This window comes from Carettochelys insculpta, chromosome 1 (assembly GCF_033958435.1).
Source record: "Carettochelys insculpta isolate YL-2023 chromosome 1, ASM3395843v1, whole genome shotgun sequence".
In the NCBI taxonomy this organism is placed as follows: domain Eukaryota; kingdom Metazoa; phylum Chordata; order Testudines; family Carettochelyidae; genus Carettochelys; species Carettochelys insculpta.
The window spans coordinates 178,248,848-178,320,421 of NC_134137.1; the positions used below are offsets into that span (position 1 = coordinate 178,248,848).

A 71,574-nucleotide genomic window follows, 5' to 3' on the forward strand; every position below is an offset into this window, starting at 1 on the left:
TCAAGTGTACATGATGCAGTATCATGACAATATTTTTCCTTTATAGGTTTATGTACCTGTATTCAAAATAACATGAAACTGCTACTGATGATCTAGAATTGTGTCCCAATAGTGCCGGTGCAAAAAGAAAGAGAGACTATAATATTCTAGAAGGTACTAAAGCTGCAATAAATAAGTGCTTTTGCATCCACTACTTCATTTGGCAGCAAGCTTGTTTATGCTCAGATCCCAGGCACTAGACAGGGCCAGAGAAGTGGTATTTCTGCATTGCAGAATGTGAACAGGAGACCATTTGGACAAGTTTTCCCAGTTGGTATTATGGTTAAATTATTTGTATTGCAGCAGTGATGTGTTTAGTTTACATAATTAGGGTCACACAAACAAATCAACTTGAGACACAAAGACAACTGCAGCTTGTGACCCAAATCTGAGTATTATTGCACAACATTAACATGTAAGGCCCCATTATACTCAGCACTATATGAATGCATAGTAACAGATAATCCCTAACCTAATGAAGTTACAATCCTAATAATCCTTGAAAATAATGTTTACCTATTGTCCTTACAAATCAATCTGTGCACAGAAGCCTGCAGATGAAAATTTGGAGGACACATGAGAGAGAATTATAAAAATAATTAAAAAAAAATAGTTCTGGCTCTCCTTCTTGGGTATACTGTTCAGAGCTTTACGTATATAGCTACAATTCATGAAAATTATGTTTACATTGCACTTAAAGCAACTGACCCATTCAAGTTTTGTACTATTAGAAGAGCAAAGTGGAAAAAAAAGCAGCAACAAATGTTATTTTTTGAATTACCGTAAGAACTAAATTAATTTATTCTGAACTGTGGAAAAGTCTATGACTATTCAAATTTATTAATTTGTTTTGAATTTGAAAATAACAAAAAAATGTGACTTTAAAAATGGGCTAAAAATGACTCTCAGGGTGACTAACTGTAGATCTAATACTTCAAAGCCTTTATTTTGAACAAACTACTCTGTAGCTTCAGAAAACAGAGTAGGATGCAGCCTGTACACTCAGTAAAGTCAATGGGATTTTGCTGATGACTTCAGGAAAAGCAGAATGAGGCCCTCTCTACCCAATAGTTTGAGGAAGCATTGAACTGAACAGTGTATGGAGTCTTGGTGACTTCTGGGCTGAGAGTCTAATGGTTTAGCATTATCTTTGCCTTCTCACTTGAAATGAAACATTCTATTCCACACTGATGTGGTCACTTTTAACATCAAAACATTACACAGCTATCAATATCACTGGGAACAGAAACAGAGAGGAAGCCGTGCTAGTCTATACACTATCAAAACCAAAAGCAGTCAAGTAGCACTTTAAAGACTAGCAAAATAGTTTATTAGGTGAGCTTTAGGTGGGTCTGTCCCACGAAAGCTCACCTAATAAACTATTTTGCTAGTCTTTAAAGTGCTACTTGACTGCTTTTTGTTTTGACTGGGAACAGAGTGTGAAGTGACGAAAAAGAAAACTTCCTCTCCTCTTTCCCCCCATCCCCCTCAACTGCCCCATGAAAGCAGGGGTGGAGAACCTCTGCCACACAAGCTACACACTGAAAGACACCCACTTGGGTGGTTGCTCAGAATGCTATCTAGCTAATGAGCACAGCACCCACAGCTAGGTTTTTAACGTCTACTGTTGGGGCACATTTGCATACGCCTTGGTGCATACAAAAGAATTATTCTACACTTGGAAAAGATTAGAGGAACATTGGCCGGCTGCACACGGTTCACAGCTGTCAGGCCACGAGGTGGTTTGTTTACCTGAGTGTCTACAGGGCACCGAACCCCATGGTTCCCAGGGACCATGGTTTGTTATTCCACACCAATGAAAGCTGGGGGGCTCTGTGCCTGTGGACACTTGGGTAAGCAAACCATCTAATGGCCTGCCAGTGGCTACCCCGATGAAATGTGAGGTCCAGAACTTACCCACTCCTACACTAAAAAGAATATAAAATTTCAATAAAGGCATTTTACCTCATTAAACTACATTTTATTTTAATGCTTTTCAGACTTTTAAAACTAAAATAAGGCCCAGTTTAATTCATGTACCATTTCAAAACGCAATTACTTTGCAAAAACAGAAACTATGTGTGCATTCTATAAACCCTAAAAAGATAACAGCAAAGAGATTTACAGATGATTAATTATTATTGGTACCAACATCTGTACCACACAGCTTACCAATTTTTCACTCTCTTTTCACTAACCAACTGCCCGTGAGGCCCATCGGCATCAGGGCCTAAGAGAGCTAAGTAAACTGGAGTCTCAGCTCCTTCATCTGGACTTTTAGTGGCATTGGGACCTGCCATGTCGGTTCTCACCCATCCAGGGCAACAGGCATTCAGAAGAATATGATCAGCTTTCCTTTTCTCATTCAGCATCCGGGCCTGAATTCTGGACAAGACTGTGACTCCTATTTTGGACACACCATAAGCAGTGTTTGGCCAGCCTTCCTTCTCATGCACGCCCTTCTTGGTGTCTTCCACAAACTTCATCATGAGCTTTGCAAGCTCCTCTTCGGTGATGGTGTCACTGCGAAACTTCTTCTGCAGCTCCTGGCTACATCTTGCCAGAGCTGATACACTTACCATACTAGATACATTCACCACTCTGCCTGTGAAAATCAAATTATAAATATTTATAATAAAACATGCCCACATGCAACATTAAGTCTTGATCCTGCAAAGAGCTCCACAGAGATCTGCGTATGGTGACTGCTTTGTAGAGCCACAGTTTAAAAGTCAATAAATAAAAACAACAAACGAACCCCAATGAGAAAATAAGATGTATGTGACATCACTATAATTACAAATAGGGGTATTTCTCAACAAACAAACAAATCCTGCTCATGTGAATGCTTTGCTTTGCTGGCAAGCATCCTGTTTCTGCCCATGAATAATCCCATTAAATAAAACAAACACAAAAAGCAATGGGCCTGTGCACAAGAGTAAACCCTCCACTCAGCTGTTTTGCAAAATTGGGGCATGGAGCTTTTGACAGGAACTTCATTCTCCTTTCTACTTTAACCTGGTATGAGCAAAGAGATCATCCACAATTCCTAGCTTAAGGGGGCCTTGAATGCAGCAGAAATGATGTAGTTTCACTACACTGGAGGCTGCAAGCTGTGTGGAGCCCACAAAGGGGGTCTGCAAGCCAAAAACCACTGAGTACAATGTGTAGGTCGCCTGTGCCCCAGCATCTGGGTGAAGTAGTGGGTGACTGGGGGGGCGCACGAGGGAGAGGCATAGGACAACCATGGATTCTGTAACTGAAAGGCTCTCAGCCAATCTGTCCATATATTGTACGTGTGTAGGATTTCTCCTTCTGTAGGGTTTCCTCAGTGGACAATGCCATTATCTGGGATAAGTGCTGAAAAGAGGAGTTGTCTCTTAAAAACCAAAAACATGCCCTCCAAAAAAACCCAACACCCCACCCCAAATCCTTTCATATCATTATCTTTTTGCATGGGAATGCTTGTTTTGAACAGAACCAGTTAACCTTTTTTACTAGATTATGGTGTTGTATAAACAAATTTTTATAAAATCTAGATTTTAGGATTCTAAGACATTTCCAGAGGTTCAGGCTGGGAAAATAGAAATGCTGCATGCACAGTGAAGCACAGAGCCTCTGTATGTTGTTAATAAAATTGTGTTATGAGTTTAATTTGTCTGGTCCTAGCCACTCCCATTCTGTTTACCATTATTTTATGGACCACACATCTCTTTCCTCCCGTAGTACTTACGGCCACATAAGGTGACTTTTGCTACCTTTCAAAATAATATGGTCTTTTTAATGTCATACCTGATGCAGGCAAACGCGTTAGCTCTCAAAACAAGCGCTGCAGTGTACAGAGAGTTACAGCTTCTCTGCAGGGAGACAGCAGCAAGGTTAGGGAGCTGGGTTTTTTCAGTGATTGTGGGTGCAAGTTCATGCAGCACACTGAATTCAGAGTCCAGGCTCCATTTGTGTGAGCAAGCAGGACCCTGAAAGACACTCACCTCTCACTATACGAGCATATTTGGTTCCCAGCTTTCTGCTTGTAGGTGAAAACTCATAAGAGGGACACTAAATTCCCATTAAAATACAGGTAAAGTGTCTGATTGGTTCCTAGTGCTCCTAACTCAGTGGAGCGGCAGCAGGTGGCGCTGCTTTTGAAAGGTAACTGAACCTTGGGTTGGGGGGAGCGTGTGTTGGAGACGGTTAAAGGCTGGGAGCAGTTTGGGGCCATGAGTGGGAGGGAGGGTTAAAACCTGGTGGCGGGTTGGGTTCGGGCAAGGGAGGCAGGGTTCAAGCTGCTGCAGGTTGGGTCGGTGGGGTAGGGGTTAAGGCTGCAGCAGGCTGGGTGTGCAGACCGATGGGGTGTGTGTGTGTGTGTCAGTCTATGGCTGTTTGGGGCTGTGGCGCCAGTGCGGTTTCAGGCTGTGGCAGGATGGGGCTGCAGAGCCAGTGCTGGTGGTGGTGGTGGGTGGGGGGGGCGGGATGATCAGGCTGAGGCAGGTTAGGTGGTGGAGCTGGCAGGGGGGTCAGGCTGAGGCAGGTTGGAGCCACAGGGAGGGGGTAAGGCTCGTATTAGTGGAGGGAGTTCACTCATCCAGTGAACAAAAGTAAGTATACGTGTCCCTCGTCTTAGCAAGTATTTGTAAGACACGTACTTGTTTAATGAGGGATGGGTGTACCCCCATTCCCAGCTGTTTGAGGGAAGGATGGATCAGGCAGCTAGGCAATGTGGAGAAGATACTTATAATCCTCCAGTGCTGCCTAATGGCACAGATGAGAACTTTGAGAAGAGACGGGGATTGGATTAGAAGCAGCTTTAGATTTAAAAAGCAGAGACTTTCTTTGTGTCAAGACACGCATGGAAGTTATTCTTGTCTTCTTGCATTTGATGCAGCAGAAATGCTGTGGTACTACTCTGGGCAGTAAATTTCAAACAGAAGCCCTTTTGTGAGAAGAGTTGTTCTTATTGATGGTATTTTGGTATTATGCCGTACTTACCATAAGGCTTTATGAGAGGTAGCAACTCTGCACAGACCTCCCTTGTTGCAAAGAAGTTTGTCTTCAGGGTAACTTCTGCCTGAACAGCAAATGGAGTGGTAGCAGCAACTGTTCATAGGGAGAAGAAAAATATTGCACTAAAGTTATGCTTATTGGCTAATGGGAAGACAAAGGTCTCTGAACACCAGAGTTAACCCTAATACATTCGACCAGAGTCATTTTTTATACATCAGCAAGCCGGTGTCTCACAGAAAGTGAGGAAAAGTAACAGGCACACAGTGCTGCCAAGATAAACATTTTAAAATGTAAAGGCCCAAATATGCATCAGTAGCGTAGTGGTCAACTGAGAAGATTTTCACCTGCTAAGAATCCTTACCTTAGGATTCTGTGCTCCTGCCACAAGAGCTGAGGACATAACTGATGCCTCAAACAGGGCAGGGAGCTGCATTCTTTACACAGATCTAGACCTCACTCATACACGTTTGGCAATGCCCTGGGGCTGCAGTTGGTGGTAGAGTCACAGCAGGAGTTTGTGGGGCAGGATAATGAGAGTTGCACAGAGCTAGGATTCCCAGGCAGGCAACCTCAAACTTTTTGAAGAACTGAAACAAATGGGCAACTCAGCCTATTTCTTGACTTTGTTGCAGGGAAGGAAGAAACAGGGAGCAGCATTATTTTGTACTTGGATGTAGAATGAGGAGGGCTCTATGCACAGTGCACTAGATACAACAGTGCCCTTTCCTGCAGTGACAATTGGTTGGTAATGGCCACCTCTGGCCAATGGGAGCTGCAAGTGGCTGTATGTGTGGACATGCAGGTAAATGAAGTGCCCGTGGCCCTCCGGGGCTAACCCTGGCAAACAGTCTCTGGCCCACAGGCTGTTTATTGCCAACCTGTGGTGCAGCAGCGTCCTGACTTGAACATAGCCCATCTGGGAACGTGGGTTTAGACTGCTTCAGTTCAAAGCACCACTTCTCCTGAGCTACAGATCTGTGTGTGTGGACAGCAGCTGGGTTGTAAGATCTGAGTTATATCTTGAAGTAACACAGCAGTTAGGACAAGATCAAACATGAGATCTGACAAAAACACCAGAAAAATGTCAGGGAGGGAACAGTCCTCTGCTGGCTGGTGGAGCAGCTCGGTATTACCCTACTTGATTGACTTTCTAACTAGCACAATTCTCACTTATTTTTAACACCACCACCTTCTCTTCATTCCTAATGTACTCGACAGCTCACAAGGCCTTGCCCAGCAGCCAACATTCTACCTTTGAAAGCGATCCCTGCATTGTTAACCAGCACATTCAGCCCTCCGTATTTCTCCTTCAGGAAGTCCCGCAGAGTCCGGATACTTTGCAGATCAGTGATGTCCAGCTGGTGGAAAAGCGGGCTCAGTCCCTCCTCCTGCAGCTTTGCCACTGCAGCCTGACCCCGTCCCGAGTCCCGGGCTGTCAGGTACACATCCCCAGTGAACTGCTTACACAGAGCCTGCACAATAGCAAATCCGATTCCTTTGTTGGCCCCCGTCACCACAGCTACTGGGGTGCTGGACATCCTCCTAGGTTAGTGGATAGCAAAATAAGCTCACTGAAACATGCAAAAGGATACAGCTGTACAGATTAGCTCATTGTGACTATGCATGCCTTCCTGCACACCTCCTATGCAACTTTCTGCAAACATACATGTCTCACTAGGTCCCATACCAAGAAATAACTGGGCAAAAATGAAGCTGGTCTCCAGTTTTGCAACAAATGCTCGGCACTTAGCCAGCAGCTTTCTTCTTCATGAGGCTTTGCAAAGGAAGACAAGGCACAGGGCTGGCCTTAGGGTGAGCTATCCAGGCCCAGAGGCACCCTGGGCATGGTGGCAGGCACGAGGCAGGACGGAGGTCTGCATGGCTAATGTAAAGTCAGAAGCTTCCCCTGGCTGGCAGGGGAACACTGTGTCTGAGAAAGAGCACCCAGATATCTCACTGCTTTCCCTCCGGAGGAACATGGGGGCAGGGCCTAGATTTATGTGGAGGTTGTGTCCTGCGCAACCTCTGCATAAATCAAATTTTTCATAAATGGGTGGGGTGTGGGGAGTTGGGGAGATCCCTGTAATCCCCCTGGCTGGGGGAGCAGGCAGCTGGGAACGTGTGCAGGGGTGAGGGGGCAGCTAGGGGGCCCCTGGCTTCCTCCAGCTGGAGGGCACACAGCTGCTTGCCCTGCGGCTTCTGCCGGCTGGAAGGAGGGTGGGGGCGATTTCCATTTGCACTTAACTCCTGTTAATGCGAGTGAAATGCAACTCAAAATCGCGTTTCTCGAGCGTTCACTGTACAGTATTCCTGTGCACCCAATCGCCCCCCCCCCTCCCGCCCGAGCGGTAAGGGGGGGCAAGGCGCAAGCCAGGCACCCTGGGCGTCTCAGCCACTGTCCCCCCCATAGGCTGCCGCTGCTCTCCTGAGGCAGCCGCGCGAGACCTGACGTCATTCCCCCCACCCCCCGCAGCCCCTTCGGGTGGGGGGGAGCAACACCGGTCCGCACATCGACCTCATTTCCTCGGGGGGCGGGTGCAGGGATCCGAGCAGAAGGGGGCTTGGGAGGCAGGAGAAGCCAGACCAGGGGCGCCAGAAATACACGCTGCCAGCGGCGCTGTTTTCCCGAGCGCGGGCGGGGGCCCTGCAAGCAGCAGCGAGCTCGGGTCTCCCTGCCCAGCAGGCGCAGGCCGGCCCGGGGGACGAGGAAGGCGATTTGCAAACTCACCCGCAGCAGGGCTCAGGCTCAGGCTCAGGCTCCCGCTCTGCGCTCCAGGGACGCGTCTTCCCCTAGGCGCTAGCTCTGCACACGCCGCGGCTACGTTAGGTCGGGGGCGGGCTGCAGCCCCGCCCAAGGAGGAGGCGAGAGAAAACACGCGGCTGCGCTGCAGCCTTTTCGGGCGCTGAGCCGGGGCTTTGCCCCGCTGCCTGGGTGCGATCGGGCGCCGGGACCCCACGGCCGCGCTTTCAGGGGGGTTATTTGCAGGCGGGACTCTTCTTAAAGCGCCTGCTCTGATTGCCATCCCGGAGCGCCCCAGCAAATGGAGCAGGGGGGGTTTGGGCAGTGCGCGGCGCTGCGCGTGCAGCGGGCCGGTGTCGGTCTCCCGGAATGGTGGTAGAGAGCCTCGAACCGCCGGTGCAGGGCTCGGGAACCCCGAGGTACCACGAGTCAGGTAATGCAGCGCGCGGGGCCTAGTTCTTTCTGTCACTCACTTGCTGATGCAGCCGGTGCTGCGAGCGCGCTAGAGGCCTTTGGTTGAGAAAAGGCTGATACCAGAAAGAACTGAAGGGGAAACATACAGACACAGACTTACAGCTGTAGGGGTGCGGTTGATTTAGTAGAATCAAGTGTCAGAGAGACAGCCGAGTTAGTCTCTATCTTCAAAAACAACGAGAAGTCCTGTGGCACCTTATAGACTAACAGTCAGCCTATAAGGTAACACAGGACTATTGATTTTTGTAGAATCAAGTGATTCCTGTATGTTAGTCACCTGCCTCTAAAAAGACATGCTCCTTTTGCTGGAAGATTTGCCCCCACACATGGGCATTCCAAAATACTGGGCCCTGGACATGGGTGTTGGAACTAGGGCAGCTGGGGGTGTGGCAGTACCCTGGGTTGAAGTGGCTTCCATCAAATGTGGAGTTTACAGTTTTCTTGGTTGTCTCTCAGTATGCCCACTGTACAAATTGTACTAACACTGATGTCAGGAAATAGCACATAGTAATGTCACAGTATACACACAGTCCTGTAGCACCTTAAAGACTAACACATTTATTTATTAGGTAATGAACTTTCGCGGATGAGATCCACTTCGTCAGATTTTTCAGATTGGAGTTCATGGTATGTATGTAATAGGGGTGGGCAGTGGTGTAGTGTGCTTTCTTGACAATCAGTTTGGAGAGCACTAATTTTGGCAGTGAAAACTATCTTCTTATTTTGTTCTGGTGTCTTTTTTTTCTCCACGTGTGGCTTGTCCCCACTAATCCTTATAGAAAAGTTTCCTTTCACTTTTAGTTAAATATGGACCTACACATCACATAGAACTAGAAGGAACCTCAGGAAGTCATTGAGTCCAGTCCCCTGCACTCTTGGCAGGACCAAGTGTCTTATTTTTTTGTTTTTGTTTTTAAATTTGCCCCAAATGGCCCCCTCAAGCATTGACTTCACCACCTTGGGTATTCCACCTCACTAGTTAAGCTGTGGTTCAGCTCAGTTAATGACAGTATTGTTATGTGGTAGCATCCACATTCCAATGACAACCAAACACTGACCTATAAAGCTGTGTCTATGGGCACCCTAACTTGAAAATAAGCTATGCAAATTGTGTAGCTTATTTCAAGTAGATTGCAAATTAGGCTAGTTCAGCGTGCAGCTCTGTCTAAACTGCGCCACATGCCGAAATAAAGCCCTATTTTGAGGCATTCCTATACTCTTCCTGAAATGAGGTGGACAGGGATGCTGGAATAGCATGCCCATTACCTCTAAAACTGTTTCGAGACCACGGGCATGTTGCTTAGATACAGGCAGGTATTTTGGGGTAAATAAATTTGCCATATCCCAAAATAGCACTTGCCATGTAGACATAGCCATGTAGTGGGCAAATATATCAAAAGAACATATTTGACTTGACTGCTTGAAATTATAACTGTAGGAGTATTATGAAGTATTTTATGTGTTGTGGGTCAGAGTTAATGCTTGTTAGTTGATTAACATGGTAACTTTTTCTGTGCCAGTCTGGTCATTCGTTGAATAAATTACCTTTAAAGTTCATGGAATTTTATGTAAATTATGTGTATTATGTTTACACTTGTAAATGTAGTGATGGTGTAGCTGTGTCCCTGCATGTTGAAAAGACAGTGTGGGTGGGGAATATTTGTTATTGAACCAATTTCTATTATAGAATTGAGGATTTGGAGCTGGTCCAATAAAATGATACAACCTCACCAATCTTATCTCTCTTATGCTTTTTAATAGTAAATAGTTATTTCAAGTGTTCTTGCTGTGAATTTTATATTTCGGTTATATTATTCACAATATCAACATAAGTGTAAATTAATAATGTTTCTGTATAGAAACAACATTATTTTTAAAAAGTAGAAATGGGGGAACCTTCTTTTCCCCAAGGGCATTATGCCCCTTTCTTTGGTAAGGTAGCAGCTTGGGGTAGACGTTTTTGCTTCCCTCTCCCTGTGCATGCTCATTCAAGTGCTTGCATGTCCTAAGACAAAAAGCTGATTCATGCTGACTATGAAGAGCTTCAATATCTTTTGGGGATATTTCTGAACGTTTGGAGTGAGTGATCTTCCGTCTGTAGGAACTGAGAGAACTATCAGAAGAGAACAGCTGTTTTCCCACTTTTTTCTTTCAGGTTGTATACATCATTTCTTAGCATGCAGAAAAATAGAGGTCGGACCAGTAGAAAGAGAAGAAGAAAACAATTTAGCAGTGTTCATTCAAACAGAGGTACTGCATATTCTAATCTATTTTTCACTTGCATTCAGGGAAGCAAGAGGATAATCAGTTACTTGGCAAGGCACCTTTAGACAGTCTGTTCATGTTAGAACATGTGTGCAACTTGACGAGAGTAATCACAGATTTCAGTCATTTTATTTTCTCACTTTAATATGCCTTAACTTACAGTCTTCCTTAGTGCATGTTTAGGGTTGTGAGGTTTGTTTTCCGGTTGAAGGGTCATACTGTGTAGTTTGAGTTTTCTTGAGTCACATGGGCCGTGTCTACACGTGCCCCAAACTTCGAAATGGCCACGCAAATGGCCATTTCGAAGTTTACTAATGAAGCGCTGAAATGCATATTCAGCGCTTCATTAGCATGCGGGCGGCAGCGGCGCTTCGAAATTGACGAGCCTTGCCGCCGCGCGGCGCGTCCAGACGGGGCTCCTTTTCGAAAGGACGCCGCCTTCCCATGGGAATAAGGGGACTTCGAAGAAGGCGGCGTCCTTTCGAAAAGGAGCCCTGTCTGGACGCGCTGCGCGGCGGCAAGGCTCGTCAATTTCGAAGCGCCGCTGCCGCCCGCATGCTAATGAAGCGCTGAATATGCATTTCAGCGCTTCATTAGTAAACTTCGAAATGGCCATTTGCGTGGCCATTTCGAAGTTTGGGGCACGTGTAGACACGGCCATGATGAGCAATTCCTAGATATGCTGAATACTTTGTTTCCCTATAAAATAGTGACATTAAGGGTATTCAGTACCTAATGGATGTCCTTTTCACTAACATATATAAAATACTGTTATTTTCTATAAACAGTAGAAATCTAGTGAAGCAAAACTTCTCAACTGCAGAGGTCTTCCAGGGGGTACATCAGTTCATCTAGAATGGGTTGGAGAGTCTGTGGTCCCTGGGCTGGATCTGGCCCACTGCTTTCTTTCATGTGGCTCCTGCCATGTGTCCACACTGTGAGCTGGAAGCCCTGAGCTTTTGATGCCTCTCCCTTAAGGGGGTGGAGCCCCACTTGCCAGCTTCCTGGCATGTCCTGCAGCCCCTCAGTGGAGGGAGAATCAAGGGAGCTTTGCATGCTGCCCTTGCCCCCAGAGCTGGCTCCACAGCTCCCGTTGGCCAGGAACTGCAGCCAATGGGAGCCATGGGGATGGTGCCTGTGGGGATGGGCAGTGTGCACTCTGCAGAGGTGCCTAGCTCCTTTGTCTAAGCATGGTGACTGCTTCCTGGAGCAGGGCAGGATGGGGGCTGGCAGGACGGGGGTTAGCAGGGGGGCTGCCTTTAGTCACACTGTGCATTGCCTGGCCAGAGCCTCCACCTGTTGCTCCACTTTTATCCCAACCCCTGCCCCAGGTTGGAATCTTCTCCCATGCCCTCCCTCCTTCCCAGACATCACACCTGCACCCCAATCCTGAGTGCTCGCCTGCTCCCAAACTCCCTCGCGAGGCCTGGACCTGAACCACCTCCTGTACATTGACCTCTTTTGCCATCCCCAGTGGTTACACCCCCACCTGGAGCCCTCAGTCCCTGCTGCACATCAACCCCCTTGTGCCAACTCTGAGCCCCTTCCTACTCCCCAACCCCTTCATTCCTAGCCCTATCCCATAACCTAGGGCCACGGTGTCCAATACGCTCCCCGTTGGTGAATGGGGCAGCGGAATGTGGCAAAAACGTGGCTCAGCAGCTCAGGAGAGCTGCACAGGCGGGGCGCCCCTCCAGCCGCTCCGTGCACACGCCACACCATATGGTGGGACAAGTGTGTGGCAGCAGCGGCGGAGGCAGTTCCTCCAGCCCTGGCAGGCTCCAGCCCTGGGGCAGCGTGAGCGGCGTGGCTTCAGCCAGGAGAAGCTCACGTGGCTCCAGTAGGTAACCTCAGGGGGCGGCACCGGTCTGGCGGAGATGGTGCTTAGCTGGGGAGAGGAGGTCTGTGGCAATCTGTTAAATTTCTCTTGGACACCACTGGCCAAGGGGAAGCCTTGAGCCACCTTCCCTTCCCCCATGGGACTGTGTGGCCACTGACTGATTTTTTTTTCTGTGGGTGAGTGGTGCCAGAGAGAAAAGGTTCCCCACCCCGGTCTAGAGTTTTGCCTAGTTCTGCAATAGGCTACATAAAAATCACCAGTGACATCAGTACAAACTAAAATTTCATTCAATGACTTGTTTGTATTATACTACACTAAAATGTAAATGCAATATTTATATTCCAGTTGATTTATTTTATAGTTATGGTAAAAATGAAGTAAGCAATTTTTCAGTAGTTGAGTACTGTGGCACTTTTATATTTTGACGTTTAATTTTGTAAGCAAGTAGTTTTTAAGTGAGATGAAGCTAGGGAGTATGCAAGACAAAACAGATTCCTGAAAGGAGTGTAGTATTCTGGAAGGGTTGAGAGACACTGCAATACAGCACAAGTGCAACACTGTTTAAATTAATTGGAGATACACATCTTTTAGAACTGGAAGGACCTTGGGAGGTCATCTAGTCCAGTCCCCTGCCCTCTTGGTAAGGCCAAGCACTATCCCTGGCATCTATTTGCCCCAGTCCCTAAATGGCCTCTTCAAGGATTGAGCTCACAACCCTGGGTTTAGCAGTCTAATGCTCAAACCACTGAGCTAATTAAACTGTATTCTGGGGATTAATCACTGTTCTCTTTATTTAGTAAACCAGAGTCACAAACTGGAATATATACAACTTAAGAAGTGGCTGAAAGAGAGGGGTTTTAATGACAGTAATTTAAGACCAGCACAGTTTGCAGGTAATACTTTAATGTTGTATTGATCCTGGGTTGTCTGGTTCTCACTATGGCTTTATCTCTGCCTGGCTGGTTGTTTTCGAGAATGGAATACAAGCATATAGAACTTCTTGTAAGATTGCTGTCATAGGCATTTAAGGAACTGCATGTTTGTGACCTGCATCTGATGAAGTGGGTCTTTGCCCACGAAAGCTTATGCTCATACATATCTGTTAGTCTGTAAGGTGCCACAGGACCCCTCGTTGCTTTTGCATGTTTGTAATATGCAGTTTCTTAGGTGTTTACAGGATCATGTCCTAAGCTTGTATGTACCCTTTCCTCATTTGTTCTGGCAGACTTATTAAAAACACCCATCAGCATGTAGCAATGAAATGCACTTCAGAATAATAATAAATAGTTCAAATTTCAGTGGAATGTTTGTTGTTTCTTTCTGTAAAAAGATTTTTAAATAACAAATATTAAAGTTCAATGTATAAGGCAGCAGATAGTATGGACTATAAATTGAGAAACAGCTGTGCAGGGAGATTGCAGGGTGACAGCTAAAACGCTGAGGGTGTATCTACACTAGCCAGCTACTTCGAAGTAGCTGGCACAACATCAAAATAGCACATATAGCGTCTACATGTGCCATGTGCTATTTTGACGTTGAAATCGATGTTAGGCGGTGAGACATCGAAATCGTTATTCCCATCCGAAGATGGGAATAGCGCCCTACTTCGACGTTCAACGTCAAAGTAGGGTGCGTGTAGACAATCTGCATCCCGCTACTTAGAAATAGCAGGGTCCTCCATGGCGGCCATCAGCTGAGGGGTTGAGAGATGCTCTGTCCAGCCCCTGCAGGGCTCTGTGGTCGCTGCATGCAGCAGCCCTTAGCCCAGGGCTTCTGGCTGCTGCTGCTGCAGCTGGGGGTCCATGCTGCATGCACAGGGTCTGTAACTGGTTGTCGGCTCTGTGGATCTCATGCTGTGCAGGGCAAGTGTGTCTGGGAGGGGCCCTTTAAGGGAGCGGCTTGGGGCTTTGCTGGCCCCTTATTTCGATGGGGAGTGCTTGTGTGCGTGGATGCTCCACGTTTGCTTCTGAGGTGGCTCCTTTCGATGTTCCCCATCGCTACTTCGACGTTGAACGTCGATGGCGCCAGCCTTGGAGGACGTGTAGACGATACACGTCGAAGTAGCCTATTTCAATGTCCTTACTTCTAAATAGGCTACTTTGACGTAGTGTGCTAGTGTAGATGTAGCCTGGGTGTAAGGTAAGTAGCCCAAAAAAGTGAGATGCAGAAGCAGGAGAGGAAGAAAGGTATTTTTTTTTTTTTTAAAGCAGAGATTGGGAAAAAACAGCATAAAGCAGAGGAATGTGCAGGAAGATGGTTCAAGTGGTAGGAGTGGCGGGGTGAAGACTTTTGTAAATAAGAGTGTGGGAGACAGCAGAGAAGAGCCTGAAGGTAGGAGAAATTAGAGTCCATATCTTGAAAGGTATTTAAGCTCTACATTCCTCTTTAAATCGATTGTCATTAGGTATCTAAACAGCCTTTGAGTATCTGGGCCGAGATCCGTGCATGGGAGATTATTAAGACAGTTATGTCATACAAGAAATACATTAATTTTTATGGAGTTTCCTTTTTCAGACCTGTTTTAATTCATAGTGGTTTGTTGTGATGTCACAGTAAAGTCTTAAAATGGTACATTGTAATGTAGTCATTCTTTTTGTTCCTGTGTCATTTCAGATACAGGAAGAGGACTAATGACGACAAAAGCCTTTCAGGTGAATATATTTCATTATGTGGCTTTTATTACAATTACTGCAGGGGCAGCTGGAGACATTCTGGACTCTAATCAAAATTACTCATGGGAAGTCCTAAAAGTCTAGAGGGGAGTTTGAGGTGATCTAGTTTCTATTCTGGAGCAGTGTTCTCTCTCATTTTTTATGTCCATCTCCAGAATGACTTTCACTATGTGCATCAATATGGAGATAAGTATCAGGTGACATAAGTCGTTTTGCACATGGACAGTGTGGCACATGGCAGGACTATGGGGTTGGGGTGAAGGCTCTAAACAGGGGTTCAGCTGTAAATGGGAGCTCTGGGCTTGGGCAGGTATAGATGGGGTGAGGGCTCTCGCTGGGGCCCTGGGCCCTGGAGTGGAACTGGAGAAGAGGGGTTTGGAGTGCAGGAGGGGGTTCCTGGCTGGAGATTGTGGCTGAGGGGTTTGGAACATAGGAGGGAGCTGCAGGTTGAAGCAGGAGTTGAGTCTGGGCACAAGAGGTTTGGGGTGGAGGAGGAGGGTTGGGGTGCAGGAGAGGGTATAGGCTCTGGGCTGGGGGTGTGGGCTTTGGATCTGGGCATGGGCTGAAAGTTCTGGGGTGCAGGAGGTGGCTTCAGGTTGCGGGGCTCAGAGTGGGGTTGGTGTTGGGGCTTGACCTTATCTGGGGGGTTCACACACTCTGGATGTGGCCAGCCAGTCTGGGTGGGGGGGATGAGGTTTTGTGGCACTCTGTGGGCACTGGTCTTGCCCACAAACATTATGTCTGTCCCCAGTTCCCTTGGCCAGGCACTGGCTAGTGGTAGTGGGGAGCCTGTGCTCAGGGCTGTGTCAGTGCACAGAGCCCCATGGACCCCGGCTCAGGATCAAGAGCTGCTGTTGGCAGCTTCCCCTGGCTTCATCAGTTCCGTGCCGGGGCTGAGGGAGGGGCTCGTCTCCCCCTGGTGCAGCAGGCTTAGCTGCCCCTAGCCCTGAGACCCTGTGTGGGCTTGTGGGAAGTGACATGGCCATGCAGCTTAAAGGGAACTCAGCTCTTGAGCTGGAATGCCCAAGGTTAATATAAGGCTCTGCGCCCTGTGTGTGGACCACAGGTGCTTGAATGTCAGAGGACACAAAATACCTGTCATGTGGATGCTGTGGGCACGAACTCAAAGGTACCTCTGTTACTGTAGCCATGTCTGAAAGCGGCGCAAAGGAGACATAATTTGGCTGTAAAGACCCACTAGAAAATTCGCTTGTCCAAGGGGTTTTGCTCCGTGTGTGATGTATTCTGTTCAGGAGAAAGGTGATGCTTCCCAGCTAGTCACCAGCTTACATAGAAACTATCCTCCCCCAGGGCTCCCTTCCACCAGCTGGACAAACTTCCTACACTGATGGACTGACCATCAGCGTTTTACAACTGTGATGATCCCCAGTATACCTGTGGTCATATCTATTTGCCTCCTGTCTCTAGTGTGCTCTGGGGCATTTCTCTATGCTTCTGAATTGTGCGTCCTTGGTTCGTTTTCAGTCTGATGTAGTCTCTCTGGTTTTTCTCAAAGGCAGGGGAACTGGTTATTTCATTGCCGGAGAAATGCTTGCTCACCACTGGTACTGTCCTTAATAGCTACCTCGGGGAACACATTGTAAAGTAAGTGTGTCTGGGAGAAAGATAATCTTGTGAGAAATTCCTCTGGTGTTTATAAGGTGCTTGCACACTGGTAGGTTATTCATTGGAACTTGTGTTAGGGCTTCAACCTGCAAACCTAATTCATACATGTATATGACCCAGGGAACTCTGGATGCCAACTGACAGCAGGTACAGAGATACCCTGGATTCACTAAAATAATGGCATATAAGGTCTCTGGTAGAAGTTTGTTTGCCATGGGTTCTCATAACCATTGCAAAACGAATGTATAGAGGTTGTGTAAGGAGTTCTATGCATGCACTGAAGATTTTGTCCTTGGTGTCTGTGACCTAGGGACTGCTCACCAGAAAGGTGAAAAGCAGATTTTCTTTCTGGCAAGAAATGTTTGGTTCATCATGGGCATCCATTTACAGTCTGAGCTGAATGCTAATGAATGATTGTGAAATCCTAAAAGACAGGATGTTTACAGGGAAAAAGGTACCAGTAGGAGAAAGCCCTGTAGCCAAGTACAGAAGATGATCTTTGGGTATATAGCTAAGGAGTTTGACGGTACCCCCGCATCTTTCACCTAGGAAGTAAACTGACAGCAGGTTTGCTTCATGGCAAAGGGATCTCAGCCAGAGTTACTTGCAAACACCAGAAAGAATTTTGCGTAAAGTAAACTTCTTTAGACTACAGGATTACTTATTAGTTAAATTTAGGATTATAATTTTGGTTTGTATGTGACCATTTGTTCCAATTTATCATAAGGTTTATTTGAATCTCTTGCTCTTAAATAAATTTGCCTTTTGGTTTTATAATTGACTACAAAATGCTATGTGTAATACAGAGGAGTGATAGTCTGATGTCAAACTGGTAAAGCATGATACACTGTTCCTTTGGGAACAGAGGATCTGATATATCTGTGCCTGTCCCATGATTGATGGCTGGAAATCACAGGGGGGACACTTTCAAAGGATTCAGGGCCTGGGTGCAACTATTGTCAACCTGCAGGGCAAAGGCAGGGCATAGCCCAGAGGAGGGTGCTGGAATGACAGGCGGGTTGTATTAGAATGCTGAAACTCAGTTTAAAACAGACAAGATTCCTCCAGGCTGGAGGCAGATGGTACCAAGCTGACTCACAGATCTGGGTGTAGCAAGAACTGTCACAGTGAATTCCCATTGAGCTCTACTTGCATGCATGCAGATTGCTGTGATGAGTAAGGTTGGCAGGATGTGACCCTCATTTAGATGGAATTGTAAGTGATTTGTGTGGAACAGGTGAATGCACTAAAAGAATGAAATTAAGATACGAGATTACAAAGTGCTATATGAATGCATCCTTCAAGCAAATTCATAACGAAATCTGATGTAGTGTATGGAAGACTTTACGTACATACATACATACATATATAAAAAATCCAGTTTTTTACCAGATAGTTTTAACTGCTTGTCAGTAAACTAAATTTTAAAACACTTTGAAATAATGGAAGAGAAAAAAGTTTTCAATATTTATTTGTAATCTCAAAGAATTACTAGAATAGATATGGTGGTATTTTATCCTTCTCACTTCTGTGTATCTGTTATATTTTTAATAGATGGAAACCTCCCATATCGCCTTTGCTGGCTCTGTGCACATTTTTAATAGCAGAGAAATTTGTTGGTGAGCAGTCTTTATGGAAGCCTTACCTTGATGTTTTACCAAAGACCTACACCTGCCCTGTTTGTCTGGAGCAAGAAGTAATAAGACTTCTTCCTGATCCCTTAAGAAGGAAGGCTCAGGAGCAAAGAACAGCAGTCCAGGAACTGTATACTTCTTCCAGGACTTTCTTCTCTTCTCTTCAATCTTTGTTTACTGAGAATGTAGAAACAGTTTTTAACTATGAGGCTCTGCAGTGGGCTTGGTGCACCATTAATACGAGAACAGTGTACATGAAGCAGTCACAAAGGGAATGTTTCTCTAGAGAGCCAGATGTTTATGCACTGGCACCTTATTTAGACCTGCTAAACCACAGTCCAAATGTTCAGGTAAGGAACTGGAAAAAAAAACAAAAACACCTTTTTTTATTATGTACTATGCACTATCTCTGTGCAGAGCCCACATTCTTGTCTGTGGTGAATTGGGAACAGAGTCCCACTGAAGGGTCATGTGTGGTGTGTGTAGTGTATTGTTTGTAAGACAGCAATAGGCTTAGTAATCTGCCATCAAAACTTATTGTGTAATGCAGAGGGTTTAACAAATAGAATTGATTTTAAGATTCAGGTGGCAAAATAGTGATGGGAAAGGATACTGTGGTGGGGTGCAGCAAGCCTGGGCTTGGCTTGAAGGGATTAATAAAAGCTTGCGGGCACAACGAGCTTCTCCCAACTACACCTGCTGTATGTGTCGGACATGAAAGAGGAGTGAAGAGGGCTGAATCTGAATCATATTGGGGCTGACCAGATAGGAGAGCAGAGTTTAGGATCTCACTCAGAGAAGTCTGGCTTGAGTCAGGGAGCCGAGTAGGACTTCTAGCAGACAGAGCCTTCCTGACGGAAACTCAGACAGCTGAGAAAGAAAGTGGCAGGAGTTGAGTATACCCAGGTTCCTCCTCAGTTGTGGAGGTCTTGCAAGGAGCAGGAAGACTCTGTCTGAGTCAGAAACTGCTCTGCCAGCAGACCCAGCTGGGGAGCAGAAAGTGCTAAAAAGCGCTGCAGTAACTTTTCGGGGAAGAGGTCTAGTAAGAGTGCCAGGAGCCTGGGAAGATGCTGAAGTAAAGGCCTAAGACAGAGTAAGGGGGAAGTGCCCCAGCACACAACAAGGGAGTCTGTGTAGTCAGACCTTGACTTTAATGAGGGTACTGAGTTTGGGCCTAGTGGAGAGGGAGGGCTTAAATTATACCAGCCCATGGAGAAAGAGGGAGTGCCACAAACACATCCAAAGGGTGAGGACTGGTAAAATCCCTTGATACTACCTATAAGGACTGGTGAGTCCAGATTAAGACCAACCTTCCAATGTGAAGTTGAAGGACACGAGCTGTTGGACTGGTGGCTGCTCTAAGAAAGGATAGGACTCTACATGAGGTGGGTGAAGGGGGGTTGTATTGCCCAAAGAAGCAGACCACACTAGGTTTGTTTTTTCTGTCAGGGGGCGCAAAAGGAAGTGCACCTTCTGTGCTGGCATGGGGGAGTCAGAGTTAGTCGCTGGCGGGCTGCCAGATGCTTTGTTTACCTTTAGTGTCTGCAGGCACAGAGACCTGCAGGTTAACCCTGATAAACTGCATGGGGTTGCCTCACCAGAGGTTTCCCACTCCTGTTCTACACTGTGCCCCAGCCACCTATGGGCATTCCAACCAGTGAGTCACATGCTTATGCCACTCTTTTGACCCATAACTCCAGAAATAGGTTGGGGAGAATTCTCCTGTAAGCAATTCTGCTTTATGCCCTCATAACATATAGTGCAGGACAGTCATATGGTTTCTCTAGTGCCTGTTGCTTCTAGGCTGCCATAAGCTGCTTTGCAGTATCCTCGGGGATGCTTATAAAGCTGCTCGGATATATGCCTGAGACCATGTTGACACATGTGAGGGCACAGACTAAGGATAGCACAAAGGTTGCTTAAAGTTATGGTTGTTGCCATTTTGCCTGAACCACACTTCTGTGCTTTGCCTCCAGGAGATGCAGTCCAGGGTACCTTGAACCCAAGAAAAGTGTGTTTCATCTGTTTTAGCATAAGAGGAATTGTTTCCTCTTTCTTCAGATCAGGTCCCAGGGGATTTTATCTTTTGCAGTTATCTTCAAAATTACTGTAAATATTTCATCATTGAGTCCTACAGGTTTCTACCCTTTTATTACAGTGAGGAAAAAGAGATAAATATTATGGGTCTTTATCATTTTAGGTCTTTTTTTTTTTTTTAAATCTCACTGCTGTAGAGGAAATGTCTTTTTAAAATTTCTCAAAGGTAAAAGCTGCATTTAATGAGCAGACAAGATGCTACGAAGTTAGGACAGGTTCTTATGTCAGAAGACACGAAGAACTGTTTATCTGTTACGGCCCTCACGATAACCAGCGGCTTCTGCTAGAATATGGATTTGTTGCCACCGACAACCCACACAGTGAGGTTTATGTCTCAGAAGGTTGGTAGCTTTATCTTGACATTAAAACGTGAAATACTAGGGAGCCAGGCAGCTCGATCTCTTTAGATGGGTAAATATGGTTATTGAGGGGCAGCAAGGAAGCTTACATAGTTTCATTCTGAACTAAGCTGCCGCCAGTATGATCTCTTTAGGGTTTCATAGAAGCATTAAAGTGAAATATGGTTGGTTCCTTAGGCATTTTTAACCAAAAGAGAGAGAGAGAGAGAGAGAGAGAGAGTGTGTGTGTGTGTTTGTAGCTATTGTTTTTGTGGATTTGCTCAGGTCTTTGAATAGGGCCCTACTAATTTAGTGGCTGTGAAAAATGCGTCACGTGCTGTGAAATTAGTCCTTCCCCATGAAATCTGGTGCCTCCTTTTTCTTAGGAGTGCCCCATCAAAGGGGGCTTCCTAGCTCCAGCTGGGCAGTGGCAGGACAGGATATGCCCTCCCCTGTATAGCTGCGGAGGGTGAGGGGAGACCAGACAGATCTACGTCCGGGTGCTTCCCCCTGCTATAGGATGCTCTCTGGAACAGGGCAGCAGCCTGAGGTTCCTGCAGCTGGGTGTGGGGCAGGAGGTGCAGTGCTGTCTGCAGGTGTGTAGAGAGAGTACAAGTGTTGCCCTTCTCGAGGTGGCCAAGACTAGCAGCGAGGAGCCCCTAGCTGGGGTGCTCCCAGCAGCACAGGGGAGATCAGACCCACTCCTACCTCTTAGAACCTCCTCAACTGCAGGAAGCTCGGTGGTTGCTGCTGTTGGAGTCCAACGCAGAAGTGAGGGTGGCAATCCCATGGCCTCTCTACAAAAGTTTGCAATGCCCCTCCCGCCTCATCTCCTTCTGGGTGGAGACTCCATGGTTACAGTATCATAATTCTAGGTTTAACTAGCTGAAAAGGTGAATTTTTTGCCAGTTTTCAAATCCTATGGCCATGAAATTGGCTGTAATGGACTATCAATTTGGTAGGGCTCTGTCTGTGAAACTTTAAGTACAGGAGTAGCAATGCTGAAATGGGAGTACTTATGTGAATAAAAGTTAGGCGTGTGCTTGGGTGTTTGCAGGATCGTGACCATAGTAATTTAAGGATGGAATTGGAAATGCTGGAAAACTTCTGAGAACTACACTCTCGCAAGTGTGTCATCTATGTGCCTGTGCAATAGAGCTTTACTCTTCAGAGAGAGGAGGCTTGGATGTCTTAGAGGCCCCAATGCAAACCTTAAAGTTAAGCATGTGCTTAAGTGTTTTTCTAAACTGAGACCACAATAAGAAAAACCTGTGCTACTAGACAGCTAAGTCATTTTTCTAGAAAATTAATAGTTATGAGGTGAAGACTTGGTTATGAGTTGGCCAACAAGGTGATTGGAGAGTTAAAAAATAGCTTGGGACATGGAATGTTTTTGCTTGTTTTATATCAGTGAGACTTGGTTGCTGATACAGGTTACGTCTACACAAGAGGATTTTTCTGGCAAAACTGGGTTTTTTTTTGGAAAAACCCGTGGAGCATCTACACGCAAAGTGCGCTTTGTTGGCAGTCTGTTGACAAAACCCAGCACATCTGCTGGCAGTGTTATATCGCTCCACGTTCGTGTATAATACCTCTGTCGACAGTGTTGTGTCAAGAAAACAGCTGTGTAGATGCTCCAAGGCCCTTTTGTGGACAGACAGGGCTTCTGGTTTGCAGAGCTTCTGCTTGGCCATTCTTTCAAGAGAGGGCCAGGAAGTCTGGCTGCTGTCTGTTGACAGAGTGGCTTGCTCTTTTTACCTGCCTTTATGTGTAGATGCAATCTTCCGACAGAAGAGTTGCTGGGAAATCCCATCGAACAGTTACTTCTGTCGACAGATGGTTCTCGGGTAGACATAGCCCATAAAGAGACAAACAGGTGCTTGAAATTTAAATTGAGTATGCAGTAGGAAAATTACATTTTTATTATAAAGCCTTGAGACTGTTTAAAGTCAAATGTGCAGCTGGTATAAATTAGCACCATTTTACTTCTGTGGACTAATGTTAATTTACCAGCTGAATGTCTGGGTTTTTGATGCTTTAGAACTTACTATGTGCCAAAAAGTTGTCTGAAAACACCATACTTCAGGATGCTAGGTAAAGTATCATAAACTTAAGAAATGCCATAATAACTCTCTGTGATTTAAATCATGCAAGTTGCTGAGTGCTCTTGAGAGGTGTACTTCTGCTCAAGTTAATAGTCATTAAAGTTTTGACTTTATCTGAGCTGCTCTTTGTGTGCTGTCCGGTTGGGAGATTTCTTATATTTTAACTATTATATTTTAAATATTATATTAACTATTATTATTATTAATTATAGTTAAAATATAAGAAAATACTTTAGAGTTCTTGTTAGCTTGTTTTTGCTGTTTGCTTAAAGGTCTTATATTTTTGCAGCTATTCTTCTTAAACACGTTTGTCCAGCAGACGAGCAGAGAAATATGAAGCTTTCCATTCTAAAGGATCATGACTTGCTAGAGTAGGTATCTCTTTAAAGTGATGGCTTCTGCATGAGAAACCACTTACAAGAAAACTGAAATAAAAGCTCTTTTTAAAATTTGAAAGTAAATTGGGTTATGAAAAGCATTTTGGTATTCACTGTATGTCCTAGATAGTGGAAAATAATGTAAGGTGATAAAAGATGATATGAGAACTAATGATCAGGAATAGGGGACAGCATAAGACAATTGGAAGCACCCTTTTCTGGGGTCATGGGAAGGAGTAAAGAGTCGGAAGGAGCTGGGGAGAGTCCTTTTGTCCAGGATGCCACAGTAGTTCCCACTTGAACTGTGGATCTGCCTCTTCTGACCTGTGTCTGAGTGTGGGAGGAGGCTGCCCCTTGGCAGAAGTTGTGTTGCCACAGTTGCTGTTGGTGTGAAGATCATGATCTGTGTAATGAGCTTGTGCTTTCTCTGTTTTGGTGATTTCTGACACTTTTAGAAATGTGACAATTGGAAGGGATGGCCCATCGTGGAGACTCCTCACAGCTCTCAAGTTGTTATGTCTTGGAGCAGATGAATTGTAAGTTTCAAATAAACACTTGCAGAAATATGGTAGTTTATTTAGAAAATAAAGAATACAGTGTGGCAGATTCTCCTATTCCTGTAATATGTGTCCTCTCACAGAGGTATAGAGATGGTATGTGAGAGATAATCACGCGAGTGTATCTAATGTCCATAAGATTACTCACATGAGAAAGGCAAGACAGTTTGGGAATAATTATATAATTTAAATGTCATTATCTGCTTGTTGCGTACATGACAACTGTATTCAATTAAATATCCTGCTGCTGTTCTCTCCTTGCACCAAGAATTAGGTATTGCTGTAATGTTCAGTTTCTGATTTTATGTGTCACTTTTACGGGTCCCATGAACTCAGACATCAGTTTGATTTCTCTGAAAAGTATATTTCAAGGTCTGCTCTTTAAATTTCAGGGCCATGTTCATTGCTGAAGTAGAAAGATTCAGCTGCATTGATACCACAAAGATGATACCACTTATTTCAGCAGTGTATCTGGCCTTCAAAAGTTTGGCATTGTTTGAAAATGGCCACATCTGCTTTTTCAGTTTTCAAGTATGTCTCTTAATATTGAAAGGAAAAAATATTTACATCTGTCTATGTTGCGAAGGCTTAATCCTCAGCAGAACCAGTTTTTGTTTTTTTTTTATAGTAGCTGGAAGATACCTAGGCCCATTTGTTTTCCATACCACAAATTGCACATTCTCTTCTGTTCAGCTTCTTAATTCATGGACCTTAGTGTGCTATCAAATTGTCTGTCTGTTTTTTTTCTGTGTTAATTTTGACCTAATTATCTGTCCGGTTTGGGTTCTTTTGTTGTAACTTCAGTGTAACTTCTGACTGGGGAAAGCAACAAATAACCACTTGTTTTTTTTTTTAAACATTTGTTGCTCTAGTACCTACTGGAAGAAAGTGCTGCTTGGTGATGTAATTTCAGCCAGAAATGAAGAGAAGAGTTTGAACATAGCTGCAAAAATAGGCTTTTCTTTAATAGAAGAGATGCAGCATGTCCTTTACCAGGTAATTTGGCTAGAAGTATAAAATGGGGTATATTCCCTCAAGGGGCTTGTCTGTGCAGGGCTGCACCTCTGCATTAGAGAGATGTAAATTTTAATTCCAGCTAGTCAGGTATGCACTAACAGGCTGGTGTGGACCCTGCTGGGGCACACTACAAGCTCCCGAGCATGGATTAATACAGTGCTGTTTCAAACAGCAGTATTTTAATGTAGGCGAGGAACTCCTAGTGTGCACCAGCAGGGTCCACACAAGTTTGTGAGTGGGCAACACACTAGTGTATTCTCAAATTTACGCAGCTGTGGTGCAGACTGCAGCACTGCATAGACAATTGAGAATAAATTGCTAATTATACCATTGGCATCAGAGGGGAAATGAGTTCAGAATCTGGCCCTCTGTGTTTCACACGTAATGGTTTGATCTGCAATTATCAGCCTATTTGCCTGGCTTTAACCAAGTGCTTATTTATGTGGAGTTGCCTTTTGCTTGTCTATTCAAAGTGTGATTCAGGTGTAATATACTCCCAGATTTACACCAACCTAATTGAGATCAGCTCCTGATGCAAGAAGTATACCTTTAGTATGGGATTTATCGTGCTATGGGGGCACTAGAGGGGACTGTCACTTTTAGGGGGGAATTTCTTGGTATATATTATGTACAATAGATTTTAAGCGAGTGGGACTATTTCCATTTCATAGAAGATGGTTTTGGATTAGGAACACTGGGTAAAGCAGTGGTATTGCAGTGATTTTGTACTTACGTCACTATAACAGAGATCAGAAAATGGCCCAGCAGTTATAATGGTTCTCTTTAAAAATGCATACAGTAATGTTATTTGAGTGGTAATAGGCTTTAACTCAGGAGCAGCATAGTAACCAGCATATAACTTGATCAGGTGTTTTTCGCGCTTCAGGGCCATCTGATGAGGGAGAACCAAATAGGTGTTGAGAAAATATATACACCAATACAAACCTAGCTAAAACACCATGTTTCCCCTAAAACAATGCAGTAATCAAATTTGAGATTAGAGCAAAGATCAGGAGAATTAATCCAGGGATTAACAATAGCATAAAATAACAAAAAAAGATTGAGAAGCAGCAAAAGAGAAGGGGTATGAAGAGGTCTAAAAGTATGACTAGTGTGGAGATAGCAAATAAGAAAGTGCTGTGTATTGCTCCTCTTAACAAAGAAGCAGGGACACACAAGAATATAGGCTGCAAATTTAAAATAAACACAAGGTGCCCATGCTTCACGCAACGCTCAGTCAAGCTGTGGAGGTCTTTTGTCAGAGAGTGTTATGAGAGCTAAAATTATAACTGAATTAAAAGAACCCAACTAGATAATTGCTTGAAGGCTGGGTTCATCAATGTCTATTAACCGAGATGGTCAGGGATGTAACTCCTGGCTCAGTGTGTCCATAGCCTCAAACTTCCAGAAACTGTAAGTGGATGGACAAGGGGATGTATCAGTCAGTCATCCCCTATGAAGCACCCGGCAGTGGTCACTATTGGAAGATGGGATACTGAGCGAGAAGGACTGTTGGTCTGACCTAGTATGGCCATTCTTACGTTCAGCTGATCACATCGTCGTCTGAACTTGGTCAGCAGTCAAACTGAGAAACCACTATAATGGAACGAATCCTTAATTAACATGCAACCCTCCTTCCCCACCCCTGTGGACACTCAAAAGGGAGAGTAGCCTCTTCCTTAGCCCTACAGATTTCCTGCATCCATTTGGAGAGTCAGGCATCGAATGGCTGGCTCAGGACTAGGCTATAGTTAAAAAAAATTGATTTGATTTCACTTAGGGCTGTGAAAAATGGTTGTGCCCTGAGCAGTGTAATTAGGTTGATCTAATCCTTAGTGTACATATGGGGCTAAGTCCACAGAAGAATTCTTCTGTTGAGCTACCTACCACTTCTTGAAGAGGTAATTTAACTGTATCAATGAGAAAACTTCTTCTGTTGCTCTTAATCAAGAATAAAATGATATATGTCTATATATAAATGCCAGAATATTAAAAACAAAAACAGTATGCTAGAATGCCAGGCAGTGAAAGAGGACTTTGATATAATTTGCTTTATGGAAAGGTGGTAGAAAGATCAAATACTCGTGGGATGTGGTAATACCTGTTACAGACTATGCAGGGAAAGCAGACTAGGCTGAAGAGGTGGTAACATAGTGCTGTATCCAAAGGATGCCGTCGAAACTAGTGAGAAAAAAAATTGGAGGGGAGTTGAAGCTCTGTGGATACAAATTCCAGACTGTAAGAATGTAAACGTATTAAGGCTATGCTATTGTCCTCTAGATCAAGAAAAGAAAATTGAGCGCACAGTGGTGAGAGAAATCAGAGGCAACAAAGTGTAATGAAATGGTAACAGTGGGGGATTTCAGTTATATAAGGTCATCTGTAAATGATTCAAAAGGCACAGTGGGACAGTGTTGAGTGCTTACGTCAAAACTTTCACCCATAAATGATTATTTCTTACAAGAGGCAGTTCTAGAATCCATTCTTTACTTTCGTCTTAATTCCTGCAAGAGAGCTAATTCATGAGGTAAGGAGCTGAGTTCTATTGTGGAAGCTGATTGTTATGTTCAGGAAGCCAATCCTGGTGTGGCAGCGTTGCAGAGAGAATTTGATGGACGGGGTCTTGTTATTGAACTTGTGGTGGCTGTCTCTGAGTGGTAATAGTGACTACAATATAATGAGTTTCGGCATCTGTGACCTCCTATACGGGGCAGATAGCTGAACATGTGCTCACTGTGCAGGGTTCTCACACTTCTGAGCCTCCTGGCGCTGCCCGTTGGTGGGGACAGGATACTGGACTAGATGGACCTTAGCTCTGATCCAGTCTGGCAATTTCTATGTCCCTGTGAATGCATGGCTACTTAAGGAGGAGCCTAACGTTTTCTTAGCATTAGCTTTAGGTTGTGTTTTCTGACTGTCATGGATTTTGAATGAACACTTGTTCATTTTGTTACTAATTCTGTTTTCGGTCATAAAATATAACTAGTACAGTATTTTGAGTCACTGCATGTTATCTCTGGCACAAATTCACCCATCACAAATGTCTGTTTATGGACTGCATATATTCTTATTGCTGAATTTAAATACCCTCTTGGGTTTTATTTTTTTTGTACATTTCAGATTTCCCAAATGAAAAAGGACAAAGTGAACCTTGAAAACCAGCTGGCTTTGGTGGAAGCACTGCTCCTGGAAGAGCTGACAATCTTGCAAGCATCTGCAGGGACTATGTGCAACTTGCAGATGGCAATAGCTTGACCTGTTCAAAACATAGATCATGACTGTCACAGCACAGTGACTTTCATTTCACCTGGAGGCAGAGGCCTGCTTGACCCAAACATTTTTGATGGCCGACAGCATCAAGGAAAAATGTACAATTATGGTGGGGAAAAGTGTCCAGTTTCACTTATGGATTTTGACGTCAGCTATAGGGCTCGGCCATATTCTGTGCTGTTTCTCTGGAGAGGTGGGGGGAAAATGCAGGGGACAAGGGTGGCCTTACACCTTTGTGTCATCTAGAATCTAAGATGTTGTGGGTGTTACGCTTAAAAGCTGCACATGGGGTCTTTTTCAGAGGAAAAGGCAATATGCTGTGTTTATTGAGAATACAGTAAAAAGCAGTTAGCATATGTGTGCTCTCTTTCTCGTTCTCTCTCTGTCTCTCTCTCGTGCGCGCACACACGCACACACAGAGAATATTACCAGTAACAGAGAGAAAGCCGTGCTCGTCTATATACTATGAAAATGAAAAAGCAGTCCAGTAGCACTTTAAAGACTAACAAAATAATTTATTAGTAAATTATTATTAGTAAATTTATTAATACATTATTTTGTTAGTCTTTAAAGTGCTGCTGGACTGCCTTTTTGTTTTCAGAATATTACCAGTTGATCACATAAGCATAAGAATGGCCATTACTGGGTCAGACCAAAGGTCCATCCAGCCCAGCATCCCATCTGCCGACAGCGGCCAGTGCCAGGTGCCCCAGAGGGGGTGGACTGAAGACAATGATCAAGCAACTTGTCTCCTGCCATCCATCTCCAGCCTTTGACAAACAGAGGCCAGAAACACCATTCCTACCCCCTGGCTAATAGCCTTTCATGGACCTAACCTTCATGAATTTATTTAGCACTTTTTTGAGCTCTGTTATAGTCGTAGGCTTCACAGCCTCCTCTGGCAAGGAGTTCCACAGGTTGACTGTGTGCTGTGTGAAAAAGAACTTTCTTTTGTTAGTTTTAAACCTGCTACCCATTAATTTCATTTGGGGTGTATCTACACTAGCAAGTACATTCGAAAGTGAGGTCGAAAGATGATCTTTTGAAATATTCCATGGAGCGTCTACATGCATGCTGCAAACTTTCGAAAGTAACTACAAAAGAACGGGCTTGTTGTGTCGAAGTTCGTCCTCTGTTCCCATGGTGGGAAGAACACCCCCTTTCGAAAGATTATTTCAAAAGAGAGCAAGTGTAGACACTCCACAGCCTGCTGTTTCTGAAGAAGGAGTCCTCCATGGCGACAATCAGCTGGCAGGTGGTGGCACCGCTCACAGCACAAGCAGAGCTCTGTGGCCCCAGCATCTGGCCCCATTTAAGGAAACAGTCTCCCACAAAGCCTCAGGCAGGAAGCTGGGAGTGCACAGGCTGCAGGGGGCCCATGCTGGTGCAGAGCCTGTTCTCAGTTGTGAAGCCCCAACCAGCCTTCCCTGCTCTCTGGCACTGTGGCCAGCATCCTGGGCCCCTGACCACACCAAGGGCCCCCCCAAGGACACTGGGGAGTTCTCCCAGGACGGAAGCCAGGCCCCAAATTGCTGGGCCCCCTTGTGGAGTGAGGCTGAGCTGCAGCACCTCCTCACCCTCTGGGCAGACAAGGAGGTCCTGCACCTGGTGGGGTCTCACAATGCAGTGGCGTTTGAGCTCCTGTCCAAGGGCCTCACTCCTTGGGGTCACCCCATGTGCATGCCAGACCAGGGGAGATCCAAGGGTCAAGGAGCTCTGGCAGGGCTACTGAAGGGCCTGGGACACAGCTGGGTGGGTGCTGCCCCTACTTCAAGGAATTGGACCACCTTGGGCCCAAGGAGGTGGGAGCCACCTCCTTGGGCCCAAGGAGGTGGGAGCCCTGGCTGTGGTCCTCAATACAGTGGACCCTGAAACCAAGACGGGGACCGAGGGGGAAGACCGCCTGGGACGGGCAGCTGGCAGCGGGTGCCCGTGGAGGTTCCAGGCTATCAGTGATGACAAAGGCTTGAGTGAGGGGGCCCTCGTCGTCAACGTCCTGTCTGGCCCATCCAGCCGGGCCCCTTCTGACTGTGCCTCGCTCAAGTTTCTGGAGGGACACAGAGGTATGTGCCATGAATGCTGGTTGCTGGAGGGGGCGTTTGGTCCTTCCCGGGGTGGCTGCAGCCCACCCATCTGGGCTTTGGCCCTGGTGCACATGCAGACTGGACGGTCCCGCTTCTCCGGCCTCAGAGGCCCAACACACAGCGCTCAGCACCATGTGGCTGGGACAGCACCACAGGCCGCCCGGCTGGAGAAGGACTGGGTGCGTGTGGAGGGGAGCTCACGCTCGCGGTGCCTATATGGGGAACCCTGGGATGCAGTCACTTCAGGGCCCCCAGGACAGGGAGGGGAGGGAAGGGAAAGGGTTCGCAGGGGCCATTGCTCCAGACTAATGGGCCGTTTTGCTCCCGCCTTCTGTCTTCAAGTACTGGTCTCACCAATGCTGGGTGAAGAGGTAGTATCCTCTCCCTCTTCCTACTAGTAACTTTGCATTTGTCAGTATTAAAACACCTCTTAGTTAAATGGGTCCAGCTTGCCAAGCAATCCATTTTACTTTGCCTGGCTGCTCTTTATTATTCTTCACTGTGCCAATCTGGTGCTGGAGCCTCACTGGAGAGGGGAAAAGCTCCAGCAATGGGACACTACATTGTTTAAAAATAACATGGTAGATATGGGAGGTACCGCTCAGTTAGGTTATGTCTACATGGTGGGCGCTATTTCGGGATACAAAGGTATCCTGAAATAGCTGCCTGCGTCTAAGCAACGCGTCGCTTGTCCTGAAACAGTTTTTGAGATAACAGGTATGCTATTCCGGCATCCCTGTATTCCTCCTTGCATGAGGATGACAGGGATGCCTTGAAATAGGACTTTATTTCAGCATGCGGTGCCGTTTAGAAAGTGCCATCTGCTAAAATAGCCTATTTCGAAATGTACTCAAAATAAGCTACGTTATTTTTGTAGCGCAAATTGTGTAGCTTATTTTGAGCTTCTGGCGCCATGTAGATATAGTCTTAATGTTGAGAGCTTGGCGGGGCGGGGGGAGGGTTACACTGTGGGGTTTAAGTATGTAGGATGCTCTATTTGTCTAAGTAGTTTCCCCCTATTGACACTGCTATTTATGTGTGTGCTAGCTAGGAGTGCAGTGTCTGTACACAAGGGATGTCTACAATGATGGCAGCACATAAAATGTTTTACTACCACAGTTCAGATCAGCTGGAGTTTTCAGTTTAATAGGAGGCCATTCTCTTAGTAGGTCTGTTTGATCCATGATTTGCCTCCCCACACTGACATTAATTAACTTTTCCATCATACTGCAAGATTTTTCTCTGTTCTCTTGGGCATTTGAAAAGAAGATGGGTTGAGGGAGGATTTTTTTTTTTGGCCAGTTTATTACTGAAATGGGATGATGTGAACGAAAGTGACTATAAGCTGGAAAGAGATCTTATGGGCGTTTTGATTGCCCTGGCTAAATATCCAACCATCCTTGGCCTGCTATGTTATTAGAACTTATGGCCTTATGCTGTGTCTTGTAATTAAGTATTAGTATAATGTGTAAATGAATCACAGTGTAAAAAAGTGTGTATTTTTGTGTGTTTGAACAGCATCTAGTACATATTATAGGAGCTTGGGCCATGAGTAGGCTTCCTAAGTGCTATGACAATACAAGTAATAATGCAACAAGAAACAGTGTACATACATTTTAGTTACATACAAAACCCCATCTAGTAAATATTTTAAAGTAAATTAATCTGTTTAAAGTGGTGGCCAAACTCTTTTCAAGTCACACCCGGCATTTTCCACTCTATTTCATCATCGTTTAGTGCTCTAAGAGCCATTAGACCAGCCACTGGGAAAAGCCAGAGTGCAGTGAGCACCCACTGGGCTTGTACCAGCTCAGACATACCCACTGTCCCTGGAGTGCTGTGAAGAACTGGTGTGAAGCAGGCTGTGCTAATTCTGCTCCAGCTGAAGACTTTCCATTGGACAGGAGAATTCTCAGTAGCCCATGTTTTTGTGTGGCAGCACTGAGGTGGTTCAAAGGGAACTTGGTGCTCAGGAGTTTCTTCAGGCCATTAGCTGTGACTGATACCAAGAACTGATTGTCCTCTTCGATTTATTTAATCAAAACATCCCTAGAGAACATAGGCTGTGACCCTGAGTCCAGTAGTCTGCATATTTCTATGTAGTTAATGGACCCACGCCAATTGATGACAGCTGAAGATCTGTCCTGGAGTCTGTTGAATAACTAATATCAGTGTTTTACAGAATTAGAGGGGTTTAGTGGTTATTTTGAAATTATATGAAGCAATAATTAAGAAAGATGCACACTTTTTTTTAAAATTTATTTATTTTTGACATTGCTGCACTTAGAGCTGTGTCTCTTTCTGTAAATATGACAGGTGGCTGTGGCCTTGCAGGAGTATACCGCAGCTTGACATTAGACAGGTTTAACCTTTGACAGGTTAGACAAACGCCTGCCAGTGATAGTCTGGATGATACCGGGGATAGGAACTGTAAAGCTGCGACTTAAACTGAAATGACATGTAACGAGGAATTTTCCCCCATAAGAAATAATTTCAGTAGAGTGGGCAAGGACTAAAAGAGCCTGTGTGAGCATTTAAACCCTAAGGCACCACTTATTTACTGCACCATACATTTAAAACATTTTAAGCAACGTTTAAAGAAATGACCCTAATCCAAAATACATATTTAAACCATTTTCATCCTATGTGTAGTATTAGACAGAGGAGAGTTGCAGAGGCTGCTGGGAGGCTATGCTAATTTTCCATTTTCTAAATGACATAACTTAAGTGCGAGGAATTTTTGCATTGTGTTTCTCAAAGTTTCAATGGTGTCAATACTAAACAACTTATATTGGAATGACTTATATCAAGGACTGAAGGTAGCTAGTCCTGCCACGAGTGCAGTGACTGGACTAGATGACCTCTCAAGGTCTCTTCCAGTCCTGTGGTTAGTATACTAAAGTCAAATGCAAAATTCTGCCCCACCCGTAACAGAGAAGTCACTCTCAGGGAGCGTGTATTATGCTTCAACATCAATTTCACAGATGTAAACTAGCATAGCTCTTCGACATAAAAGCTTTGCTGACCTGCAGTTGTGGATACATATGTTGGACTTCAGTGGGCCTTCAGTGCTTTGGGACTCAGGGCCTAAATTATATCTGAGCTAAGTCATCTTAAGTTGGCTTCCATAACCACTTTTACACATTCTTAGCATCTCTGGCTCTCATTCTAGACCTGTGGTGTCCAAAAGCAATTGAATGGCTTGCCACATGTGACACCCGCCAGCCAGGCACCTCACTCACCGCCAGGCACCCCCATCCTGCAAGCTGCTGGTGACTCACCGGAGCTGCCACTGGAGCTGCCCAGCCTTGAGCCTCACTGTATGAGCCACCTGAGCCCTGAGCTGCACTGCCCGAGCCCAGCCCCGAGCCACACCATGTGAGCTGCTTGAGCCCCGAGCTGCCCAGCCCAGAGCCACCTGAGCTGCACCACCCTAAGCTGCCTGAGCCCCAAGCTCCGCCTCCTGAGCTGTCCCAGTGAGCCGCAGGAGGAGCTGCTTCTGCTGCTGCCACCAAGTGTTTGTCCCACCAAGTGGTGGGGCGTGTGGGCAGAGAGTGCTTCAAGTGCGCGGCTCTAACAAGCCACTTTGGCACACCGCGCTGTCCAGTTCACTATGGGTGGGAAACAGAGAGCATATTGGACATCGCAGTTCTAGATGTTCTAAAGGACTCTTGGAGTCTGTCTACACTACAGAGTTGTGTCAGCAAAACTGAGGTTTTGTGGACAAAACTCACGGAGTGCCCACACTACGAATGTGTTCTGTCGGGAAACTGTTGACGGAGCGCAGCAGTTTTCTCGGGAGAGTTAAGTCATTTCCGTACAAGGCAAAATGCCTCTGCCAACAGATTTCTTCAGCAAAAAAATAGTGTAGATGTTCTGGGGGGCCCTCTGTTGACAGAGGGCTTCTGGTTCACCAGCTCGCCCTGTTTGCTGAGCTTCCAGTTGGCTGTGCTGTCGACAGAGTGCTGGACAGTTTGGCCACTCTCTGTTGACAGAGGGAGCCTCTGTTAGGTGTGGACACATTCTATCGACAGAGGTTCCTGACAGTAACTTCTGTTGATGCAACTTTGTAGTGTAGACACAGCCTTGTAGTTTAGTTTAGTAACTTGCATTTTGTTAACATTTGGCTGAAAGAAAATTAGTTTAATAACCCTGTAACTTAAGTATAGTTCTTTGATGGAAGGAGACTAAAAGTTGCCCATTTGCATGCATTCCACAGATCTCCCTTTTGGTGTCCAAGGGAAATCTGCAAATGTCAGTGAACCACTATGTTTTTTTGCCACATTTTATTCCTGCCAGTGATGCAGGACAAGTAGGCCACATTTATGTAGGTGGATTCTGTTGACGGAGGTCACTCTCAACAGAGAAACCTCAGCAGTATCTCTGTCAACAGACCACATCTACACACGAAAGCAGATTGAAAGAGCAAGACTCCTTGTCGACAGAGAGCAACCAGACTGCCTTGCCCTCTGTCGACAGAACGGCTGCCAGTTCTGCAAACAGGGCTGGCTGGGGAACTGGAAGCCCTCTCTGTAGATAGAACTCTCTACACAGGCACTCTGTCGACGAAACACTGACAAAACACTGCTGCTGGCCAAACAGATCAATTTTGTCGAGAAACTCTCAACAGAGCACTTTAACGGTGTAGATGCTTGGCAAGTTTTTTTTGACAAAAGCCCAGTTTTGTCGACAGAGGCTGCCTGTGTAGATGAGGCTGTAGAAAATGGGGGGGTTGAGCTATCCTGTTCTGGCTTGCACATCATCGTCTGAACTATAAAGTCCCAAATAGCTCTATTCTGCCTTCAGTTATGCTTGTGCAATTCTAGGGAATACGTTGGGTCTGCCTGGGTGTAACGGCAGCAGGAGCAGAATCTTCATTAGTGTTGGCAATGCACAGGGCAAGAAATAACTCAGCTTGGCTCCTAAGCTGGGTGTGCAGAGCTGGCATTTTTTAAAGGAGAACTTCACATGAAAATGATCATCATATGGATTTTCTTTGATCTCTTGTGGAAAGTGGCTTTGGTTTTTTTTTACATTTCTTCAGCTATTGTGTGAGGTGATCATCCATCATTTTTTAGTGTTTTTAGGGATAACTGTTCAGCACAAGATAAGATAGCATCATCTCTCAAGCCGTGGTAATTAAAGCTTTGAGTACACTACAAAAATATTTCAGAAATGATATTCCCTAAGGAAAAGCTCTCTAAGTGATGTCTCCATGGATACATTGCCCCTCTGATATTGAACACTTCCTGCAAATATAAAATCTTTTAAAGAAGATCCCTGGGAATTATCTGAAATGATTTCAAGTACTCAGTGTAGCCTGGTTTGTTTCATTACACAACATGCATAGACTAAGGTTCCTGACCACTTTGCAAGCCTGCCCTTGTTTTCACGTGAGCCTTGGCTAATGTTCATTTTTGTAGCAAAATTGTTTGAAATCCATAGTTTTCAGCTCGAAACCAAGAGGATCTGGGCATTTGTGACTGCTTTCAGTCTTGTCCAAAACCAAAACGCAGATGGTGAAATTACAAGAAATCACATAACTCCCATGAGTTTTACTTTTTTAATATGTATCAGTCTGATGGCTAAAATGCTGCAATGAACTTCTACATTATTGTTCCTAAGAGTTATATATTGGCATAAGACATAGGCGCCTTTGTCATGGGCCAGCACTCCAGTGTGGAAGGTGCTGAACAATGCAGAACCAAGAAACAGCCCCTGCACCAAGGCAAGAGCTCTCATCTAGATAAAGGCAGATGAGGGAGTACCAGGAAACGATGGTGCAATAATATCTAATAACATAATCATGGTTGCGGGAAGAGTAGAAGACAAGCAGATTGAACCGTGTGATGGCAGCAAATGGCATGTTTAATTTTGTCAGTTTCTGGAGTGAGAGGGGTTGGTGGATTTAGTGTGGAGGCTTGGACTAAATGCTAAATGCAAGGGAAGAAAGTGGGGCAAGGAGGACAGGGCAGGGGAGGAGAGAATATAAGGGGCAGATATTGAGGGAATCTGAGGTGAAGAGACCTGCAGATGGAGGGGGAAGGTTGGTGCTAACCAGCTCAGGGCAGGCTATCAGAGAACATTCTTGTTTTGACTGGAATGCCCAGAGATCCCTTCTTTACCATTGGTCAGAAAGCACCCATAAGCAGAGTTAGTGAGAAACACAATCTCTCATTGATTTGTTTCTGATAGTCACTCAACATACAAAGCTCAGTTCAAACACAAAGGGGTGCGAAAACACAGCATTGAAGGAAGTATGTGAAATTAGTGTAATTGGTATAGACGTCCACTAGATGATGCAAATGTACTGCAGAAAGATGGGAAACTACACCACGGCAGGAAATAATAAGTGCTATATTCTATACTTTAATATTGGAGAAAATGGCATTTTTTCAGTGGTGCAGGCTTATTATTTGATTTAAGACTAATATCCCCACCTTGCCATTCTAGTCCTCTGCATTTAGGACAAGATAGAACCAAAATTCTTGAAGGAACATTACCCCCTGTTCTGTATGCTTCCATTTTTTTCTGTTTTAACTATCTATTTTGTAAGCGTTCCTCCAAGTTTAGAGAATGTGTGGAAACTCCAGTCCCATACACGAACACAGACGTTGGGTGAATTCTGGTCTCAGACTGTTTTGGTTCAACTCCATTGACTGAAGATTGGTCTACACACTACAGAAATAAGTTGACATAAGACGGCTTAAATCAACATAACTCTGTGCCTTTTCTAAAATTTTGCTCCCTCCAACATAACTGCCCTGCTGTATGGATATAATAACTCCACCTTCATGAGACGCTAGCATTGAGTTGGAGAGTCAATTTCAATATAGTTAGGTCAACGCAGGGTCAGTGTAGACAGCCTTTTGCTTATGTTGGCCATTACTGGCTTTCAGAAAGTATTCCAGAGCACCCCTGACTGACAGTGCAATAGGCAGAGGTACTCTTGGTGAGGCTGTACCCAACTGACACAAGGGGTGTGGCATGGACAGGCAAAAGCGATTTAATTACTGCAGTGGCTGCATGCTGACCTAACCTAGGGTGCCATAATTTGGTTGTGTGGTCGTGCCCTTAGTGAGGTTACCTTGGAGTAACTGAGTGCTAGCCACTTTTCTTTTTCACAGATGAGGGTTGTTTGTCGTGATGCAGCTCCATTGTCACAGAGACTAGTCCCCATTCCAGGGCGTGGGGAGAAGCGGCACTGGGACCTGTGGTGCAGAGGTTCAGTTTCTTTCCGCCCTCTTTTTACAAGAAGTCAGGCAAAAGTCCATCGGTGCCGCTTGAGTCTGGTGCCCAGCAGTGCTGAGCAGCCACAACTCTATTGCAGACAATGGGAATCACAGGAGCTATGCAGCCCTCAGAATATGGCCACTTGTTGTTGACTGGCTGGCTGTCCCTCCTCCAGAGTCAGTCACACAGCTGCACACACTTGGCAGTTATTCTGCTCTTCCTGAATCATATCCTAGGAGGCTAACAGTATCTCTCCCCCACGTTTTTGCTGGCACAAGCAGTGAGAGTCCGAGCGGTGGATTCTGTCTTCCTGAACCAGTTTTACGTTGGTTACTTCCGACTTAAGCTGAGAAGGGGATTATGTCTGTTTTATGGCTGTGTCTACATGTGAACCTTTTCCAGCATGCTGCCGTGTAGCTTCAGTGTAGAGACCTACTGCAGCAGCTTGAGGGGTTCTTTTCTCTTTGTAGTTAATCCAAGTCTGCCAGATGCAGTAGCTAGGTCAACAGAATTCTCTTTTTGATCTAATGCTGTCTACACCCATCGATGGGGGGCTGGGGGGTGAGCCCAAAGGGGTTTATTGCCCTAGAGCCCAGCAATTCAAAATTTTCCATTTTCTAAGAATTCTGAAAAGAAACATTTAAGGCAAAAATGATGCCTGTTTGTTGGAAAAGATTTAAATTCATGTAGTAGTAGTAGTGGTAGGCATCCTTCAGTCTGCATAGACTATGGATCGCGCCCTTTAAAGTTTCAATTGAGGACTTCATTTACAGCGTCTATTGTGACTATGAAGACCCACACGAGAGTGACAGTCCTTGCTGCATCTCTTGCAGATGTGGTGGGTGTCTGGCAAGTCCTTAGTGTGCTTTTTGTGCGCTCGCTTCTCCTCTGCTAGCTGTCTGATCTTCATCTCGCCCTTCTGAAGGCCCTTGTGTAACGCCTGCCTCCATCTGCTGCGGTCGTCTGCTAGATCTTCCCAGTTGTCCAGCTCGATGTCTACCTCTCTGAGGTCCCTCTTGCAGACATCTTTGTAGCGCAACTGGGGGCGTCCGGGAGGTCTTTTGCCAGAGGCTAGCTCACCAGACAGGATGTCTTTTGGAATCCTTCCATCGTTCATCCTGTGGACGTGGCCAAGCCAGCGGAGTCGACGCTGCCTGAGGAGGGTGTGCATGGTTGTTAATCAGTTTAATAAGTTTAATTACTCAGTAGGATTTTTCAAAACTGACATAGCTGAGTTGTGTTTCTTGTTTAAAAATCCACAGAAAATTCAGAAACAAACACAACAAAACAAAACAAAAAATCTGACCATTGAAGAATACAAGGCAAAACACTTTCAAATATGCCCTAATGCTCATGGGTTTGTTTTTTTTTGATTGCCTAGCGTTTCTAGCTGAATATAAGACTGAGTCTAGAGTAACAAGAAAGAAATGTGAAAAGTCAAATGAAAAGCTTTGATGGTGATTGTGATTGTTATGAAAGCAAAATGGATTGTCAGCTGTGGTAATTCTCCATTCACTGTATGCGTGTGAAACATGCTGTTTGTGAAAAATACCACTTTAAAAAGGGGGAGATGCACAGAGCTATACTATTTTTTGTTAAAGAAAAGGACCTTCACATTGTCTGTTTCTTGTGTATTTTGGTGCCACAGAGAGCCCAGCTAGTGCTGCAGGGTTGGTAGTTAGGACTTGAGGGAGACGGGTGCCATTCCCTGCTCTGCTAAAGGCTTCCTGTGGAGCCTTGGGCAAGTCACTTAGCCTCTCTGTGCTATAGTTCCCCATTAGTAAAGTGGGAGTAAAATACTTCCCTACCACGCAGCTGGGTTGTGATTGCTAAAAGTTATGAGGTGCTGACGCTATGGAGATGGAGGCTATAGAAGTATGTTTTAGTCTGTTTCTAGACTTCCTTAGTTTGAAGAGACATTTGGTAGCTCTCAGTAAAAATAAAATTTGATAGAATGAGAGGTGCACCTCACTGATGTCCATGTTTGCAGCTGCCAGCCCCCACACCCCTTGCGGCTACAATCCATTTTTAGTGCTTTCCCTCAATCTGAGCTAGGATGGGTCTGTCTCCTGGAAATGGGAGTTATACCTTCAGCTCGAAGTGTAGCCATACCATTAAGGTACCTGACTGGTGCCAAACAAGAGAATTTGCCGGACCACAGCTCTACCCTGGGCCTCACACCTCAGCTGCTGGGACTCCGCGGCAGCAGTGCCTCCGCAGCAGCTGGCCCCACAGCAGCCCATCCTGCCATGGCAGCTGGCCCCACAGCAGCCAGCCTTTTAAAAATGATGCCATTGCTGGCTCAGCAGGCTCAATAAAAAGGCTCTGTGGCCTGGATTCGGGCCCATGGGCCACGTGTTAGACACCCCAGCTGTAGTGTCTCTATGTTCTACATTCATTTATCTTATTGGTAACATCTGTATCCCATGCTATAAGGAATACGTAACATTTGCTTTGTAACTTTGGAAGTGTTTGCTCTGAATTCTTGCAGATGGAAAGAATTTTTCTCCATAGCTTTCCAGAATAAAAACTATCAAAAGCAGATGGACCATCAACCCATATCACAATACTAAGTATTGGTGAATGGCCTTATCACACCTTGGTAATGATAGGTGCAAGGAAGCTTGTCCTTTGGACTTGGAGGCTGAATCAAGGAAATAAAACAAAGACAGAGAAATTTTTTCCATCTCTTTGCTGTTTGAACTATCATAGGGTCAGAAGTGATAAACTGAGCCCAAAATTCCCCGAGTTTATCCTCTGGGGCTCACCTGAAAGACCTGGAATTGACTGATTATCATATCTCCGTCATCTTTAGGAACCAGAGATGGTAAATCATTTGTGTGTATATGTTTGCTTGCCTTAATCTTTATTGCTCTTATTTCTTATTCCTATTTAATAAACCTTTAGATAATTTATTAGAGGACTGGCTACAGACATTGTCTTTGGTGTGAGATGTAGGGAACCAACTGCTCTAGTCTCAGTGATCAGGTCTCTCAGGATTGGAAGCAACCTGAATATTTTTTATGTTTGGTATAAATTATCATTTATCATTAAGCCCCCCCTTACCTTGGTGACAAGGTAGCCTGGAGATTCTAAGGGGACTGTGTGACTCCATGGTAAGACTGTTACATGGGTCCAGGAATTCACATTTGTTACTGGTTAAATCTAATTGTAGAACATACCACGAGTCTGGGGAGTCTGACCTGTTTTTAATAGTCTGCCTTGAAGCACTCAGTCACGGTCATGAGCCACTCCAGACAGCGTGGCATCCACCTCCCATCAATTCATGCTCCTGGAGTACTTTTTACCTATCCTTTAGAATCCCCATGAGTGATGAACATTTTAGAAACAATGCTGATATACTATAATTGTTACCAACTGCTGGGTACCTGTTGCTTTTATGACCATCAGGGGTCCATGACAGAAAGAGCTGCTGTCTACTCTGTATGCACTTTGAACATTTTAACTCCATTAGACCACTTACATTGTAAAGAATGATGTAGAACAGAGGTATTATCAGATCTCCCTTTATTTATAACAACCCCACCCCACAAAACCCTGATGGCTTTAAAGGACATGAAAATGAGTTTTGTCTTCCTTTCCTATTACTGTCAAACTCAGCCCTGAATATCACATGGATTTTGTCACTGGCAGGAAGCATAAACTTTATCTTGTGAATATATAACTTACAGTCAGTTCTTAAGAAGAAAAAATTCCTTTCATCATGTACAGTTTTCTTCACTGTTTTATTTCACTTAAAACATCACTCAGTACCAAATGGTATTTGTCAGTAGTAATCGGCAAATGCTGGAGGCAGTTTTCAAGGCTGTCTGAATGGAAAATCTCAAAGCAGTTGTCTGCGCTGAAAGAAAATATTACATTTGATCTTTTTATGATTCTCACAGGCATGATGTATGTCTGCATTCTTTAGCCTGAAGAATTCTTGTACCTTTTAACTGACAGGAAGTAAAACTTCACTATTAATTTACAGTGTTGTCTGAGAAATAACCACACTATACAAAAAATTACTTTTTTTTTTTTTACTGTTTACAAAGATTCATTTTTATTAGCCATTTAATATGGTTTTGCTTGTTGGCAAGTTGTAATACTTTGAATAATAACCATGTCTACCACATTTCATCTACACATGTATTTGGAAATCTATTTTTTCCAGTGTGTTTTTTCTGAGTAATGAGGCTAACTTAAAGAGTGTCTTGCAGTAAATCACCTTTTCCTTAATGCAGTCATGTACATATTGCTTTTCTCACTTCTTCCTCATTGCTTTCCAATGATAATGCCAAAGGATGGATAGCCTGGTAGATTAACCCCCCCAGAATAAATCCATAGGACTAGATTCTCTTTTGTGCCAATTGAAGCTCAGTGCAGGAGACATGGGGGAGAGCCTGGGAGAGGGAGCTAGATTTATGGTTCTCAGAGCTAGGCCTTCTGATGGAATGTGTGTGTATGGGGGCAAAGTGGACAATTGCCCTGGGGCCCACCTTTCAAAGGGCCCAGAGCTCTGGCTGCTGTCACTACTGCTACTTTGGCAGAGGCTGGAGGTCCTGGCCCCTTTGAAGAGCTGGCAGTACTGCTCTGCCTCGCCATGCGGTATGAGGGAAGGGCCAGCATCGCTGATTGCCTTAGTCCCCATTCCTTCCACCTTGGCCCTGCCTTTTCTGGGGCACAGAACCGGGCCCCTCTCCCACCTTCCCCCAGGGACTCTGGTGGCTGTCTGTCCTGCTACTCTCTGCAATTTAAAGCTGATTTCACTTGTGCGCCTGGTGCCCCCTCTCTCTATCCCCTACAACAGGAGAGGAGGCATGAAAGCGCAGGGCCCAACAAGGTATTCTCAGCTGGGTATTTGTGCCTTGGTTGTGTCTCCTTTGAGTGGCTTGAGTCACTCAAGCTGTAAAGCCGTGTTGTGGACTTGGTCCAAAATGGTTTATCAGTGTTGAAATACGAATGGGGTTCCACTACTGCTCTCAGACATTTCAAATCCTCATAATACCAAATGTGCAGGAATTCGGCTTAGTGCCCTCTGGTAGACAAGTCTGAGTAATCATTCTGACTCGGGTGTTATGCACCATGAAATACCAATGACCTTTTTGCCTCTTATTTTAATTTTGGCTGGAGATCTTCTCTCCTTCCTCTTTGTGCCAAATTCTGTGGCTGAGGGTGGGGGCTGAAGTCCTAGCTTCCTCCAGATCCCGACAATCCCACTGCTGGCACTGGCCAGAAGAAGGGGCTTGCAGGTTGGTGGAGCTTCCCATTTTAGAAAAACACCTCAGTGTTGAGATGTGGGTCTGCATGGTCAGGTAAGGCTACTACTAGGTCTACCACCTGACACGGTGCTCTCCTCTGCTGCTGTTTGGGAGCCCAGAGACTAGGAACATGTAGCACCGAGTTCATCCAGATATAGTAAAGACACACTTTCTGCAAAGTTCTCCAAAGAGCAGTATTGCCTACACTCTAGGGACAGGTGTCATGATATTGGCCTAAAAATAACGAGATTTAAAATAGTTCATAGGGGAATAATTTTATCGGCCTCCTTGTTTCTAAGTTGTATATACTCAGTTCACATTGTCTCTGCAAGCATCAGTAACAGAAATTTAGTTCTGAAAAATAAATGAAAAGGAGATTCTCATGTAATCGCTTGACTCCACTGGCTGAGAAACATTGTCAGACTTGCAGTACAAATAGCGGTCACTGGCAACAGAGCTCTACAGACTTACCTCAGTTATTATGACACATCAAATATTAAAATCTTGCTAATCTCCTGAGAGAAAATTGCCAATTTTGTCGGTACATTTGCCATAATTATACAAAATCCCGCCATTCAATTGAAAGATACAATGAAAAACAATATTGCTAATGTTTGTTTGTTCTTTCTTCAACACACACTCAGAAGCAATGTGTGATCCCTAAGGAGGGGAGGGTGAGGTTATCTGGAAACAATGCCGTGTTTGTTTTGTTCTTTGTAGAAAATTCATTGACATGAGTAATTTTACAACTTTATGAAGGGCTGAAGGTGCTCACTGACTCACTGAGCGTGACCAGATTCCAAATCCTTCCTCCAGGTCAGAAATGTCTAGAAAAGCCTGCTTGCCTACAACTGGCAATTTGGTCTGTTAAAAAGTCTGTGTACACACAGCATTTTCAGAGAGGGGACAAGGCCTGTCTTCACTGCAACTCTTAGCTTAAGTTAGTACAGTGAAATTACTCTCGTAGATATAGCCTAACTTAAGTGAGAGCTACCATAATGAAAAATAACTCAAATTACAGAGTGATTGGATTAGTAGTTGATGAGTTGTACTTCACTACTGAATTATTAGTTTGAGCATCAGCATTACATGAGTTCCAGCCACCACCGCTCCTCTTGCCCGGCCATCTAGTGCGAACTTTTAAAGCACACGTGTAACTCAAGCCAGAGAATTTTGCATCTGGTACTGAGACAAAACTGGATTGGTTTTGTCCAGTATCACAAAAGAAGGATGCCATTTTAAAGTGTGCCACTCCACCCATGCTGGGTGACCTTATGTGCACTGGGCATATGAGTTCACACCAGTGGGGGTGGGCTGGCACGCTCTTCAAAATAGCTTCCTCCATATGGCATGATTTTACTTGCCCCAACGTGCAAGCACGTGCTGATGAGTGTGGGGCCATGCAGGTGGGGATGGACCCATGCTGGTCCCAGCAGTACTGGAATGTACAGCATTCTGGTGATGCTTCTGTGGTTACCCTGTCCGTAGCTCCCATCACACGCTGGTTAGATGACCAACAGGAGCTTCCGAATGAGACGAGGTTAATAAGACTGGGAGTTTTTGGCAAGGAAAAGAGATGACGAGGGGCAATATGATAGAGGTCTAGAAAATCATGACTGGTGTGGAGAAAGTAAATAAGAAAGTGTTATTTACTTGCGATAACACACGAGGTCACCAAATGAAATTAATAGGCAGCAGACTTGAAACAAACAAAAAGATGTATTTTTTTCTTACAACATACAGTTGGCCTGTGGCACTATAATAAGGTTTAAAAAAGAACCGGACAAGTTCATGGAGGATAGATCCATTAACAGCTACTAACCATGATAGTGTCCCTTGCCCCTGTTTGTCAGAAACTGGGAATGGGCAATGGGAAGGATCACTTGATAATTATTTTTTTTTTCACTCCCTCTGGAATATCTGGTATTGGCTGCTGTCAGAAGACAGAATACTGGGCTAGATGACCTTTGGTCTTCCCCAGTATGGATGTTCTTATGTAACACTCGAATAGGGAAACTGTTTTCAAACTTCTGAGCATGCATGGAGTGAAAGCTCTAAATAAATAATAATAATAAAAAAAATAGAGTTAAAACTATTAAAAAATAGTGGAATGTTTGCTTTTAAATGGCAGTTCGCTAAATTCTTCATTACATCTTAAAGCTTCTAGCAGAACATCTTGGGCAAACTAAACCTGATCTTTGATGTCTGTCAGTAAAGCTTTTGGAAACCATACCTAGAAGTCATCCACAGTGTCTGAGTGCTTTCAGACATGTTTTGTATCTTACTTTTGTCACCAATCAACATATCAATACATGTAGAAAGAACCATTACTTCTTTTTCCTGTACTGTGTTATGAGGCACAAAGTAAATTCATGTCATCTTTTTTTAAAAAGTGCCCAACCAGGTTTTCCGTCATAAATATAATCCTACACTGCATGATGCCAGACACAGTGGAAAAGAACTGCATCACACAATGTACAACATCTGTTTTCATGCCCAATGTGTACATGGGGGAGTGACTTGGGGAAAGAAAAGAGGAGTCAAGTGAAAACACTTAAGTATTTTAGAACAGTCTTTAAAAGTCAAAAATAGCAAGGCTGGAGCTGCACTAGTGAGGAACAAATATGCTGTGCTCCAAGTCCTAAATTAGGGTGGAGGGGAGAGGTGAGTGAAGTGTTGAACTGGGAAGAAGGAGGGCTGCTCCTCGGTGATGACCCACACCACTAAGATTGATTTTGCTATTACGAAACTGGTGTAGTTATAGCCGTGGCTTACGCCACACTACTAACAGGAGGAATAGGATTATGCCTAAAAGAAAGAGAAGCACCCCCTGGAGTTTTTCTAACTCTCAGTAGTTATCTAAAACAGCCCATGGGTTGGTGGAATTCATTGGCTGTTATCTATCCCAATTTCTAAGAGCTGTTATCTATCCTCAAGAAGTGTGAGTTTCAAGTTTCAGGGGATGGGACTACTTAAGGGTTAATAGGAGGGTGTGATGTACAGACACACACAACACTCTGTCCTGTAGAACACAGAGGTTCAGCAGATCACACTTCCCAGCTGAGGCAGCTTGCTTTCAGAACTTCCTGGTCATTGGGTCAAAGCACTTTCGGGGGTTCTGGGGCGTATTTGCCTCAGCCTTGCACATGGCTCTTACAGGCTCATGAAAGTAAAACATAAACACATCAAACATATAGACGGACTTGTCACAGGACAGGATACAAACAGACAGAATACAGACTTAATGAGAGCATTTACTTGCATAGTTAAGCAGATACAGGAATAAGACACACCATTGCATCATGTTACTTGACCTAGCTATACTACCAATGCAAGTTTTCGTGGTACCGATACATATTCGCGCCCTACTCTATCTAACTCACGAGCAGGTGGGAGGAGCAACAAAGGGTGATCAGGCCTTGTCGCAGACAGCGTCCGGTCTCTCCAGGATTTGGGAGTTCCTCCTCTTCCTTACGTTGTTTCCCCCCTTTATGGTCCTGCCTTTTGCTGGCTCCACCCAAGGCCTGCAGCCACATCCTGGTTGCTTCTGCTGCTTCTGTTTGCCTGCAGCCCCTCTCAGTCCCCCTCCCCATTTTACACAACATTACATCTCATGCTTATTTTTTCCTTTTAAGGTAGGCAGCTGGCACCTCTGAGCTGCTAGGTCAGAGGCCATGGGTCTTTCCTGTACAGGTTTTTCCTGTTTGCCAGTTTTAGACTGGGGGGATGCGGCTGCTGAAGCCACATACTGCTGATAGTGCAGTCTGTAAGCAATTCGGTAAATTCTGGTGCTAACTGGTTTAGACTTGCCCAATTCACTTTGTTCCTCACTTCTTGTCCTGGCGTTAGTGTTTTAGCCCTTTTGTGCTGAGGCATATTTCTCTATAACATTTTAAAAGGGTCTCTGGACACTGCCTCCATCCCACGTACCTCACCGCGTTGTTCAAGTGCCCATGCAATTCACCCTAATGTGCCTGAGCGTGGCCATTCACTTAGGGGTCACCAGGTAATTTTGCACAACTAGGACACTTGATCTAAAAGCTTTCAATCTTGAGAAGCTTCAAGTCTGTCAGAATTTTGTGGCTCAAGGCCAACTCTAGAAAAGGAGATAGGTTTGCACATCTGGACTGATGTAAGTACACAAAACTTGTAATGACAACACACACAAGCTATGTCTACACTAGAGAGTTTTTGTCAGCAAAACACCAGTTTTGTCGACAAAACTCGTGGAGAATCCACACTAAAAACGTGTTCTGTTGACATACTCTTGACAGACCTCGGCCCTTTTGTCAACAGCCTTCTGCCTCTTCCCATGTGGCAGAACGCCTGTCTTGACAGAATCTGTCAACAAAGAAGCTGTGTGGATGCTCCAGGGGGCCTTCTGTCAACACACAGGGCTTCTGGGTCACCAAGCAGCCCTGTCTGCTGTGCTTCCGGCTGGCCATTCTGTCAAGCGAGTGGCTGGGCAGTCTGGCTGCTTTCTGCCAACATAACAGATCTACAGAGTGATCTGCTTTCGTGTGTGGCTGTGATCTGTCGACAAAAGTTCTATCACAAGATGTTTTCCAACAGTAACTTCTGTTGACAGATCACTGTAGTGTAGATGTAGCCATAAAAATTGAAAGACGGGCATTCAGTATGGAATCAAAGTGACGGCTGGCAAATGCCATGTTAATTCCATAGTTGTTTTTGTCAATCGAATTGGTGGAAAGATTAATGTCCAGAAACAGTATTGCCTTTTTTTTTGGACTAAAAATGAAACTTACACAAATGGTTTGTAAGCCTAGAAATTCTAGGAATAAGTATTTGCAATTATTCTGCTTTAATAATTAATTACCAACATGTTTTAATCACTGAGAATATTGTTTTCATCATTAAGAATTTAAAATGTAAAGATTGTTTCAAGGTCAAATCTCAAACATTAATCGCCCTAACATAATGCACATAAATCTCTGCTGAATAAGAAAAAAATCATTAATTCCACCTAGCATGCTTACTGGAAATTATCTTTCATGGTTCTGTGATATAGTTCAGGGTCATTTCTCTAGTCAAGAATCTCTTAAGGTCTACAAAGTCAGCAGGAGGAACAGAAGCATTGAAAATGTACAGTCTTCACTCTTCACATAAAACTATTTGCTTATTGTCAGAATACACAAAAAACCACTTTTATTTGCCTTGTGTGCATTGTGTTCTTCACCTTTTAACTGAAAATACAAGAAATAGAGACGGTCTTACTGATATGGTTGCCAGCCCTCCAGGACTGTCCCATAATCTTCAGGAATTCAAGTTTAATCTGTAATTAAATATTATGACATATGTTGAAACCTCCAGGAATACATCCAGTTGAAACTGACAACCCTAAAATGATGCCAAATAGATGTTCTGCAATTCTAACCATCTGGAATTAAGTTCTACCCTCTGTAGAACGATTGCCCTGTGCCTGTCTACCAGTTCAGACCCACCTAAGTTTTTTAAAAAGGAATTTATGCAGGACTTAAGTGATGCAAAAGACTCATACTGCTCCTGTGTGCAGGGGGGAATTTCATCCCTTGTGTGTTTTCGAGTTATTTGGTGGTCAGTGGGAATGTAAACGTTTATTTGATGTTGAAGTTGATATTCCATTTAACCCCGAGTGCAGACTGTTGGATTTGATTCTGATCATTGTACTAGTACCAGTTTGCAATGGAAGCATTGCTGGCTCTCCAACAATTGGCAGGCAGCAGCTTCACTAATCAGCACCAGCAAATGTTCTGTTGCTATCTCTCAGCCAACTCCATGAATTAAAAAGTAGTAGGTGAGTGTCAGCTCTAGCCCTCCCTTTTACTGGGACTTCACTCTTTAAATACTCCTCTGGAACCCACCCTCCCTGCAATGCATCTGATGAAGCAGGTCTTTGCCCGTGAAAGCTTATGCTCCAAAATGTCTGTTAGTCTATAAGGTGCCATGGGACTTCTTGTTGCTCTTGAAGATACAGACTAACACGGCTACCTCTGTGAAACTAGGTGAGTATGACATCCATCTGGATTACCAACTGGGTGTACAACTTCTATGCACTTATTTAAGTGCTGAAATCATGCTCAGAACAGGTGAAAATCTGTGTGTGCAGCTGCACATGGCTATATTGTCCCAGTAATCACAAGCAGAGCCCAGGACTTGATTCACTTAAATGAATTACTAAAAGATGTTCAGTGAATTGGACAAGCAGATTGCTTAGCGAGGGCCGGGGTGTACATGACTAAGAGGAATGCATTAGTGAGATCATCTCTGATCCTGAAAAGGATCAACTCTGGAGAAGAGCCTTAGAAACAGCCCATGGGCTGGATTACTAAGGAGAGAAATCATGTTGGCATTTGCTCAGGAACATAACAAAACCAAAAATCCATGCCAAGGAAGTCAAAGCATTTTAACTTGTCCACTATTAGTACAGCATAAAAAGATGAAAAGGCCATGAAACAAAAGACGGACCTGATGGAGGATTGCAAAAGCTTCTAGAAGACCTAGGTCCCAATGTAGCGTTTACATACATTAGCATGCAACACAAGTGTATTATGGAATCTTGCAGTACCTACCAAATTCTCCTTTAGACAGCACACTGTACTTGATGAAATGTACAAGTCTTGTTCCTTTGTGTAAACAATACTGAAATTTTATTACTTTAAATTTTAAAGAGCCTTCCTTTACCAAATCCTCCCTGAATGATACATTCATTTTAGCCAGCAGGCCATGATCTTAAGAGAAAAGGATTAGCTATGTAACATCATTTTCCTTCTTAAATTGCATATAATTTAACACGGTATAACCTTTAAAGTAGAAATACAACCTGTTTAGTGTATTCCAGTGGCATTTGACCAGCCTGTATGCCTGAAAGCCCATCTTAAAATAGACAGGCATTTAGTTTCAACCTCTTAGTCTTCTTGGAGATATTTTGACATCTAAATAATAGTCCTGGCATTTCTTTCAGAGTTCAGATCAATAACATTGACTCAATATGTTCCTTGCTCTTATTTTCATTTCTTCAGCTAGAATTATTTACAATAATAAACATTAATAATTGTTTCTAAGATTCCCCAGGCTTATGTGTAGGCTTGGTATTTTGTCGTTTAGTGGCAGCCAACCTTTTGAGACCTTCTCCTACTAAGTGCAAGACAGGCTATTAGTTATGCAGGATTTAAATGCCAGTGCTCTAGAGAATTGAAAGCTATGTGCAGCTGTTTTTGGTGTTTAACTTGAATGATTGCTATAAGGATGTGAACATATATCTTGCTTCTTTTTCTTTTCTACCTAAGATGTCTTTGTAAATGAAATGCTTCATCAAAATAATACCCTCCTGTTGGCATAATGCTAAAGAAAGAAATACTTTTCCCTCATACATTTGGTAACTCTGCACTGACAATGAAAATGGGCCCTGGAAACATAAGGCAAAGTGTCAGAGTTGATGAATGCTGTATGCACATAGGGCAGGTAGCATGATCTGTTATGCCAGGACTCAGAAGACATAAGAACATAAGAACGGCCATACTGGGTCAGACCAAAGGTCCATCCAGCCCAGTATCTTGTCTGCCGACAGTGGCCAGTGCCAGGTGCCCCAGAGGAGGTGAACCGAAGACAATGATCAAGCAATTTGTCTCCTGCCATCTGCCTCCAGCCTTTAACTAAAGACCAGGGGCACCATACTTTACCCTTGGCTAATAGCCATTTATGGACCTAACCTCCAAAAATTTATCAAGCTCTTTTTTAAACTCTGTTAGAGTGCTGGCCTTCACAGCCTCCTCTGGCAAGGAGTTCCACAGGTTGACTGTGTGCTGTGTGAAGAAAAATTTTCTTTTATTAGTTTTGAACCTACTACCCATTAATTTCATTTGGTGTCCTCTAGTTCTTATATTATGGGGACAAGTAAATAACTTTTCAATATTTACTTTCTCAACACCATTCATGATTTTATACACCTCTATCATATCGCCCCCTCAATCTCTTCTTTTCTAGACTGAAAAGTCCCAATCTCTCTAGCCTCTCCTCATATGGGACTCTCTCCAAACCCTTAATCATTTTAGTTGCCCTTTTGTGAACTTTTCTAATGCCAGTATATCTTTTTTGAGGTGAGGAGACCACATCTGCACGCAGTACTCAAGATGTGGGAATACCATAGTTTTATATAGGGAAGTATGATATTCTTCCTGGCTTCTACTCTTACCTTTGCCACTCACTGTTTGCCTTGGGATAAGTTATTTAATTTTCACATGTCCCAGTTTTGCCAATTGTGAAAATCTGAAATGATTATTATTATCCACATTTTGAGGTTTATGTACCAAAATAACACCTTATGAACGGCAGACATTTTTATATTAATGTAGAATATGGAAAATTATTCAGTGGAAACAGTTCTGTTGTTGACCTCGGTGAAAAATTGTATTCTGAGAGAGGACAGCATTTTGTTTATATAATTGACAATCATAAATGAAAGAGTTTGCTGATAACCCACCGGGCAAGATTCTCCAATCCTGTGGGAACTCTGTCCTGGGCAGCAGAGGTGTCTCCTTCACCGTTTGCTCTGCACACCCTGTCTTGTTGAGGGCATGTCATGCATGTAGTGGTGGGGTGATCAACAGCTAGCTCTCCACTCTGCCAATTGCTAGAAGGTTCCAGATCAGGGATTCTCTTAGGCGCAAGTAATCCCATCTGGCCATTTCCTTCTTGGAAGGGTAGCAAAGGAGAGAACCAGAGAAAAACATGGAACAAGAATGGCAGGGGAACACCATTTTTGTTTTGTGTTGGGTTTTGGCTGGATGTTTAAAATGGTAATACTGTTATTGATCACCAGACAGGTGCGACCTATGTTTTTTGGTCATACTCTGTGTTTCAAAGAGTGGAGACCAAACATGTGAGCAGTGCAGATATGGAAGTGCGTCTTCTAGGGTCTAAGCCAGAAATGTCTGGGTTGCTGATTGCACATGAGCTCAACAGAGGATACTGAGAATTGTCTTTTATTTTCTCTTCTGCAGTGGGCACCATTGAAAATAAAAAGCAAAGTCTCACCCATAGTCATTCAATTTACTGCACTGTGTGGTTAAAATGGGAAATAATGCAAATACCAGGAAAGACAAACATAATAATATTGGTTTCTGTGTTAGAATATGTAGAGAATACTTAAATATGTTATAGACAGTAACTTTGGTTATGCAATTTTGCGCACTTGTTTCTTTAACATAAACAACTTATAAGACTCAATTTTTTATTTCGTTTGTTTTATTTTTGTGGCAGAGGAAAGTCCTCTCAGCTGACAAAGAGGGAGATTTGGAATATTGGGTATGTTATTCTTTCACTTTGGTTCTACTTAATATTATTAATTTGGGCAAGAAATAAAAGAGCTAACCTAGCTGTCCTAAATAAGGGATTTTGCAGTTCAGAACTTCCATGATTAGATGTGAATCACACCTTTGTACAGTACTGTTTGCTCTTATAAAATACACATAATGCATGGGGGGATCACAGAAGATAGGAGGGCATTTGCTTATCTTTGGGCTTGTTTGAAGACCAAACCACAGCCATATAAAAGATGAAACAATTGAGGTTAGATAGTGCAAGTACAAGTCAAGGAACACCTCTCATGGCTTACCACAAAAACCTCAGTACTGATGCAGTGATATGTATATGCTGCAAAAGGGCAGTAATACATAGCAAATAATTGAATGCATTATCAATGTTGACTATAATAATGTATTAAAAGCATTAGTAAGTGTGAGTGTGTAAATGCAAAATGAAAGAGATGAAAGCCTCTATTCTATGCTAGTGTATTTTCTAGAAAGTGTACTCTCCAGTGAATGTAATGCTCAGCAAAGCATGAAAGCTGGAATTTACAAAGGAGTTTAAGGTCTCATGGATGGTCATTAGGGGTATGTCTATACTTACTGGGGTGGGGGTCAGCACACCGCAACTGATCTTCTAGGGATTGATTTTGCCGTGTGTGTGAAGATGCAGCAAAATCAATCTCTCTGGACTTGGCTATCCAACCCTGCTACACTACGCTGACCTGCTGAGTAAGGGATGTTGGTGTGAGCTCAAAGATCCCTGATCTACACCAGGGAACAAAGTCGATCCTGGTACATCGATTTTAGTTACTTTAATAGCCAGGCTTAGGAGGTGCATTACCAGGCCTAGTTGGTGCATTACTCCTTTAGACTCCTTTAAAAGCCTACCAAAGGCAGACACTAAGGCTGGGACTACATGGTAGTCCTATCTGGAAATTTATGCAATTTGTATTGCACAAATTAGTTAAGTTATTTTGAGGGAACTTATTTCAAACCTGGTGATGGCTATACTGCACCGGAGTTTGAAATAAGCTCCTATTTTGAACTTGCCACTACCCCTCATATGCAGAGGATTAGTGGGTACAACATACTGTGCTTGAAATAGGCCAGCTATTTCAAGCACGATGTTTGGTCGTGGGGTTTCTATTTTGGGATACGAACGTATCTTGAAATAGAAACCATAGTGTAGCCTTAGCCTAATGGTTTAATCTTTTTACATACATGTTGGAGAAACAGGAGTTCAGTGCTACAACTTCACAGCATTTCTGACTGACTCTGTAATGATTATTTTTCAGATTTCATGATGGAGAGACTCCTGTGCCTCCGGGAAGCAAGGCACTCTTTGCTGCACTAATGGGAATCAACTGGTAGTGATTCGAAAACAGCAAGAAGTCCTGTGGCACTGTATAGACTAACAGATATTTTGATATTTGTGGGCAAAGACCCGCTTTGTCAGATGCATGAGTGGGGATGGGGGGTGGTTTCTGCACCTTGGATTACCATGTAGACCTGCACAAAGAGGCAGGTGTAAAACTACCTACTAAGGGAGGGAGTATTTTTCACCCACTTTGCACAGAACTACCTTATTAAACAAGCAACAAATCTGGCTCTCAAGTTGGTGAGGACTGTGTCAACATGAGTCTGTGCTGGCAATAAAAAAACTGACACAGTGCAAAGTTTTCCTTGATATTTGTCTCTCACAATGACACTTGTCTGTCTGCCTACCATCCTCTGTTGTGGGCAGTCAGCAAACAATGAACCCTCTTTTCACTTCCTTCCGTGTTCTGGGGGGTGAAATTTTCAGTCATGTAGCTCAATAGCACTGTAGGCTTTTTGTGTCAGTGACTTATTGCTGAATGGTTGGAGAGGGTTTCATATATAAATAGGAGGCACTTTAAGTAATTAGCTGAAGAAAAGGCAACACCATGGCATGTGTGTCTACACAGGCACAAATCTTCGAAACGGCCGATTACTAATGAGGCGATGAATTGAATATTCAGCGCCTCATTAGCATTAGGATGCTTCTGGCCATGGCGCTTCGAAAGTGCGCGGCTCGGCATGGCTACACGGGGCTCCTTTTCGAAAGGACCCCGCACCTTTTGAAATGGGGATTTCGAAAGGTTCGGGGTCCTTTTGAAAAGGAACCCGCGTAGCCGCGCCCAGCCGCGTGCTTTTGAAGCGCCACGGCTGGAAGCGTCCTAATGCTAATGAGATGCTGAATATTCAATTCAGTGCCTCATTAGTAATCTTCAAAATATGGCTATTTCAAAGATTTGTGCCCGTGTAGACACAGCCCATGGGTCTCTTTGTCCTTGGGCCAAGCCCTGCTCTTACATGGGATCTGGTGGATTCGTTATTCTTAAGCCACTTCTCTCACAGATAATGTGAATGATCCATTCAGAATAGGGTAGCAAAAGCTTGCCTATAAATGGAAGAACAATACCCAGTTACACTCTGAAAACAGTACACAACTAATATTCTTAAGAGGATAAACTGCAGAGATAGGGCCTGCACTTCAGAAGTAACGATCCAGTAAAGGAAATTTCTATGTGTGGAATTACGAATACAAATCTAAGGGCGAAAAAGGGATTTCTATGGCATGTAGGACGAACCTCAAAGAAATGAATAGATGATGCAGTTACCCTGTTTCTAAGGAGATTTTGATTGTATATTATTAATACAACACCTCAAACCCTGCATCACTTCCTCTGCCATTCTCTGATCAGCATCTGTTTTCCCTAAATTATATAACTGCAAAGGCTAGAAAGGCACTCTCCTTGCATGTGTTACATTTTGAACTCACCTCAGTTTCCCCAAATTTAAAATGGGGATACCCGTACTTACAACTGCTTACTTTACAGGGTTTATGTAATGTCTGTGAAATGCTTTGTAAATTTAGAGTGCTGTAAAAATGGGAAGAAACCAATTAGCAGCTCCATAGCCACAACTGGCAGCAAAGTTACCAGTCACATTGTTTTAGTAATTAAAAAATATGTTTTCCTTCCATGTTTTGCTCTTGGTAGTGATGCTGGGTAGGACTGCCCATCTAGAAGATATTCATAGCGCATTACTAGATACTTGAGATGTAACAAGGCATTGTTGGGGCCTCAAATGTATTTCCTGATAACAGCTTTCAAGTATCTAGGGTCAGGTTAGATAAACTCCTATCAGGTACGATGTAGGTGGTACTAGATCGTTCCGTGAGTACAAGGGACTGGACTTCACGACCTCTCGAGGCCCCTTCCAGTTCTGTGATTCTATTCTATTGAGTTTAGCAAACAGGAGCAGCTAACAGGGACTTTTGTGTGGGAGTTCTCCAGGAGAAGGAGGAGTGATTCCAGGACCCTTGACATAAGTGGCTGTCTGTAGTGTGTATATGTCTGTGTTTGGGGGTTACTTACCGGTTGTCTGAAAGATAGTGGCTGTGGCCACACTAGCCCTCCTTTTGGAGGGGCTATGGTAATGTGGCACTTCTGCAGTTTCGAAGCGTGAGCAGCCACAATTATGCTAATGAGGCGCTGCATATTCATGGGGCTATCAGGAAGGCTAGAGCTATATAAAGCCTGCTAGTAAGCAACCAGGGAGCTTCATGGGGGAATTTAGAGGGGGTTAGAGACACTTGGCATTCTTTAGAACTTCTTTTAAACTAAGTTAAAACCAAAATCTACCTCATTTAAATAAAAACTCTATCAATAATCTAATTATCTGTAGAAGGAAATGCAGGCAGAAGCCCAACAGCAGAGTGGGAGTTACCCTGTTTATTGCACCCAATGCAGCATGTATGATTACCTGCCCTAAAGACAAGTAGCATATGTGTGCACTCACTGCAAGGTGCTTCTGGTCCTCAGAGACCACATTTGGGCTTTGGAGGCTAGGGTGGCTGAATTGGAGGAGCTAAGGGAGACAGAAAGGGACATAGATGAAGCTTTCCAGGACACTGTAGAACTGTCCCACCTCTATTCGGACAGCCCCCTATGGTAGCAGTCTCTGAAATGCTTCCAAGTCTATACACAGGGCCAGGTAAGCAGGTAGAACTTCAGAGTCTCAATGCATGGATTAGATGATCGTGTAGGGAGGAGGGGTTCAGATTAATTAGGACGTGGGGAAACATTTGGGGAAGAGGGAGCCTACACAGAAAGAATGGGGTTCGCCTAAACCAAAATGAAGCCAGATTGCTGGAATGTAACATTAAAAAGGTCATAGAGAAGTTTTTAACCTAAGGGGCGGGGGAAAGCTGATGAGTGCAGAGAAACACATGGATCAGACAGAAACCTCAGGGGAAGGTCTATTAATGGAGAATCTCTATGTTCTAGTAAGGAGGAGAGGATTGAAGAAGATAAAATATGGGTAAGATCAGATGAGAAACAATCAAATGAAAAAGAATCTAGCACATCAGAAAATGGCAGACAAATAGTAACAAATGTTTAAAGTGTTTATACACAAACACTAGTTCACCCATCTTATGATTTAGACTTCTAGAATGCCTCATATTAAAGGAAGCTAGTGTTATAAAGACATCACAGAAACTTGGAAGAATGAGGACAATCAGGGGGACCAAATGTATACCAGGGTACCAAATATATCGGCAGGACAAAGGCTTGTGCTGGTGGGGGAGTGGCACTATACAACAGATAAAATGTAGAACCAAATGAAGTAAAAATCTTAAATGAACTAAAATGTTCCACTGAATCTCTATGGATAGTAATTTCATGTTCTAATAATAAGAAAGAATATATTATCGACCACATGACCAGGATAGCGATAGTGACTATGAAATGTTAAGGGAGATTACAGAGGCTCTCAAAATGAAAAAGAAACTCAATAAATAATAAATAATAATAGTAATAATAATAGGGGATTTCAACTATCCCCGTATTGACTGGGTACACATCACCTCAAGACAGGATGCAGAGATAAAAGATGGCTTCTTGAAGGAGCTGGTTCTGGAACCGAAAAGCAAAGACTCAGTTCTTGATTTGGTCCTAAGTGGAGTGCAGAGTCTGGTCCAAGAGATCAAATAACTGAACCACTTGGAAATAGTGACCATAATGTAATAAAATCTAACACCCCCATCATGGGGAAACACCTCAGCAGCTCAACAGTGGCATTTGATTTCAGAAACGAACTATACAAAAATGAGGTTAGTTAAACAGAAGTTAAAAGGTCAAAACTAAAATCTCTGAAAGCTTCATGGAAACTCTTCAAAGACACTATAATATAGAGGCCCAACTTAAATGTATACCTCAAGTTAATAAACACAAGAAGAAAACCAACAACGCGCCACCTTGGCTTAACAAGCAGGTAAAAGAAGCAGCGAGTAATAAAAAGGCATTGTTCCAAAAGTGAAAGTTAAATCCCAGTGAGGAAACTAGAAAGGAGCGTAAGCTCTGTCAAGTTAAGTGTAGAAATATAATAAGAAAAGCTGAAAAGGTATTTGAAGAACAGCGAGCCAAACACTCGAAAAGTAATAGCAAAATGTTTAAGTACATCAGAAGGAGGAAACCTGCAAAACAACCAACCAGTGGGGTCACTGAACATAAGAACATAACATAAGAACGGCCATACTGGGTCAGACCAAAGGTCCATCCAGCCCAGCATCCCATCTGCCAACGGTGGCCAATGCCAGGTGCCCCAGAGAAGGAGAACAGAAGACAATGATCAAGTGATTTATCTCCTGCCATCCATCTCCTGCCCTTGTTCTGAGGGCTAGGGCACCATACTTTATCCCTGGCTAATAGCCATTTATGGACCTAACCTGCAAAAATTTATCAAGCTCTTTTTTAAACCCTAATAGAGTCCTGGCCTTCACAGCCTCCTCGGGCAAGGAGTTCCACAGGTTGACTGTGTGCTGTGTGAAGAAAAATTTCCTTTTATTAGTTTTGAACCTACTACCCATCAATTTCATTTGGTGTCCCCTAGTTCTTGTATTATGGGAAAAGGTAAATAATTTTTCTATATGCACTTTCTCCACACCATTCATGATTTTATATACCTCTATCATATCGCCCCTCAATCGCCTCTTTTCCAAACTGAAAAATCCCAGTCTCTCTAGCCTCTCCCCATATGGGACCCGTTCCAAGCCCCTAATCATCTTAGTCGCCCTTTTCTGAACCTTTTCTAATGCCAATATATCTTTTTTGAGGTGAGGAGACCACATCTGCACGCAGTACTCGAGATGTGGGCGTACCATAGTTTTATATAGGGGAAGTATGATATCTTTTGTCTTATTATCGATCCCTTTTTTAATAATTCCTAACATCCTATTTGCTTTACTAACTGCCGCTGCACACTGCGTGGATGTCTTCAGAGAACTATCCACTATAACTCCAAGATCCCTTTCCTGATCTGTCATAGCTAATCACTGGACAATCAAGATGCTAAGACAGCACTCAAAAGCTATGTCTGCACTAGAAAGTTTTGTTGACAAAACTCAGGAACATCTACACTAAAAACGCATTCTGTTGACAGAAAAAAAAATCCAACAGAATGCAGCATTTTTGTTGATTGCCTTCTGCCTCCCCTCCACCATGGGTTAGAATGCCTTCCCCAACAAAATCTGTTGACAAAAAAGCTGTGTGGACCCTCCAGGGGGACCTTTGTCGACAGACAGGGCTTCCAGGTCACGGGGCAGCCCTGTCTACTGTGCTTCCGGTTGGCCATTCTGTCAAGAGACCATCCAGACAGTTCAGCCACTCTATCTGAGTGGATTGCTTTTTCAATCTGCGTTGCTGTCTGTGTGCAATCTGTTGACAAAGGTTTTGTTGGAAGATACCTTCCGACAGTAACTTCTGTTGACAGATCGCTGTAGCGTAGACATAGCCAAAGATAAGGTCATTGTGAAGAAACTAAATTAATTCTTTGCTTGGGTCTTCATGACTTCACAGAGGACCATTAGCATCAACAATCATAACTTTTCTTTTTTAACAGTATGTTTCTACATGAGCAAATTTGTGTATGACATCACAACGTTTGTGTCCATTCTTGAGACAAACTGTACTCTGTTGAGATTGGATCCCACCATTGGAATTCACATGCCTTTAAACCCCCTCAGTGTACATAATATCTGGGCAATTCTAGCTCCACAATCCCTGTCTGACACCCTTTTCTTGGGTAGTGGGACCCCAAGTCCAGCTGCCAAAATCTTAGAACGAGTGCCTCAGCTTCTGAGTCCTAGATGTTTAGATGTGTGTAGCCAGACAGAATTCCCCCCTGCTCTACTCCATCTTACCCCTCTTAGGTGCTTCAGAGCACAAAGGAGCAAAAGGACACAGCCCAGTCTTGGAATGCCTGAGAGCACAGATGTGCTAATCTCAAGCACAGTCTTTGATGCCTCAGAGCGTAGATGGACTGCCTCATCATGACCCTGAATGGACCGAAACCAGCCAACAAAAGACAAACAGGCTAGCAGACGACCAGGGCCTCAGGCTGCCCTTGGCTAGTACCAGTGATTGATATGCCTACACATCATCCCAGGAGACGAAGCTCTTGCCTGTAAGAAAAGAATGTCTAAATTATCTCCACCTTGCAGGTGTGAACTAAGCCCTTGAAACTCCCTGTGAGAACTAGAGTCATAAGATGATCTAACACACTTGGCATCTTTAAAGATAAGGAAGAGTGTATGTGACCCAAGGGGTATAAGAAGGGTCCAGCAGCCCCCTCTAATTGAGCTCCAATTACCTATACCTGCCGGTTAGGAAGGTCTTTACCTCACGAGGTCCCAAGGGACACCCTCCTCATACTTCTTCTTCCCGAGGGATTGAGTGACAGACGCTGGCCACACCAAGCTGGGTAATGCAGGGGTGAGAATAAGACCTGCTATGTGTTTTGCTTTTCTGCGCATTTAATAATAGATCTATGAATTAAAGTACTTTGTTATGTGCTAGCTGCTTGTAACCATAAAAGTTAAGTTTTTTTTGCCTGTCAAATAAATAGTAACTGTTTAAGTTTTAACCTAACTCTTCCTGTTACTGTGCAAACTGAACGCAAATAAAAAGAACCCAGCTGGCTTTTGGCTGTATTAGTGTGGCCACTGGTGAGGCGTACTGAGAGCTGAGCGCTGAGTCGTGCTGCCTCCACAGGGCAGACTCTTGGGGCACCTGTCAGCCTCCCTGGCTGCCCGCTGTGAAGGGCCTTCTCTGTCCTAGCAGCCAAAGACTCGGGTGAAGGAGGCTCTCAGTACAACCTTTGGGGCACCCGTCAGCCTCCCTGGCTGCCCGCTGCAAAGGGACTTCCCGTCCTAGCAGTTAAAGACTCGGGTAGTAAAACCTTGGGGCTTCTGTCAGCCACCCCTGGCTGCCCACGCCGAAGGGACTGTCTGTCCTAGCAGTTCAAGACTCGGATGAAATAAAGGCACACGTGGTACCTCACCCCCGGCCATCGGCTAACAATGTGTTCCCCTCCTCCAAGCACGCCTGGCTGTGGGAGCTCTGATTTCTCACTAACACCATTCAGAAACAGTGTGGCAGTAAAGCAAGAAACAGACTTAGCAAAGGAATTTCTTAACCACAGACACTTTTAAATAATGGAATAGTTACACATGTTTGGAAAACAATGAACTCCTGAAGACAATCCCTCTCAGTCTGAAGTCACTGCCTGTGAGAGTCCTAGGTTTGGTCCTATATGCTTGAGTGGTCTTCTACCTGTGGTAATGGAATGCCCCCCCCCGCTTCCCAGAGAACATTCCTCTTTTGAATACAGATTGTCACCTTTTCTGTCCTGGGCTTTCTCTGAGGAATTTCTAGATTCCACCCCCAGCTTCTGGCTAACGAGTCATTCAAAGCAGTGGACCTGCTAGTAGAAAACCCATTGTACAAATAAGGTAGAACAATTCTATATTGATAGTTCTGTCACAACTTCCCAGACCTAGTCTGGCCACTAGGTATCAAGTCCTAGGTGCTTTAACCTTCAGTGTGGCTTACCTTCAAAACGGAGATTGACATATAACATTGTACTCCAAAATAAATGTCACTCACAGAAATGACTTATCTTGTGCATCAAACTGGCCTCTTGGTGATCAGGCCCTTAATGCTACCAGGGCAAATGAGAGAACTGACTACTGCTACAGTTGTGTCTTGTCCACTTCTAACCTTTATCTGGTTCTTCTGCAATACATCCTCTAGGCTACAATATACTATATGGGCTTCAAAAGGTAGCTCTAACAAGCCACACAAAAGAGTTAGATGTACGGAGTTTCATTCATACTCTTCAGCTAAATGGTCTGATTGGAAACCCTGGTGCTTAAAAGAAAAGAAGGAAGCAATTAGATTTAATTTCACTGTTAGGCATGAGTTCTGGTATCTCAGCAACGAAAGCTGGAAACATAAGGTAGAACAGCACACCCTCTTTGCAAACTCAGTGCAGGTGGCTGAAAATAATACCTGAACAAATATCAGTCACTTATGAAACTTGCATTGTATCAACATTTGCTGTAGGTGGTTCACAGGTTTATTGGCTTTTTCCAAGCAAACGGCTTGATTCAGAAATAAAAAAGCTTGCAAAGAATGATTATGCATTAGTTAACCTTACAGATAGTATTATCAGTATTACAGTTTCAACTGTTATGAACTATTAATGTTTGTTCCACAGCTTCAGCCTCAAATAGAATGTTTTCAGAATGCTGTTAGTGTTTGAAGGTGCTGAATTTTGTCTGCATCTTTTGAAGACTCCTTAGTAGCCTCCCATTTGTTATCCTTTTGTGGCTAGCACATCAAATATTTCACATCAGACACCCTAGGCCCAATTTTGCAAGTAGGAAGAGTAATCTATGAGTCAACATATGAAGACTAAGGAGACTTGGCTTTAGTTCTTGTCTCAGCCACAACCTTCTTGTGTGACTGCCAGCAAGTCTCACTGGCTACAGCGATACTGCTGGCGTTACAGCAACACAGCCATGGCACTGTACCTACTCCATTGCAGTATAGATGCTTCCTAGAGCGACAGAAGGGGTATTTCATTGAGAGAAGGTTTCTTTCATCACTCTAGCCATGGTTACACAGGGGGGGCAAGGTCAGCTTAACTATGGCTTTCAGGACAGTGACTGTTCCATAGCCCCTGAAAGAGGTAGCTATGTTGAACTAAACATTAAATATAGATCAGGCCTTGGTCTCCAGGTGCCTCATTTTCCATGGGATGATTACATTACTATTAGGGCCGTCAATTAATCACAGTTAACTCATGTAACTCAAAAATTAATTGTGATAAAAATGAATCACAATTAGTTACTCTGTTAAACAGTAGAGTACCATCTACAATTTATTAAATATTTGTGGATGTTTATCTATATTTTCAATATATATTTCAATTATAAAACATACAAAGTGTACAAGTATACAGAGCTCACTTGTTTTTGATTACAAATATCTACACAGTAAACAAAAGAAACAGTATTTTTCAATGCACTTCAGTACTTATAAATGGTCAAACCTCTTTACCATGGAAGTGTAAGTTACAAATGTAGATTTTTTTCCTTGACATAACTGCACTCAAAAACAGAACAATGTAAAACTTTACCACCCACAAGTCCACTTAGTCCTACTTCTTGTTCTGCCAACTGCCAATACAGACAAGTTTGTTTAAATTGACAGGACATACTGTGGCCTGTTTCATATTTTCAATGTTGCTAAAAAGTGAGAAAGGGTGTTCTTATGGCACTTTTGTAGCTGGTGCTGCAAAGTATTTATGTGCCTACTATGCTTAAACATTAATATTCCCCCTTTATGGTTTGTCCACTATTCCAGAGGATATGCTTCCATGCTAATTATGATGTTTAAAAATGCATTAAACTGGTGACTGAATTCTTTGAGAGAGAACTGTATGTCTCTTGCTCTGTTTTACCTTCATTCTGCCATATATTTCATGTTAAAGGAGTCTTGGATGGTGACCTAGCTCTTGTTTGTTTTAAGAACTCTTTCACGGCAGATTTGACAAAACACAAAGAAGGTGCCAATGTGAGATTTCTAAGATAACTACAGCACTTGACGCAAGGTTTAAGAATTTGAAGTGCCATCCAAAAATCTAAGAGGAATGAGGTGTGGAACTCGCTTTCAGGAGTCCTAACAGAGCAGCACAATGATGTGGAAATTACAGAACCCAAACCACTAAAAAGAAAATCAACTATTCTTAAAACTTTGTCCCTAATACTACAGAGGTGTTAAATGCCTACTTCATTTTAAGTAATCTCCTACCACAGGCACAAACACCTTATGGCTGTTGCAGCTTGTATTTAGCTGCCACTGTGCTTATCTTCTCCAGATCTGGAGCAAAACCCCGTTAAATTAAAAAGTTTGTCCCCTGCTCCTACTGCAGTTGATCCAATAAAATTTTTAATTCACCCACCTTCTCTCCATTACATATTGGACTAACAGCTCAAGCTTTATGTTGATACACGTGAAAAGCAGGTTTATGGGGATAACGTATGTCAGTTGAAACAGTGGTTCCCAACCTCTCTCATTTGTGGACCCCTAAAATATTTTGAATGGAAGTGTGGCCTCCTTCAAAATTTAATGTCTGCATAGTTCAATTCTGTTCAGTTTTAAGTGCAAGTATTTTGAGGACCTCCAGGGCGGGAGAACTTAGACCATTAACATTTAAAATTCCCTCTCTCTTTTTTAGACTGCAAAATTCTACTTCTTCAGGGCACCTCAGGCTGAAAGCCATCAAGACTGAAGGGGTCTTCAGGTCTCACTGATAAATATTTTAAGATGTCCTTAGCAAATACATTCACAGAAGCTAACACTGTGTGATTAATTTTTCATACCTCATCTCTGATTTTTGCAATAGTAAATAGTTGTGAGCACAAAAATGGGAGTTTGGCTTGCAGCTCCTTTCAGGATCAAGCCCTGAGTCCCTGGTCAAACAGGATGTCAGCATACAATCTAATGGAATTCCAATGCTTCAAAAGCTTCTGTGGTACTTCCTATTTTGTTTTCCTCTGCTTTTTGATGTACTATTATCATAGCAGTTTCCAGAGGTCTCAATCAATATTTGGGATCATTATTATATTAGCCCCGAACCAAAAACAGAACAATCTCTTTCCCCACCCACACACACAGCAAGACAGCCTCTGTTTTGAAGAATGTGGATTTTTAAAAATCCTTTATTAAATATCCTTTGCAGCCACTAATTGTTATTGCTATATTGGTGGTGAGATGTACACATGTATCATTAGTGTCTATATTGCCAAGTACAGATACAATGACTGAGAACTTTCTTATTTTATCCTTGACATGTTGCATCCTGCAGATGATGGAGACGTGCGTTTCTACCAGAAAAGGGGAATTCCACAGGGGGGCTGAGGTTAAGACCACGTTTATACTTAATCGTAGATTGAGGCTCTGGAGGTCAATCTTCTGGGATTCGATTTAGCACTAGCAGGGACTTGCTAAATTGAACATGGAGGGTCCTGTAAACTCTGGTACTCCTGGAATAAGGGAGGCTGACGGGAGTGTTTACCCCATCAACCTCCCGCTGTGGGACAGTGCCAAAGTTCAAATCAAGGTACGTCGACACCAGCTATGCATTTATTGTACCTGGAGTTATGAGACTTAATTTGAACTTAGACCTGGCCTAAGTTGTAACTGCCATTAGTGAATGGTCCCCAGTCTATCTTTTTCAGACGCCAAATAGATGCATTGAAGTATTATAGAGTTTGCTTCTTTCTTTAGTTTTTACCTGAAAATCATGCTCCTAATCGCTGTAGCCACAATGGCAGCTTACTGAAAGCTTGAGAACTTTATTTTAGAAATCTTTTCATGTGTGCACATTAGTCACAAGGGGCTCCTTGAACTGTACCAGTTTGTGCATTTCAGAAGCCAAACTGCTTTGGGCCTGATCAATACTTAGACAGGAAAATTCTAAACCTGGACACTTCAGGAAGTATTAGCAGAAAACACTGTTCTTTGTTTTAAGTTAATAGTAAATCAATGTCCCAGGATGGAGCTGTTGTTCAGCGGAGGCACAATAAGGGCCTGCCCCCATGTTCATTAATGATCCCATGGCTTTTTTGAGTAGAGGGGGCAAGAGAAGAGATATTATTCTTATTGCCCTGCCTAAATTATAGACTGGGCAGTTAAATTCCTCCTCTACATGAATACCTAAAATTCACAGCATCAGCATTTGAATATGGGAATATTTACTACATTTTTAAGATGAGGTGTAGTTTTTGTTGTGCTGTATCCCACACATTTCTGCAATGAATGCCAGGGATCTCTGGGTGTGGTTTAAAGCTGTAAAATACTTTGAGATTAATCAATATTTGTTTTGCAATAGCATCTTGGAATTCTACACAGGAACTGGAGCCCCACTGTGGTAGCTTCTGTAGAAGGGAAGAACCCCCCCAACCTGAAAAAGCTTACAATATCCAAATAATGTTAAAAGGCACTTCATAAATTAGCATAATAATGTTTTCAACCAACTGAAGCGCTAAAATAGTGCAAGGATTAGGGACGTTAGATTAAATCTCACAATAAACTAATAATTTTCACTGTAACTCATGGCTTGGCACTATAGTTGTGCCTGTGTGCTGTGTGGCACCCACTGTTGGGTGCAAACTGATTTGTGTCAAATTTACACATTGACAGAGAGATGTTGAAGTTACACAGAATACGACAATCACGGCAGACTCTGCCTGGAGCTTTCAGATGGGAGATTGCATGGTTCTTCTCAGAAATGAAAGTACAATTTCCTAAAGATCCTCTGCATCTGTTTTTCAGACACTCCTCTGTGAAACTGATTTACTGGGTCTGTAGGTGTGGTCTGTGACATTGCATTGTTCAGAAATTCACTGGCACTATTTACCCAGCTGTTGTCAGTTCAGAATGCTATTTAGATTGTTCTATAGAAAGATTTGCCTGAAAGGTTTTCATATTCCAAGAAACCACAATGATTAAGTACACATGAAAGAAAGCATTATGATGAATAATCAGACTATAATCAATTATACCCTTTTTGCATTATAAATGATGAAGTTTATATTCTGCAGCTTTTAGGCAGAGTGTGGGTGTGACAGTTTGAAAAATGCTATATAGCTTGACATGAGACCCGTCAGTTTCTAAACAAAGTATTTCATGACCTGCTTAGGATGTAAAGTTTTTCTCTGCCAATATTATTTTTAAAATATATTTGGAAAGAAAAAAGCAAGGGTGTTTTTCCTATTTTTATTCCCATTAGCCAAGATTCAAAACAGGGTCTGCATACAATATAAAACACCACCAGGTCAGGAATAGAAGAGAACTGTTTTAAGAATCTCTAAGAGGTCCCTCCAGCACATCATTGGCTTTAGAAGTAGATTAACATTTTCAATGGCAGTAAAGCAGGAGTTGCAGTACTGGAGAATACCTCCCGTAACTTTAGTTCATTGGTTTGTCTGACAGAGGCCTGCTCCAGATGTTTCAGAGGAAGGTGTAAAAAAACATCCCTGCATTGGGCTGTAGAGTGGATGGGGAGATAGCTGTGCTTGGTACAGGGAACATCAGTGATAATCAGCAAATATTTGAGAAGTAGGTTGCCTGCCTCAAAAAAGGAGGAAAAACCTAGTAATTATTTAAACATAGCCTCCTTTGGGTTAGCTACTGTCAAGTAAATGGATGGATATTACATCTCCACAGGTGACAAAAACAACTTCTAGCAGTTAGCTGTGGCCAAGGAGGCCTATGGGTATTTTCTCTCAAATCATTTGCAGTTCATGCTGGGAAGCTTAGTTGCAGGTGAGCAGACCACCAAGTATTGTTCCCACCCTCTAAATATAATAAACTATGTTCTGGTATACTAATTCCCTTTCCAGCACTGTGATGGTACAAAGGGCCTGTAGCCAGGTCCCCCAGGCAGCGTGGTGGCCTAGTGGTTAGGTCCCAGTGTTAACTGAGAGCCCAAGGTGCTTCCAGCTGCTTACCAAAGTCTGTTCTTTCACTTTGGGGTATGGCCCCAAGAGTACACTTCCCCCTCCTCTGTGGGGTTTTCCTTCTGGTTCTCCTGCTTGGCACCTGGGGAGGTTTTGGAGGCTTGCCAACTCCAGCTCAGGCCCTGCAGCCAGCAGAACCAGCTTCTGCTTCCTCACTGGTAGTCTATAACTGAATGAGGTTCCCTCCTTTTATTCTCCCTCCAGGCCTGGCATTGGCTGCAGGTGAACAGGGGTGGGACTAAGTGAGCCGAAAGGCTTTGTTTAGCTCCTGCGCTGCCAGGCCCTCCTTTCACTCCCTGACAGGGCCCTGCTGTGGAGCTAAACTGGGTAAAGGGGCTTTCTGTCCAGGTTGTGGTCAATATTGACTTGGATGTCTGGCTCGAGGGCTGCAGTACAACAGGCTGTTGGGTCAGCAGAGGGTGTGCACAGGTAAAGGGATGAAACAACTTTTGACATGTAGTGCACAGAAACAGGACACCCAGAAGAACAATTTGTAATAGCTGAAATGAACATTCAAGCTAGAAATCATTTATCAGCCTTGAGTTTTGTGGATGCATTTGTCTAGTAAATAAATTCCTCTGCTATCAGAGACCTCCCCTTTATGTAGATACTTAACTGGGATCATCATACCTGTTAAACATCTCTTTGAGAAGTAAAATAAATTGTGCTGCTGAAATATTTCACTGTAAGACAGGTTGACCAGCTCTCAGATAATTCTTGTGGCACTTGCTTGAGCACGCTCTGATTTTTCAACATCCCTTTTGAAGCGCGGACGCTGGGATTGGACACAGCACTGCAGTGATGTTCTCACTAATGCCATTTACAGACTTAAGGGAGTATAACTAGGGGGTATCTGTTTCCAAGTTTTGTATTAGCCCTTTGTCTGAATCATCACGCTGGGAGTCACGTTCAGTTGGTTATCCACCATGACCCCTAAGCCCTACTTTAAGTCACTGCTTTTCAGGGTATAGTCCCTGGGGTAGAATTGTCACCCCAGTATCCCAACTCATAGCTGTGTGTGGCCTTGCAGAACCTTTTGCCTCAGTCCCTCCCACCCATCTGCTTTTGGCCTACTCTGCCCATAGAAGCGACCTGGCCAGTCAGGCAGAGCACTTTGTAGAGGCCCATCCCTTCCAAGGCCTCAGAGTCTTTTACCAAAAGCTACCACAAACATGAGAACAACCAACCCCCTCAACCCAGCCAAGCTTAGCAGGAAGGCTTTTACTCACAGCCAGATCTCAGCTAGTAAAGTCTTCTCTTCTTCAGACTTCACTCCAGGCCCTAGTGCCTCCTGTTTCCCCACTGGCTAGGGGCTGTTACACTCCAACCCTCAGAGGCCAAAGCTCCTCAAGGGTGCAGCTTCCAGCCCACCCTGGGAGCAGCCTGTGTGCTTTTCTCTCTCAGCTTCTCAACCTTCCTTCAGATTTACTCTGTGCAGCCCCATGGAAAGAAAGCGGGGTGGGGGGGAGAAGGGGGCAAAATCTCCAGCTCTCCCCTTGCTGGGCTTTATCTCCGATTAGGCCTAGGCCACCTCCAGGTGTGCTCCAGGGCATTAACTGTCCTCGTTGGCGTATATTTATCCTTTCAGGGTGTTGGGTAAATACTCCATCACAGTCCCCAATCCTGTAAACACAACCAATATTTTGTTGTTAGATGTGTGACCTTGTATCTTGTCATTGTTCACAAGCTCTTGAGGTGGGAGGGCGGAGGGGGCGGGGAGCGCAGAATCACTGAGTTCATTTATAGGTTTCAGAAATTTGCTGCAGCTGTAAATTCATATCTTGCCTGTATCTGGTAAAAATAATTAGCTGTCGAACAGATGAACTCTGTCTGATCAATGTTGCCAAATTACTTTGAAGAGTCTCCTAATGGCTGAAATAAATGTTTGACATATTTGCAGATTACAGTTAATGTAGCAATAGCAGAGTATACAGGGTGCTCCCTGGACCTATACTATATATTTTGTTTCAGTTCTGCAAATCTTACCTTTCATATGCTTTTGAAAGGTTAAAATAAACAAGGCATAGCAAAAAGCCCAAGTCATACTCTCTAAAGACATCTGGAACATATGATAAATCTCATGAGCTTATAACTAAACAAAGGCCTTTGTCTAAGTGCCATCCTAATGTAATATCTTCCTTGAACATGTATTGAGCTGAAATCCCACATAGATGTATAGTGTACTGAATGAAAACAATACAACTAGTATGATAATATGATACTGTCTGGGGCACTTTGTGCTAGGGAAGCTTTATAATCACAGAAAATTCACCTTAATACTAGTTTTAAATCAAAATGTAAGTGCATTTTCCATTCGGGTGCTGATGTGTCTGATATCAGTGGCTTTGCTTCTTAGCATGAACTCCTAGATTTCAATGAAGATTTATGTCCATTTATTGTATGGCTGAACAGATACTTTTTGAACAGAACAGGTGTGTCCGTTAAGCTGTCTGCAAGAAGCATTGTGTGTGTATTGACTTGAGCTGTCAAAAGAATGGACAAATAAAAAAAACTCACATTTGGAACTACAAGCATTATTATGGGGGGTACAAGTCACCTCCTGTGAAGGCTGAGTTGTTTCCTGTTAGTTTCAAGCAGGTTTTCCAAACTGCATTGGTACATTTTAAATGCAAATCACTTATAATATTTACTGTGTTTAGAAATGTAAATAAATATAAATGTAATATAAAGTGTTAACATAGTTTGACTGAAACATTTACTGAAACATATTTGTACTTCTACAAACTATGTCCTGAGCCTGCTTGGATCATAGAAAAGATTCACTCATGAGCATTATTATTGTTATCTGTGCTACAGCAATGCTCAGATTGGTTCTCTGTTGTGGTAGGTCTTGTGCAAACACACTGAGAGGCAATGCTTGCCCTGACAACTTTGCAGTTTGAATAGTGAAGACAAAGGATGGCAGGTGAAACAGAGGCACAGAAAGGTTTAGTATTTGTCCACAGTCACACACTAGGTCAGGTGCACAGCTGGGCAAAGAACATATGTCCCTGAACTCAGGGCCCTATTGAGGCTTGACCAAGGGTGCTTAACTGAACAAAATTCCCTTTGTTTTGATACTAATTTTGTTTAAGGATCATGGAATTTGACTCTAAAATATTAATAGATAGTGACGTGGTGCCAGATGGCATGGTGGTCTCATATGCTGGCCTTTATACTCTGAATATTTGAGTTTGTTCCGGATTTGGGGCCATAAGATAAAACATACTACTACAGCTGAAAGGAAACAGACCACTGTTTCACCAGTGTTTTATTATTACTTTATGGGCCAGATTCTGGCATCCTGTTGTGAAGAAAACAAACGAATCTTCAAATATATAATTCAGGCATATGCCACAGCTCAGATTTTCACCAGCAGCATCCTGGGACTGAAGTCAATGGGGACTTTTCTGTTGACTTGAATGAGCTTTTGATCAGGCTCTATCTGGTTTGTGCTTAAGTAAGTGGTGGTGTGGCCGCACATTTCATGTAAGATTACTTCTGTACATAATTTATTCCATCTCTGGGTGAAGTAATTCCTTTGAGTGTAGTGAGAAGAGCTAGCCTCATGATATGAGAGCCAGAAGGCCATTATCTAAAACTATTGTATCACAATCGACTCCTAAAACTCCCCAGTGAAGCATCGAGGTGCACATTAGATATTAGCATTTCTTATTGGCTTTTAAGTAGGTGCTGTGGGTCTCAGAGGTGATAGGAAAAAAAGATCTTTAATTTTTAAGTATGTTATTTTTCATTGCCGGGCCCAGACGTGTAAACTCCCACATCAAATATCCTGTGTGATGCTAGTGGAAGTCTCTAACCAACATTGTTAAAAAAAGATTTCCTGTTTCTATTTCTTACCAGATGCTATCTGGTGCCAGGGGCCAACTTCCTTTTATTTTGGTGGAAACATCATTTGTGATTGCATTTATCAACAAAACATTTCAGCAAGTACATTGTGGGCTTTACAATGCAAACAAAGACAAACAACCCCCACTCAAAACAAAACCCGAGCCCCCAACACCTGTAATGCCATCATAATAATTTTACTTTGGTACATTTTACAATGGCTCTAAATGACATAAAGTGTCTGAATAAACAGATCATGTCAGGCATGATCTTGCACCTGCTGACTCAATGGCAAAAACTCCTGTGACTTCGGTAGTGCTGGGTCTGGCACATAATGTTGCAAAGGGTCCTGCTGGATTTTGGTAGTTAGCTCATGATCAAGTCCAAAGTCACTGTCATGTCCTTTTACTGTTGCTCTTTCATGATGGGTAATCAGTTTTCTAATACCTTGTACAAAATGTAGTCTACTAGTGATGTCACATTGCAAGATTAAAACGATCTGAACCCTTCCACTTGGCAAATTACACAGCATTGATTCTTTAGGTGCAAAATTTTTGGCATCGCTAAATGCAGCTGTTGGCAAGAACGTCTGTATTTGTATTAATACTAGGATAGTTCATGCCAAAATGCATTACTTGATAATCTGTTTTATTGAGCACTTTTCACAATCACGTGCCTTATCGTTCAGTAAGATGCAGTTTTACTAAATCATTCTCCACCCTCTATTCAACACAAATAGCCATGACTTCTTTCAACCACCCAGTTCCAAGTTTGCTTTCTCATGCTGTACTATCGACATGTAAACAACAAAGTCCTCTTTGCTATCCTGGTTTGCTCTGGGAAGGCTTAGCTGTTAATCGGCCCTCATGTTTTATATATTACATTTGGATATGT

The 71,574-nt window shown here is 43.6% G+C and overlaps 2 protein-coding genes across 3 annotated transcripts; one reads left to right on the forward strand and one right to left on the reverse strand.

The window, feature by feature from the left end:
* Positions 1–1,996: 1,996 nt before the first annotated feature.
* On the reverse strand, positions 1,997–7,870 carry LOC142014203 (carbonyl reductase [NADPH] 1-like). The gene is made up of 4 exons (XM_074996388.1): positions 7,769–7,870; positions 6,293–6,582; positions 5,026–5,133; positions 1,997–2,644 (listed from the first exon to the last, which is right to left on the reverse strand). Exons 2-4 carry the CDS (start codon positions 6,576–6,578, stop codon positions 2,208–2,210), a joined length of 831 nt encoding a protein of 276 aa, XP_074852489.1. The 5' UTR covers positions 6,579–6,582; positions 7,769–7,870; the 3' UTR covers positions 1,997–2,207.
* Positions 7,871–8,083: 213 nt separating this feature from the next.
* SETD4 (SET domain containing 4) lies at positions 8,084–28,402 on the forward strand. Of its 2 annotated transcripts, XM_074996367.1 has the most exons (12): positions 8,084–8,213; positions 8,824–8,881; positions 10,410–10,504; positions 13,157–13,252; positions 14,973–15,010; positions 16,548–16,636; positions 18,212–18,641; positions 20,555–20,729; positions 23,121–23,202; positions 23,664–23,744; positions 24,638–24,761; positions 27,903–28,402. In XM_074996367.1, exons 1-12 carry the CDS (start codon positions 8,150–8,152, stop codon positions 28,035–28,037), a joined length of 1,467 nt encoding a protein of 488 aa, XP_074852468.1. In that variant the 5' UTR covers positions 8,084–8,149; the 3' UTR covers positions 28,038–28,402. The 2 variants fall into 2 exon arrangements, with proteins under 2 accessions (XP_074852468.1, XP_074852477.1); XM_074996376.1 differs by lacking the exon at positions 8,824–8,881 and having other exon boundaries at positions 8,086–8,213.
* The last annotated feature ends 43,172 nt before the right edge of the window (positions 28,403–71,574 follow it).

Coding starts and splice junctions, on each gene's coding strand:
- LOC142014203 (XM_074996388.1), bottom strand. CDS start 6,578: ATGTCCAGCACCCCAGTAGCTGTGGTGACGGGGGCCAACAAAGGAATC. Junction 5,134..6,292: donor TGCAGGGATCGCTTTCAAAG/GTAGAATGTTGG, acceptor CCCTATGAACAG/TTGCTGCTACCACTCCATTT. Junction 2,645..5,025: donor ACCTCTCATAAAGCCTTATG/GTAAGTACGGCA, acceptor TGATTTTCACAG/GCAGAGTGGTGAATGTATCT.
- SETD4 (XM_074996367.1), top strand. CDS start 8,150: ATGGTGGTAGAGAGCCTCGAACCGCCGGTGCAGGGCTCGGGAACCCCG. Junction 8,214..8,823: donor CCCGAGGTACCACGAGTCAG/GTAATGCAGCGC, acceptor TTTATTTATTAG/GTAATGAACTTTCGCGGATG. Junction 16,637..18,211: donor CTCGGGGAACACATTGTAAA/GTAAGTGTGTCT, acceptor TATTTTTAATAG/ATGGAAACCTCCCATATCGC.